The sequence below is a fragment of the Opisthocomus hoazin genome, chromosome 7 (genome assembly GCF_030867145.1).
Source record: "Opisthocomus hoazin isolate bOpiHoa1 chromosome 7, bOpiHoa1.hap1, whole genome shotgun sequence".
Taxonomy (NCBI): domain Eukaryota; kingdom Metazoa; phylum Chordata; class Aves; order Opisthocomiformes; family Opisthocomidae; genus Opisthocomus; species Opisthocomus hoazin.
The window spans coordinates 23,100,626-23,172,714 of record NC_134420.1 but is presented as its reverse complement, the minus strand read 5'-3'; positions in this window follow the sequence as shown (position 1 = coordinate 23,172,714).

The following is a 72,089-nucleotide window of genomic DNA, read 5'->3' as shown; positions in this document are numbered from 1 at the left end:
AGACAAAATGGGTATCTCTTCCTATTCAGCTGGTCCCAATATTTGTAATGACTGGGCCCGAATGAGAAGTTGTCCTCTAATTTGTGTGACTTTAACCAGAACAATGTGCCAGGAATTTTTCTTTTTTTTGAAAGACACACCAATAAAACGTCTCACAGGCAGTTTTCTCTGTGGTGATTTTCCTGTTTTGCTGTGACATTTTTGACTTGAATTTAGTGTTTTTAAAAGGTGCCATTTGACAGCATTGTGTAACTGAAAACCTCTTTTTATTGACAGATCATGCACACTCAAGGCTGGGGAAATTTCTCTATGTCGGCCTGGTGAGAGACACCCCTGCAGCCTGAAGGGACCAGCTTCCAGGAGGAGCAATGGTAAGTCCATGTCAGTCAGTCCAATCTTATGTTAAAGGTGGCTGCATGATTATTTTTAAAAAGCTCGCATCAAAAGGATTTGGAAAGAGGCATGAAAAGTTACTCATCTGGCAGGCCTGCATGGGTTGTTTTTTCTGTTCCCCAGCAGTGGCTGCAGCTTTCCGCAGTGTTAATGCTTTGTCCACTAGTGGCTGGAGTGAGACCTGACAGATTACCAGCTCCCCTTTGGTGTAGCTGGTCCTGTAAGATGCAGGTACCCTTCGCTGTGGTACTTGGAGGGTCTGTTGTTTGCTCAATGCCCATCCCCGGCGCCAGTCTTTAGGCCTCAATGTTAATCATTTCATGAAGCTCACGTAGATTCAGACTTTTACCTTTGCCAGCTTATTATAGTCTAGGAAGATGAGATGTGACTATGCTGAGATACAACCCCCAGTGATGGCACTTTATAATACTGTATAACTGGAGGATTGCTATTGTAGGCAGAGAAAAAGGCAATAAAGCAGCATTGATATCCTGCCTGCCCTCTTATAGGAGTTATTGAATCAAACCTACCAGAACTGCCAGACAAACAATTTGCAGCTGCAGTCTGAAGCCTGACAATGACACAGAATCAAAAAGAAATAGTTGGAGTGCATGGGCTTGTGAACTCCTCTGCGACCCACCACAGCAGGCTCCCTAGGATTGTTCTCCTCTTTCTGCTCCTTCCCCTGTAAAATTCCTTCTCTTTACCACCCTTTTCCTCTCTCTCCCATTTTCTCTACTATGTCTTGCCATTTTCAGCCCCTCAAACCTTCCCCCCTCCTTTTTCTTTCTCTCTCTCGTTGCCTCACAATTTCCTTATGTTGCCTCCAATATATCTCTTGCCTGTTTTCCCTTTGTGAGCTTGTGGCCTCCTCTGTTTCTAATTGTTTCTGTTTCCTTAATTATTTTCCTTACTTTTGATTAATTTAATTTCCCCCACTCTTTCTCGCCTATTCTCCCTTCCCTGCTGTACCTTTTTTCTTTTTTCTTTCCCTCTCCATTTTATTGCTTACTTTCTCCTTTTTCTGCCAGTTCTTCTACCTTCATTTTTCCTGAGTCATTTGTAGTCAGTAGCTGAGCTCTGTGTTGCTCTTACTCCTCAAATGTGAGGATTTAAACCTTTCATGTGCACTAGGATTTCCAAAGTGCCAATCCAGCTCAACTGAGGGGAACTGATGTGGTTTGGCTCTAATGTCTATGAAGAGAGATACTGCAAAAGCCAGCGTAACAGTAGCACTCGCAAATACTCTGTGGCTCATGAGCCAGGTCTACACTCATAGTTGGATTCATAGCTTATCAAATTAATGGGATCTGGATCAGACCTGCAAGTGCCATCTTCCACCCACTCAGGTCTTATCAGACTTCTGTCCTGTATTTCAATAGAAGTCTCAGTGCTCTAAGTTTCTTACAGTACATATTTTTGCTTTGGCTCAGAGCATTCTGGGTTTCTTTAATAATTATTACTCTAAAGAACATACAATGTATGTAAGGTTCAATGGAAAGTGGCCATTCTGTGAATTATGTTCAGGCTCATATATAGAAAAAAAGCTTCCTAATTCATAACAATTATCTACTACTCTGGGGAAGATTTTTCCATTCCCTTTCTTCTCTTGTAACTAGTGTCTAACCATTACCTTCTAAACTTTAGATGTGCAGTCTTCTAAATGGCTGGCAGAAAGGTAGATAGTATAAATTCTCTTTTTTCTTTTTTTTTTTTTTCCACTTGTCATAAGTGGCAGGCTCAGGTTTTGTTCCAGGATTGTTTTTTTTCAGTTTCTTTGTTTTTTTAAGTTCCTTGGTTTACTTATTTTCTCTGTTCCCTTTTCCCATCCACTTCCACATAGGAGCATTTTGATTTGTTGTTTTTCATAACAATATTTCCCCACTTCCTTCTAAAAAGTGGTTGCTATTACTTGGCAGTCATGTTCTGTGAGAGCCCCACCACACGGTGACCTCTCATGAGGAGGCTCCCATTGCTGTCCTCCAGGCACACCAGGGCAATCCAGTCCCTGGAGGGCTCTGGAGCTGTGGAAGCTGCCTGAGAAAGGGAGAAGAGTGCTCACTGTACTGTAGCTGACCACTAGCAGGCCCAGGAACCAAGTCAAGCCCAGATCTTGTTGACAAGATGCCACCTGTCCTCATGTGAAATTATGTATAATATAAGCATAAAGGAAACTCTTCCTTCCTCTCCCAATTTGTCTGCTTCCTTCTGTGTCTCCAGTTACTGCTCCTGCAGAGGTCAGTGCTGGTGAAGATGGAAAGAAAATCAGCTCTTCTTTCAGCCAAGTCTTTCTGCTCTGATTGGATTTTTCTCCTTTGGTCTGCTTCTTTATTTGATTTAAAACCTTAAACCCCTTGAAGGTTTTCCATCAATTAAGATGTTGAGCACAATTTGGAATGTGGGAACAGTCAAAGCATTACCTAAAAAGTCCTAGTTTATTTTTAGCTAATGGAAGAGGAGGGCTGATTAGATTAGCCAAGCAATGTGAGTACCTGATGCAGACTGCTATCAACACATCAACAGAGGAAAGGTTAAGTACAGTTTCTTTCACTTTCTCTTGCTTACCCCTTTTACCCTCTCCTGCTTTGCCTTTCTTCACCCAGTAACAGACACTTGCAACAGCAGTGCAAATTCCTGGGCATGTTCTAGTACTGGTCAATACAGAAGTAAATCTCACAGTCCCTCCTGCTGTTTCACATTTGCCACCTGACAGCAGTGGATGCTCAAGAAGACCGAGGGGTAACGTTTTGAAGCTTTAGACCAGGCTTTAGCCGTGTGACATCTATTAAAGCAATTGGGAGCCAGGTGGCTAAAACACAGTGCAATTCTTCGTAATGGTACCCCTGAGAGCACCCATCTCCTTTTAACTCTACTATTGATTACGCAGTTCTTGACTTTGAGGAAGAAAATTGGTGTGTGCATCAAGCTTCTTTTCCTCAATTTGGCCTGGTTTGAAATTAATCGTTCACCCTGAGCCATTTTCTTAAGCAGCTTTAAGCTTCGACAAATTTCAGCATGATTTGATTTTTCTATAACCTTTCTCTATGGAGGCTTGTTGTTTACTAGTCTTCTCTAGGACATCTCCAGAGCTGTTTGGTCTTTATCCTCATGTCCCGCATTGATCCTGGTACCGTTGTCCAGGGTGATTGTCCAAGCTTAGTAAAATGCTGAGGGCTTTATTTAATGTCTGCCCACAGTACATGGCTGGCAGTATTGAGGCCAATGGGTACCCGGTTTTGAGTAGGAGCAACGCATTTAATGAGGTAGACCATGTTACGTCTTATAATATTGTCCAGACCTTGCCTCTGTCTTGACTGAAATTATGTGGTGTTTTTAGAAGGAAGAACATGAACCATGAGCAAGTTCCTCCTAATTTCAGAAACTCTTCATGAGTATTTGATATTTACTAAAGATTGAAATTGCCACACAAATGTACATGAATGTATACTTACGTTTGTGAGAAGGTGAAAATAAATATGAAAAAATAAGGAAGACAGTTCTCCAACCCTTTGCATTTCCCTTCCAAAGTATTCCCTGTTCCTCTTTAAAGTGTAGGAAGATTCTTCAGCATGTCATGTCATCCATTGTGGAGAGGCAAGACAAACTCTGCATGAGGATGTGCCCTTTGCTTTGGGAATTTAGTGCATTACAGTTATTTATATGGGTTTTCCATCTTTTTCTTGTGGACATTCTAGAGTACTCTTGTGAGCTGTTAGGTAAGGCCGAATACTGCCAACCACAAGTGACTGGCATTGAATAGCTTTTTCCTGCAATAAAACTCAGAATGAAAGCTGGGCTGGACCTGTGTGGAAAAAGCTATCACGCCAATCCAGTACTTCAGCAGCTAGGTGAATCTGTGTGAAGACTCTAAAGTCTGCTACTACATCACTTCTCTCAGCACTGCTCCTCACGTCCTTGTAGCCCTCTTGCTCCTCTGAGTAACCAGGACAAAGAAGGTGGTATTTAACAGTTCTATGTTGCTGGAAGACCTATGGTGGGATGTTTGGGTGTGGAATGAGATGCAAACAAGAGAATTGGAGGTGGAAAGGAAATTCAGAAACATTGGCTTCAGAAAAATGAGTGTTTCTTATTCCCGTTCCCATTTAAAAGGGGTAAAGCAGCTCCTGAGATGTCACAGGCAACCTGGGAAGTCCATCACCTCCTTACCCAAGAGTGTTGATTTAGGAGTTGCACAAGCAATTTTATGTCACCCTTGTCAGTGTCAAGCTGGGAGGTTGTCAAAGACCAAAACATTCTTGTCGAACAAACTGATGTATTCTAGTGATAAGTTGTTTCATCTGAAAGTTCAGTCAGTTCTACTGAAAATTCAGCTCATCGTGAGCAGAGTGTGAAATGTGATGCCAAGATTACAAGGACAGCATTACTGTAGGACTCTGATGGAGATCCAAGAGAAAGAAAAGTATGCACCACCTCTCCCATTCCAGTCAAGTCCAACAGAAGCTGTTCTGGAACAATATTTTTAGAATTCTCAGCAGAATGACAATTTTCAAGCTCAGTTAATTTTTTGGGTTTTTTGTTGGTTTTTTTTGTGAAATGACGCGGAGCACAATTAGTGCAGAAACATGAATAGTGAAAAAGCTGAGCTGGATTGCCCAAGCCTGTGTAAAAATACATGCAACTTTGGTGTTGAAGGCCTTGACAAACTAATTAGTGATGCACATGCAAACATTCTACTTTGCAAACATACTTTGTATTTCATTAGATCCTCAGAAATCAATATGGGGGATCTGATAGGAAAAAGTGTTTGATCTTTAAATTGTTGCTGTTGCAACAAATCATATCTATGTGTTGTTTTACATTCACAGCTGATGTCATGTCACAAAATCTGAGATGTACAAAGAGCTTTATATTAAAACCTCCTCTGTTTTAATGGAGATTTGTCAATCACACATCTGAACCTGATGTTTTTCCACAAATATTTTAAGCAAAAATAGCTTCTGTGCATAGAACTAAAATGGATATTCCCCATGTAGGTAGCACTTGGCATATGGGAGGTACTGCAGATATAAAAATGCTGAAGGCCAGAAGAGGAGCTCCTTCTTCCAGAGTTCACTGAGTGGGCTAACGATCGGTGACTCTCACTCTCTTCTGCAATGTTATTTCGATTTTACAGACTGAAACAGAGGGCCAAAGAGGTTGGGAGAACAGAGCTGCGCTTTGATGTTGAGAAAGGAGAATATACGTGTAGCTCTATTCAACTGGCTTTCGATTCTTTTGTGTTATGCTCTCCTTTTAAGCCAAATTGCCAGTGGGTTTTCCAGACTGGGGGAGAGCAGCAGAGATCAATAGTAAAAGGATGAATTAATATCAGATTTTGTTCTACCATTAGTGCAATCCTGTTTATTTGCAAAGAAGGTACAAGGTACCATTACCTTTCATGAGTGTAGGAAGGATTCTGCAATGGTTGAGGAATTTGCTATCAGGTCCAAAGCATTCCTGGGCCATTCTTGTCTGCTCCTGTCTGTTATTTTTGGTTTCCTTTTTCCCCCTCTGCTCATGCTTAAGTGTGTCTGAAATCCTTTGTCCTGCCTATTTCAGCATTGCAGTACCAGTTATGAAGGTAACCATTTGGTTCAACTGCTGCTTAAAACACCTTGCTATCTCTCTGTTTTGAATAATGGCTCCTGTTGCTTCATGGAGCTGATTTCTTAAAGGACTTTCTTTCTCCCTATATCCTAAACAAAGTGCTGTAAATGTGTCCACAGATCTAAGCATGGCTTCATTAACTCCTTCACTGGAAAATGTTCAAGTATGTTAAAGTATTCATTATAATATAAAAGTGAGAAACAGTTGTGTCCAGATATTCTTAGCTAAGATAAAACATTGCTGCTTCCCCTGACCTCAATGGAGCAGCACCATTTTATGTCAACAGAAGCTATTAGCAGTTTTACTCCAGTCAGTGATGTCGCCTCTCAACCATTGTTTTTCTTCCCCTTGTTCTTTGTTGAGGCGATTTTGATCCACACATTCAAACACAGGCTCAGAAGGATTTTTTTGTAATTCTCCATACGGAAAATTTAACAAGTGGACATCACCTGCTTAGAGAACTGAAGTAATTTTCTGTGACCAAAGGGCTGCTCTCCTCAGGGCTACAGTTCTTCATAAGTACCAAAGTTCATTTGTGATCTCTTCTACATTTCATAATACGAAAGAAACAAGCAGGTCACAACTGCTCTACTCAAATTTGTTTCCTATCCTCTAATCTGGGATTCATCTCCTGGTATAACATGTAGAGGGTGTTAGTTCTGTCAGCAGTTCTCCCCAGAAACCACAAAGGATAGATCCCAGATCAATCCATAAAACAGAGGAGTTTTCCCAGAAATGCTAGGGGCAAATACCTGGGACTTCTCTCCCACTTTTACCATGGGGATAAGGAGCAAATGTACCAAGCTACACTAAACACTCATGGCTTGTGTTTTCCAGGAGATAGTGCAGGTGGTTTTGTGGTTCCTTCTGGCACATCAGTGTCTCAAAACCTGGGAAGAGGAGTGACGAAGCAAGATGACAAGGCCGCTATACCACACTAGGCCTGAGGCATCCAAGTAAAGCAATGGCTGCCTGTGCTCAAGGAAGAATTCTGTTTAATAGAACTGTAGTATCTCATAGTCTTTGTGCCATGCTGTCTATACCTTTCCCCTCAGGGGCCCAGGAGCTTCAGCTTAGTGTAGCAGGATGGTCTGGGAGGCATCTGTGAACACGTCATCCCCGAGGCAGAGTGCCTTGCTGAGGGGTGTGTTTAAATGACACATTGCAATTCTCAGCGGGGAAGTTTTAGTTTGGTTTCCTGTGGAATAGAATAAGCAAGAACAGAATAAAATCAGCATTTGGAAATATTCTGTCCCTCTCTACACTGATTTTCCAAAGCTACTTTTCACTGCATGCCTAGAAGGTCCCATTCAATTAGGAAATGCAGACGTGCATGTACATGGTTTAAAGCAGTGCATGGGAGGCTGTTCTATTTTCCAGGCTCTTAAAGAATGTAAGCACAGAGGATATCAACGCAGATTTGTGGGATCAGCTTTGAAAAGGCTGAATATAAAGTTTTGTTTGCAAATACATATGCCACCAAAACTTGATTTACCAATGCTGTTTACCATTTGATCAAATAAAACAATATTAGCTCTTAACAATGAGACACAAACTGAATTCCCTTTTCAATGCAGCATATAATAATACTGTATTTCTCTGGGCTTGTATAGCTCCTTTTGTCATCCAGACAGACACAGGCGGAAGTAGCCTTTGAGCCCCTTCCCACTGTTTCATCACGACAGTTGTTTTAAACAGCAGAGATCCAGGTGTAAAGAGAGTTACAAAGCTTTGAGATGTCCTCTGGTGACTTTTGCTTCGGTGGTTTAAGCTCGCTTGCCCGCAGCTCTGCTTCCTGCTCCGCTGCTGGAATTAGCTGCCAGCAGCCATAGTGGCCTCGGATGCGGTGCCCTGACACGGGGCAGCAGAGGCACATGTTGCTCTGCGTGGGCTGGCAGTGAGTAGCTGGGGCAGAAGCGCCTGGGACCTCCACAGCAACATTTATACAGAGGCTTGGTCCAAATCAGAATAAATCCCACAGTTTTTATAGTGTAGCGTATTACAACGGAATAATGTCAAGCCTGATCCAAAGTTCACTCCACTCACGTTTTTCTTTTAGCTGCACAGGGCTCTGAAAGAAACCCAATAAATGGCCTATGAGCAAAATTGTATAGAATGATCAACATGCAACCATCATGCTGCATTTGTCTCATGTCGTTAGTCATTATGAAAGCCTGCATAATTCTGGAGCAGAACAACAATTTCCACACAGCAAATTGCAGATTGTGTTTGCTAACCCACAAAACATCACAATATTTATTTTGAAACTTTATAATGCTATCAAGGGCAAATTCACTTTACCAGTACAAATAGCCCCATTGAGACAACTTAGATTATGCATGCGAGCAAAAGTGGGCAGAACTTGGCTTAGGGCACAAGAAAAGTAAACCTGGCTTCCTCCCATGGCGGAAGTAAGGAACGTGTAGGCGCAGAGCTGTGGAGATACATTGCTGGCAAGCGTACCACCAGGGACCTGGGGAGAAACGTCCGGATATAATTGAGATAATGGTACTCTAACTCCCCACATTCATACCTTGGTCGCCTTCCTGCCTTGGTCATTTAGTGAGACTGCCTTTCCTTGGGTTGCATGCAAAGCACAGCATCCCCCAGTGTACCTCTGTACTTCTGCAGATCAAATTTATCCATGGTGTGAATATGCCTGCCACTGTCGGAAACGACAGCCCCATTTTTTGGAGTTAGACCCACTGAAAAACTAGTTTGTATGTCTGATTTTTTTTATTTGGGTCATCAAAGGATTTTTAAAGTTAATTTTATTATTTAACACTGCAGACATTACTGGGTTTACGCTCACTTTTAGGTGGAAATGTGTTTGATTTTTTTTTGCGTGCCGTCATCTATCTTGACAGATTCTGCGTGTGCCAGAGGCAGTCGTCTTAACCCTGGATCAAAACCTAATCTCTCTTGCTTTCATAAAACCTTTTCCTCTAATTCTCTCTCTAGTAAATTATATTCCATTCTTTGCCCTTGAATAATTTAAAAATGTATAGAATAAAGTGTGTGAAGGGGGGCGAGGGGGTTCTGTTCCACTGAGTGATACCTGGTAATCAAAATACTGCATTCCTATCTTGCTGCAATGATCTCATTTCTATTGGGACAGCACTCCTGTGAGCACAGGCCCGTGTTGTGTTCATCCTGTTACAACCAGATAAACTCATAATGTAGACAGATAAGAGCTATGCACATTAATCTATTAATTGCCTATTGTAAGTTGTCAATATGTTTCGCTTGATGGGAAGCCAGAAGATTAGTTTGTATTGTAACGATGTAGATTTTTGTTCTGTATTACTATTATTTGATTTTTGATGTGTGGAATACTACAAAATGACATTCAAGCTGGTAGTGTCTCACCCGAACAAAGTAGAGCTGGCTGGTTCTTAAGTTTCTGAAACCAGAAAAATGCTATGCCCCAAATGGCTGTAAAATAAAAAGCATATTTTCAATCAGAGGACCCCACAAGAGCAGTGACTGTGTTGAGTAACACGTTTTTTACGATGGGCATTCAGGACATCCTTAAAGTCAACACACAGCCCTAGATATCCTAATTTCCCAGGGAAGTTGAAACTCTGTGGGGACTTCATTGTTTGCTGGAAATTTGAGACTGATTTTGTCTGTGACTGGAGCTGCTGGAGCAAGATTTTATTATAATTGTGTGACCTTTAATGCACCATGAAGAGATTTCAAGTTCTCTATTTTTCTAGTGTATAACAAATCAAATGTTTGACTCTAATGTACAATCACCAAGTTTACACCTTAAGAAGGGTGATTTTCAAGGGCTTGTCTCTACAAAGAACAGTGGAGCAGAGACAGTTTCACAGAAAGAAAAAAAGAAGGGAGAGGAACATCATAGAAGCATTTTATAGACCTATTTGAATCACAGCTTTAAGTCATTTATATCACGGCCAAAAAGCCCACTCGTGTGTGCATTTCATAATGATGGCCAATTCTGAACGGAGACTGGAGATTTTCTTCTCCGTGGCAGGAAGCAAAAAAAACCCCTCACTGTTTCCGAGTTGGTAACTTGAGCTGTTTGAATTATTTTATTACTTGTGAGACTATCAGCCAGGTGGCCAGCATTTAAACTCTGAGGACAGATCTGGGAATTGATTTCTGTGGAACTACCGTAGTTAAGATCAGCTGATCATTCAGCAGCTCAGGCATTTTCTAGGCACACTGTCTGACAAATAGCAGCTCATGCGTAGGGCAGTGATCTTCATGCCATCTATGCACAGGTTTGAAGGGTACAGGTAGATCTTCCATAGTGTCCAGGACATGTAATGGTGCTACATGTCTGGGTGTAAGAACCTGCCTGCCTTAATTTCTGCCATGACAGAGGAAAGCAGTTTATTACCTCAAGGTAGAAAGATGTGTTCCCCCCTGGCTGTAGTGACCCCAATGATGGATACACGAGCCCATTTGCAAGATCAAGAAGCCTCGGTTATTATTATCAAGGATGGTCGCATAGAATGGACTTTAATCGGGTGCATTTTCTCATGATATGTGTGGGTGGGCAGGGTTTTATGTTAAATTTTCAAGGAAGAAAAAAAGTTACTGAAATGCGTGTGGGTCTTTCAATATCCAGAGAAATTCTGTTTTCTTTAGCTGTTTTACTCTTCTGGGCTTCTACCTTTCTGCAAAAAAGTTAAGGAGGGAAATATATTTAAATTAAATGAAATTACATGAAAGAAGAAAGGATGAAAAAAAATCTCCCTTTCCACTGAAAATATGCCAAACCCCTTTAAAGTGAGGAAATTACTTTTCTCAAATATCGTTAAAAATTTTTATCTTATTTTCCCCCCAGTTTTGGAAAGTCACAGGCTTTACGATTTCACTCTTTCTAATCTCCCCTGACCTCTCCAGAAAAAAAGGGGTTTTGGAACACGACACAAGAGCAAAAGGTAAAATAGGAAACACAGAAAAAGAAAGAAGGGAAAAAAATCTCTGGCTAGCACTCAGATATCTGCATGCACTGGACACAAGTTGGATATTTGTATTCAGTGCCTCAAAGGCAGAAAATGATGGAAAGGTGTGATTTGAAGTTTAATGCTTCGAAAACTTACTTAAGAATAAATGTGATCCATTTAAATGCCTGCAAAATAGAAAAATTCAAATTTTCGATTTTTTCACATTTGCTTGTTTCAACAAACTTTTTTTCTTTCATATAAGTGAAGTATGGCTGAGCTCAGGGGACCTCACACACAAAGTACATGTCGTATCCTCTCTCTGAGTATTTATTCACTGATGAGGACTGCATTGCAGAGAGATTAAATGCCTCACTTCTGGTCCCACAGGAAATACATGGCAGAATCTTGAAATGGACCCAGCTCTCCCAAGTCCCAGATGAATGCCTTAACCAAAATCTCACTCCTCCTTAACCTACTTTGTTTCTCTTTCTTTCCAATATCTTCTCTAAATATTTTTTTTGTTTGGTTCATTGAGGTCAGGGGTCTCAGTTTATTGCAAGTACCACAGAATTTCCCTCTTTATATTTTTTTTCCTTTATACATTACCAATATGTTGAGTTGCTAGCTTTGCATTTCTTCTTGCTCTTGAATCCCTCCCTACTGTGCAGAAGGTGACAGCTTCAGGAGCTCTATGTTTTGTCATTTTTGACCCGTGGGATAGCGCACACCTCTTTCTAGTCCATGTCCCATTGTACATCAGCCTCTTTTGATCCAGTCTTCATCCCCTTTTATTGACCAGCTCCCCTATTTCCACTAAATGTTTCAACCCTGCTGCCTGCTCCCCTTGTGCTTTCTTTAATTCTCAATATTTCTGCAGCAGGACTGAGTCTGCCATCAGTTTGTTTAGTGGAGCAGAAGACAAAGCCAGGCTGGTGCTGCTGCTCTTAAATAGGTCATTGGTGACAACAACCTGTGCGGCAGAAGTTAGCCCCCACTGACACTGTTTTCACTCCACTTGAATGGAAGCTCCTGGGAGTCTTTCTTTAAAGAGCCTAGGGGTGGGGAAGGCAGGAGAATGGAAAGAAAAGGAATAACGTAATTATAGCAATAACACTCCAGTTTTCTCAGTTGTGTGTGAACTTGGCTAATCAAAAAGAGAAGTACTTTGGGTACCTGTAGACGGGATAGGTTAAGAGGTTGTTCTTTTGTCCCACCATGGCCTCTGCAGTGGGGGGCAGTGACTTTTTGTACCTCTAAATTTTCTTTCTGTTTTTAGGTTAGAGGCTGTCATCTTTAGAAACAAGATCTTTTTCATAGGCACTTGCCCTTATTGAATGAGGTATAGCCACGACCAGGAAGTGAAATGATCCTTGTCTGGACCACCAAAGGAAGATCGCACCTGGTACTGCAACTCTGACCTGTCCTGACTGAGTTAAAACTGCACCTCCATGGTGACTAATCGCAGAGTTATGCCTAGCAGGACAAAAAGGAGAGGTGCTGGGCATGCGTATAACAAACCCATCTTCCAGTGCTTCTGGAATACACATCCCTCATCTTAAGAAATTTTTGAAATTATACTGCAAGAGACAACGATATATTCTACATTTTTATCTAAATGAAGTCCATTTTATTTAGAAACAAGAGGAAACAGCAGCTGTCTTTGTTGGAGGATGCTGAGGCTAAAACTGCATTAGTCCCATAGGGCAAAACCATTTGAAATGTGGGTGTAGGAAATGACATGCATAAGTAAGGAAAACATTGGTTGTAATGGACAAGACTAGGGAATCAGCTCTTTCTTTATTCATCAGAAAGCCAGTTTCTTAAAAGGTAGTAGGCAAGTAGTTTTAACAGGTTCACAACGGATATCCGTTGGGGACGGGATGCCATCCAGAGGGACCTGGACAAGCTGGAGAGGTGGGCCTGTATGAACCTCATGAGGTTCACCAAGGCCAAGTGCAAGGTCCTACACCTGGGTCAGGGTAATCCCCAGTATCAATACAGGCTGGGGGATGAAAGGATCGAGAGCAGCCCTGCTGAGAGAGACTTGGGGGTACTGATAGATGAAAGGCTGGACATGAGCCGGCAATGTGCACTGGCAGCCCAGAGGGCCAACCGTGTCCTGGGCTGCATCAAGAGAAGCGTGGCCAGCAGGTCGAGAGAGGTGATTCTGCCCCTCTACTCTGCTCTGGTGAGACCTCACCTGGAGTCCTGTATTCAGCTCTGGAGCCCTCAGCACAAGAAGGACATGGAACTGTTGGAGCGGGTCCAAAGGGGGGCTACAAAAATGATCCGAGGGCTGGAGCACCTCTCCTATGAGGACAGGCTGAGAGAGTTGGGCTTGTTCAGCCTGGAGAAGAGAAGGCTGCGGGGAGACCTGATTGCAGCATTTCAGTACTTAAAGGGAGCCTATAGGAAAGATGGGGACAATCTTTTTAGTAGAGACAGCAGTGAGAGGACGAGGGGTAATGGTTTTAAACTAAAACAGGGTAGGTTTAGGCTGGATGTAAGGAAGAAATTCTTTAGAATGAGGGTGGTGAAACACTGGAACGGGTTGCCCAGAGAGGTAGTGGAGGCCCCATCCCTGGAAATATTCAAGACCAGGTTGGACAGGACTCTGAGCCAGCTGATCTAGTTAGCGGTGTCCCTGCTCGCTGCGGGGGGGTTGGACTAGATGACCTCTAGGGGTCCCTTCCGACCCAAAACTTTCTATGATTCTATGATTCTATGATCCATCCAGAAATTAAAACAGAAATGTGAAAGAAGAGGTAGATGCTGAAAAATTTCAAATCTAATTTTTTAATGTACTTTTTGAGTCATGGAATGGATTTTCTTGAAAACCTCCAGATAATTAAATCTTTGTTCACAGATTACATAACATAAACAATTGGGGGAGATGGACTTTCTCCACTCAGATAGGAAATGCACTTTATAAGAAAAACTAGATGTACTTATAATATGGAAGGAAAGGGGAGAAATACCAATGTAAGAGTTCACGGACCAACACAAATTTATTTCTCTTTCTGAATTACGATAATGAACGTGCAACTAAAACTGGTCAAAAGTCATAGAAAATAGTACTGAATATCTTTTTTTTTTCCCTGGATGTTTCCCATTGAGAGTAAGAATAAAACTTAATGACACAGTACATGCAAGTGTATGTGTACATTTATCGTACAGGCTTAGGAAGTTAGTTCTCATATAACTTTTTTCTGGTTTACAAAAACATTGAGATCTCATAATAAATCTAATGTAGCTGACTTGTACGGCAAGAGGCTCATTACTTAGTCTTGGAGTTTGTATTTATGCAGAATAGTGTCTGGTTTATTCAGTAGAAAGCCATTTGTGTTAGCAAATCACTTAAAGATTGTGATGATGAGGATGCCAATAAGAAGAAGAGGGAAAGCGCTAAGTATTGGAATATAGCATAGCTTCCAAATTCTCTAGTTTTCAGAAATTCTTAATGTTTTGATGCTATGTCTTAGCTGCAAACAGAGTTTAAACACGATCATCATCACGATGGATTGATTTTTCTTTGGGGAAAGATGAAGCTAGGTCATATTGCATTGTTTTATTTGTGGTTATTACAAGACTGTCTACCAGCTGATTGTGGTGTTGCTGTAGCATGGCTTCCTTGCCTCCCTACATGGATTTACATAGTGTGCTTGTATAACTGGAGAATTATTGAAAACATGTATTTACTTCTTGGTCCTTTCTCCCCAGTATAGGGACTTACCAGTGGTGACAAGCACCTGGAGTGTCTATCTGTCGCCCAGCACCGGTGCGCCAAGCCTCAGGGGTCTCAGCTTTGCTGGGACAAACACACGAAAAGAGGGCAGAGAGCTCCCAGTCCCCTGGCAGAGGTGCCCAGGGAGGGCCAGGCTGGCACAGCTAGAGCTAAAGAGCAGCAGGCAATGGCAAGAGCATACAAAGCCAGAAGTCTGCATGCCATTTGACAAAGCAGCATGGGCAGCAGCCTTGCTTAAGATGTAGCCCTAGCAGTTTTTCCCACAGTTCATCAAATGGATAGAATCATAGAATCATTTAGATTGGAAAAGACCTTTAAGATCAAGTCCAACCATAAACCTAACACTACCAAGTCCACCACTAAACATGTCCTAAGCACCATGTCAACTCATCTTTTAAAAACCTCCAGGGGTGGTGGCTCAACCACTTCCCTGGGCAGCCTGTTCCAATGCTTGACCACCCTTTCAGTGAGAAATTTTTCCTGATATCCTATCTAAATCTCCCTTGATGCAACTTGAGGTCATTTCCTCTTGTCTTATCACTTGTTCCTTGGGACAAGAGCCCGACACCCATGTGGCTACAACCTCCTTTCAGGTGGCTGTGCAGAGGGATAAGGTCTCAGCCACCATTTTCTCCAGACTAAACAGTCCCAGTCCCCTCAGCCGCTCTTCACAGGACGTGTGCTCTAGACCCTTCATCCTTTGTTGCTTTTTGGACACGCCCCAGCACCTCAATGTCTTCCTTCTACTGAGGCGTCCAAAGCTGAAAACATGGATGTTTATTTCCAAATTGCTTCGCGGAATCTAACCTGAGTCTTAGTTGCCCTTCATGATCTCCTGTTGTTATAGGTGACCTGGCATGCTTTCCCAGCTCTTGTGGTTTGTCCAAGCAGATTTTTTTGTGGGGTAGAATAATTTTTTGACAAATGGTTAAATGACTTAAATTGCTTAAATGGTTTTAAGTTCTTGAAAATGTCAGGCATATGTTTACATATTTTGACAGAAATTCTTCTGATTTTAGGTTCAGAAACAAATTAGAAAACATTGAAAATTAAATGGGTGTAATTGAAATGTCCCAAGGTCATTGAAACAATATATTTGATCAAAATGATCAAACCAAGTAGTCTTCTAATTTTTAGTTACAAACACTTTCAATATCTTGAAAATGATTTTATCCAAATTTGGGGCTGGAAAATTATAGAACCTCAAGAAATTTCTGAAGGAGAGAAAAACTCTTTCTGTTTGAGTTCTTATTATTTATAACACTACAAAGTGTTTATAAAATATTACTCTTCTAATTTGTAGCATTTTACACCTACTTTGCATAGCATTAAGGCAAACACAGCCTTATAAATAAAGATAAGAATGTAGAACCTGTTTTGTTGAATTGAGACTCAAATGATGAGGGAATAAGGAAAAAGGAAATTAATGGTTTATGCATTTTTCAATATTTACTAGTCTTCTTTTTTTATCGGACTGAGTAGGAGTCATGTGATCACCTAGTTTCACATAAGAAATACATTTCCTTATGTCTGAATCCTTAAAATTCTTGTTTAGAAACAAGGAGTAGTTCTGGATTTCTTTCAAGAACTGGCAACTAACCCAGAATTTTCATGACAGATAACACTATTGAACATTTTAAAGAAAAAAATGTTTATTTACATGTGAAATATGGAGGCACATTGAAAGTCTGCCTTGAAGGAGCCCTTTTTGCTCGTGGTGTATCACTTAGGTGCTGAAAACTACTGTTCTGCTATCGGCAGGGATTAACATTCACTCCTTCCACTTTGAAACATACTGTTTGAAGTATCTTAACAAATGCTGATATCTTAAAAGAAAACTTGGAAAAACATTCTATTGCAGATGGTGATTTTGAATTCTAGGTGCTTTATCTGAAAATTCTTCATTTTGATTTCACAGTGTAAAGATTATGATCTTTTTCACCAACCCTGCAGTATCTTGTTATGCTAGTAATCACATCACCACCAGTGTGAGTTTAGAGGAGTGTACATGTAGCAAAGTTTGTAGCTTCAGGACCATTGAGAGGCTCTGCTTTCCACAAATGTCACAAATGAATCATTGCCTAAAGGTTCTGGTATCTTGAGATGGTGCCCATTTGAAACATACTGCTTTCAAATAAGATAATTTCCTTACCTCACCAGAAAGAATTCCCGTAATGGTGGGTACTTCTTCCCTTCATGGGCATTCCTTTCTCTTTCAGATTCTGGTCAAGGGTGGTACGTAGCATTAATTTAGAGGCCTAAACTCAATTGGTTTGCCAACAGGTAAACACAGCACTAAGAGAGGACAGGCGCCAAACAGCTTTGTCCGCATATTGTTGATGTCCAGGGATGGTTTAACAGACAAGAGTGACAGGATCTTTACTTTGAAGGACAATATTACCCCATTCTTGCTTTCATGGAACTTGCCTATCCTGTCCTCTTAATTTATATTCATAGGAGCCCCGTTTTTTCATATTACTGTGGTGTAAGAAGTCTGACACAACAGTTACCTACCCAGTAAAACATCTAAAGCCGTTGCTTCTGTGTTTAGAAGTAACTTGTCAGCCAGAAATGAGGAGAAACCAGTATTCTGTTCCCTGCACCACTAGGCACAGACCTCCCTTAAATGTTCTGCAGATCATCAGGGGCTGGTTAAAAGCAAGAAAATCCCATAAGGAAGATATTAGTAGCATGATGGGCAAAGCAGTCTGCTCTTGTGGTACCTGCTGACCAAAAAGAGGATGGGTGAGGCTCTACTGAAATTTAAAATAATGAATTAAGGTGAGAATTCCTCTGCAAAACTGCATCTGCATTTAGCAGTGAGGGCATGCAGTTACACAGCTCTAGCATTGTAAAGTTACCCAGATACTAAGAGCATTCAGTAAACCTACTTTGCTACACCAAAGCTATATTTACAGGCATGCAGTAAAACCTAAGCCTTAAAAAAATCCTATCAAGTTGCTTCACAGAGCTCCAGAAATGAGAAAACCTTGCAGACTTCCTCCACCCATCTGCATGACAGTGAGCTTCTTCCACTGGAGCTAATTTATAAATGTTGGCAACCCTGGTTCTGTAGAAGCAGAGTTTCGTAGGCTTTCAAGTGACTGTAGCATTTTTGTGGTGGAATATAAAATTTGTAGGAGTTAATTTTCTTAAATGCATGCCCAATGTGAGTTCGTTTGTGTCTCATAGCAGAAAGGGATTCAAGTACAATGCAGTAAGAAAATTAATTACTTCTGTTACCCTCTTGATTTCTAAGTGAAGCACAACTGCGTGGCAGGTAGCATCTGATACCAGGAACTGGACAAGTAGGGAGCTGCCAGTTATGCACAATTTTTGCTGACATATAATAAATGTATGACAGCTTATGGTATGTATCACAGCACCAGCACTATTTTGTTAAAGACAAGAAGTTGTTGATTTCATTTATCACAGTAGTTCAAGTGTGTCTTGGTCTTCCTCTGTCCTTGTCATCTTCTCGATTTGCTGACTCCATTTACTTTCATCATAAAATTTGAAGAGACTTGTACTTTTGTGTCACTCTCGGGTACTTCTGAAGACTGTAGGAGTTTTCTTCCTGAATTTTCACTTCATTGAGCTCCAGATAGATGTTTTTTCTCATCTAAAACTCATCACTTCCTTACCATTGGAGAAAAAAAAACACATTTAGGAAATTAGTTTGTGGCTTTCTTCAATTTGTTCCACATACAACTGCTCATCAACAGTACCGCGGCAAGGAATTGGCACACAGCTAGAAGTGTGTGTTCAAATTAAAAGTGTATTCTGCGCTTTTATTCTTGTGTTGTGCAGCAATTAGGGAAGGAAAATATTTTTACCAAGCAACCAAAAGCATGCTAACACCAAGCAAAGCTGTTACCACCTCCTACCTTCTTTATAAGACAGTGAACAAGGAGAGAAGCCACCCCCAGGGTCACTGGGGAATACGAGCCATGCTTGTGTGACTCCCTCCTCTTTAACAGCCAGTCCTGAATCCTTGGCTGACATAAATGGCCACAGCTCTGGTGTCTCCACTCACCTTCCTTTCTTTCATAAGAGCAGTGCAGTGTATGCAGTAGCCTCACAAAACACGTATCGGATAGTGTTTAAAGAAAAACTCCCTGATTATTAATTATTGCGATGTTGAGGCGCAGGAAATGGAAGAATGAAAATGCAAAGTAAAGGCCTGAAATTTCCCTCCCAGACCCTGGATTGATGATGGCTGTCTGTGGATCAGGCCTTAGTTCTGGGGCAGAGAGGATTAATGACAGCTAGAAATTAAGGGTGATCTCTGTACTTTTGTAAACAGGTTGCAAATTTGAATGCTTTAAATTTTTAAAATTTTTTTGGGGGAGAGAAGGGTACTTTCTCATTAAATTTGTGCCGTGGGAAAGAGAAAGAGAGAAAAAAAATTGAACCTGGGGAAATTATTTTACTTCATTTATATCTAGGATAATTTTTCCATTCTGACTCTGTGTTTCACTTTGCTCTCTGAATTTCAAAAGGCAATTTTCACTTTTTTCTCTTTTAAAAATATGATGTGCTATGCTTTCAAAAATGACTGTGCTTGGCTCTTGTGCCACAGAGTCCTAGAGACTCTCAGAAAAGTGTGGATTTGTTGAATAAGCAAAGAGTATTTTTAATTTTTTTTACAAATACAATATAAACTATGAAGTGAATCTCCTCCTTACTTTCTTCCATCCCCAAAAGTGGGGAGCTGGGAGTTACAGTATGGAGCAGGCTATTGTGGCTCTGTCACTTATGCAAAGAGGTCATGGATGATGGAGTCTGGAATACAAAAGGTGTAGGGCACTCTGCATCTGCAAGGAGGGGATCAAAACAAATCTCCTTTATCTAACGCAGAACCTATTACTGAATCAAACGCACAGACCTGAAGGGTCCAAGTGTGCTTTTAATAATCTGTGTTACAACAGACCGTAATCTGCACAATTAAGCTTCTTGGAGTTGGCAGGATTTTGTGCAGTTGGCAGTTTTCCCCTTGAATAAAGGTCAAAAAGAAGGGAGTGAATTAACTGATGAATACCTTTTTAAAGGTATCCTGTAATTCCATCGAACATTAGAAATATTTTCTTCATCATGCTAGTGGCTCTAGGGAAGAGTGAGTTCTGTGTCCTAATTTAAAAGCCCACCTATTTCAAGAGTGGAGACATACTATAAAGAAAGGAGTAAAGGGGAATAGGAAACCTGCCTCTATCAATGCGTAGGTGGGAGCTGGGTTGTCAGTGTAGTTCTGACTATAGTACACTGTGGATCAGGCCCTGGGGAGCTCTGCTCATGTGAGTGTTGCCTGAGAGTTGCCCTTAATAGCTACCCCCGACTGTTTTCTAGGTTACCATGAGTGCTTCTGGACCTCTGGGAGAAATGATGGGGACCTTGCGTACCCCTTCCTGGGTGGACGTCTTGCTATCCAGAGTATAGTTTCTCCAATATGAATGTGAGTTCTCTTTCTTGCAGGCAGATAGAGCACATGCAGTTCTACCCAAAAGGGTGGTGTAGGGTTGGTCTCCCAGTAGGATAGACTCTTCACCTGATTATGATGATGAGAAAGTGTTTTCATTTAGAGAGGAAAATGCTTGAATGATTTTCTCATCCCTCGCCCCTCCTCTTGGCAAACAAACGCTCTGTTGAGGCACTGGGTTTATCACAGGCCAAAGGGGGAATTCTCTTAGGAGCCTCTTGTTGAAATGTTGGCAACACATCACTGAGCAGTTCTAAAGACCTCAGGAAGCCCCAAATTTCTCTGAATTTTCCCACCACCAGCCTGATTGTAGTTGCTTCTTTGGCCTTGCAAACTTTGCAAGAACATCAAGGAATGTGCTTGCAGCCGCCATAGTGTGCTCATCAGCACAGGGGCAGCCCCTTGGGATGGAAAGGAAAGTTGATTGGAGAAAGAAACCACCCACATACTAATCTTTTTGTTTCCCTTAGTTATTTTTTTCTTTACTTTTTCTCCTTCACAAAATACACTTAAGTGAAAGGCATTATTTGCCAGAATCTTTTCTGGGAGAGTGAGCTGGAGAAGCTGTGCTGCCTTTGCTGTACACAGATTCTCAGATCCTTCAAAAGCCTCTGTCCAGCTGTCTCGCTCTCGCTGCCGCTGTGTGGTGCGGTCTGACTTCCTTCATCTTTTGTGTGTTGCCGCTACAGTGCAAAATCAGGGGGAAATAATTTTCCTGTATTTCCACTTGACCATTTTGGGGCAAATTAATTCTACTGCCACTTACTTGAAGAGAGGCTTGTACAATCATGGAGGGAGGCAAGGGAGGAAAGGTGGATTTTTTGTGTGTCTGGAAATCAAACATGGTCTGATCGAAGTCCTCTTTTCTCCCCCCCCCCCAGCCTTTTTTTATATTTTCTGTTTTTACTGAGGTGCTAAAGTTAAGTGGTTACTGAATATAATTTCAAATGACAGTTTAACTTACTATTTTAACCAAAACTGTAATAGAAAAATATTTTCCCTGCGTTGTTAAAATGCAACTTGATTCCTGCTCAGCTACCCACACTCTGTAAACAAGAATGCGTATTTGCTGTTGATGTGTGGAATGTATTTTTTTTTAAATCACAGAATGTATTAAGAATTAAACTAGAAACAAGATGAGGAAAAAACCCTCAGAGCTGTAATCAAACATCCATTCCAACAGCTGAAACATATTATTACATCTTTCAGCTGATTTATGGTACCCAAAGAGATTTTATAATCATTCTCAGTATTAAAACAAGGGGAATAGAGGCACATTTCAATAACAATGATTGTTGTTTGGAGAACGCCAATCATGTCTAGGAGTGTTATTTACATCAGATAATATGTAGATATTGTGCCTCCAAGCCTGTTCCTGTTCAGTTTTGTTCTTTGACTTGCAGGAATGAATGTTAAGAAATGTAGACAACGAGGTTCAATAGCTAAATACAATAACTAGGGTCCTGCTGACTTCGTTTTGGGAGGAGAGAAATCTTTACCACATAAGTAATGCAATCTGATGTGGAGATAAATGCGGCTATAAATGTCTGAGCCATTTTTGGTGTGAAAGGTGGGGAGAAATTGAATCCGTGTATTAATTTTAATTTGCATTCACACATTAGCTATACCTAATTTGAAAACAGTTAAAAGACAGGAATGAGAAAACCTTATGTGGAGCACTGGAATGTATTACAGAGAAGCAGGCTTCACTTTGTGTTATTTTCTAACACACAGTTTTATTTTTGCTGGTGTCTGTCACAAATCCTAAAATACCATTACAGAGTTAGCAGATGGTTCCCAAGTATTCATAACTGATAAAGCCTCCTGGGTGATCAAGCACTGAAAAATCAATATATTTTTCAACTTTCAATGGCTAGCTATTCAGTTTCATTACATCTCGCTATTCCTCCATGGCTACTGTGATATGGACACTTACTTCACCATTGCATTAAGCTCTAATCTCCGGGCTGGCTGATACAGGCAGTTAATGAATAGCTAGAGTACCACCTCAGTATGCTTCACAATTCTTCTGATCTCAGTAGGATGTTTCGAGTACTGTGATCTTGTGTTTAGTAACACCCCACTTCTTCCCCTTCTTTTTTTTTTCCACACATGCACAGACACCCCTCTCCAGCTGTCACCTTGCTGAGCTCTGAAAGGAAAATTCAGTGAATACACATTTTAGCAGAAATATTTTGCTGTGACATTTGACTCTTCTAAATAAATAATATCAGCAAGTCGCAGTAAGTCAGAGCCATGCCCCCTGGGTGACCATATGAATCACATTCTTAAATCTATCATTTTCAATAAAGCCACAACTAGAGATAGGTCTTTAAAATGTCCTGGTATTGTCTCCAGATTATCTACATCCCCCGCAAAATAGCTACGGTCTCTGACTGACTGTTAACGTTTTCTTTAAATCATGCTTCTTTCCCCTTCTCCTCACTTAAACTCACAATATAGGAAAGTTAACTTGCAGTAAATGATAAACCATGTGTCAGCTTTGTAATTGTTACAAGTACCTGATTATTAGTCTTTGCCGTGCATTTTGGCTGTGATCAGGGGCTAGATTTCTAACATGGGGAATCTCTTCATGCTCCAATTTGCATGAAAAAATGCTAGTGAATGCATAAAGTATGTGCATGCACATGGGTACCCTTAGAAACTGCAGTATCCTATATATTTTTATTTTCCATTAGTACTAAATATTTACTGAATTTAGCTATTACAGTTTATTTGAGGTTGTGGTGGGGGTCTGTTGTCATTGTTTTGACACATCAGGCAAAGTCCAGTGACACAGACTAGGCTTGTTTTACATACACCCAGGCACTATGACATCGGTAAGCCTGGGGCATCCAGAAAACCTACTGAGTCTGATTAAGGCATGTCTTAAATTTCAGACATAGGTCTTGATTCAGTCAAAAGCACAGCAGATGAGAACCTGTTTGTTGAAAATGGAAGCATACATATAAACCACGTGAATATTTCCTCTTTCTTAGCTGTATGACGAGAAAGAGCGTGTCTTTGCATGTGCCGTGGCTGTGTATGGAGAAGTTTGATACTAATTAAAAAGAACCCTTTCTATCATTAGTGGCAGCTCTCAGGTGGTCGGTACCATCGCTGCTGCCCTCCCAGAGACCCCTTCCTCCCAGAGCAGTTAACACAGCAGAAGGAGGAGGCCAGGGCTCCATGCTGTCAGTGATACCCACACATGAACAGCCAGCTGTGGCTCCACTCTGCCAACAGCCACGCTCTCCTTGGATGGTGTCCTCATGATGTCTTGAAATAGGTACTTGTTGCACTGCGTTTCATGCATTGGTTCCTGTCCAGGGAAATGTCGTGGGTCCAAACTCAGCAGGCTGTCCTCTGGCTTGATTCCTTGCTTTCGTTCTTGAAAAAGGGGCTTTAAGAATTGTTAGGTTGGTGGGAATGCGTCACTAAAGCAATTACAAATTTTTGTCCACTGGAGTCCTTCCTTGACTTGGGCTGCATGTATTCAGCCTGTGCTTCCTGACCACAGGAACCAAATAACTTTGGAGAAAAAGACCTGTGTCATGTGCGAGCGGTTTTATTAACATCTGAAGCACACAATTGTGCCATGTAGGACCCGAGTCCACGCTAGAGCCCTTTCATTACCCTGCTACACGGCTGGATTTATGCTGGTGGAAGTCCTAGCTAAAAAAGCTTTTGTACAATGATTAATTGACCTTAACAAGTTTAAGGATGCTTATTTGCACACAGTTATGAAGTGTTGCAATATGTCACAAATGAGAGCGGCTTCTATTATAAACATAATGGCATAAACAGTGAAAGCTGGTTATATTTCCTTAAAAGTTCATTGCAGGGAAATTGGGGAAGCTTGAGAAGCTAAACAAATCCAGGCAATAATGGAAATGTAGCATGAAATTACTTCTGTAAACAACAGCCATTCATTATTTGAACATTTTTCATAAGAGAGTAAGCAGACGAGTGTTGATGTTAAAGGGTGTGTGTGTAAGGGGAGGAGGAAGGGGGAGATTATGAATTTTGAAAGAAATCTTCCAGGTATATACAGACAGACATACATCTGTTTAAAACAAGAGGTATGTAAAGCACTGATTGATCACTGAATATTAACAATCGATGCCATTTTCTTCATTAACTTCTGAGTGGAACACAAAGAAAGGTATATTTGATTTAAGGGGAAGAGAAGGGAGCACTATTTAATGTTGATTTGGTGTAGTGAATAACCCCAGAGAGAAATGTAAATACCAGGCTGCAATAACATGACAGCACACTAATCATATTTACAAACGATATTAAATCTGTCCATTGTGCTTGCCTGGCTGCGGATTGGCCCGACTGTAATTGTCACTGTAACCAGCACTGGCTTGTGGGAGAATTTAACTGCAGTGATATAAGGTGAGTGCTAGGCTTATTATTACTTTATTATTACCCGGTTTATGTTTATTAAAACAATTTGTCATGCAGAACAGGAATGGGAGAATGGGAACATTAAATCGTGCTGTACTCAACCTGAAGAAATGAGTTACAATAAAATTAATGGCAGGCAGGCCACAGCTGACACTTGTAGCCGTGTGGAGCAGCTACACACTGGTTCGTTTCATTTGCTGATCATTTCTTGTTAGGGTCACGCCATTAAACTTACATATTGAGAACTACTGAAAATCTGAGGCAATGAAGGTAAAGTTTATGAAGCAAAAGTGGGGTTTTTTTCTGCTGCTAATGCATTCCTTTCAATTATTACAGAAATCAGGAATGCAGATTGAAAGTTTAAATCATACTGAGTTATTAAAGACGTGTGTTGGAGTGAATGTCCTTCAATTTTACAGAGGCTTAGAGAGTTGAGAAAGAGCTGAGTTTAGGCTAAAGTGAGACCATTCTCTAAAGGCTTTGAGCAAAGAGAACAGCGAGAATAGTGGTCATAAAGGTCTCATAACAAGTTTAATAAAAGCTGCTTTATTTTCTTTCCCTGGAACTCAAGGGGTCCTTATTTGATATCTTCAAATTTATTTCAGCCCAAATCTTCATTATTTTAAAGTAGAGGCAGGAGGCGATGACCATGGGAATAGCATTGAGCCTCTTGGAATTCAGCAAAGAGGCACAGTGACATAACCCCCTCTTGTGACACAATTACAGAAGAAATTAAAAGTGTCAGGCTCTATGTACTTTAGCTGCATAGAAGAAATCTGGCCTCCTGATGAAACATCTTTGTACATGAAAAAGTAATACCCTGGCCTTGTTTCCCATTATACAACAATGTTAAGGAGTCTTCTGGGGTGATTATTAGGGATTTGGTGAAGCACAATAAATGCTGAAGATTAAATCTGAGCACTAGCAATTAGTATTGGGGGAGCAAGAGTGCTTTTTTTTTTTCTTTTTAAAAAGTATTTATTAATGAAGCTATTTAAAGAAAAACGAGCCAATTGCTGAAGTTGGGAAATGTGAACCTTTCATTTCTAGCAGTTCTATACTTGTGTAAGTCCTATAAAGTCCACGGGGTTATTCTTGATTTATACCAGTGTGAGCAAGTAGAAGATCAGGCTGTCTCTGTGGGATTTTTTTTCTCCTCATTTTCCTTTTTTAAACTAAGATAGTTTTTTAAGTCTTGAAGAAAGCCTTCAAAGGGGGGTTTAGCCACATGTTCTTTACCTGTGGCCCCAGTCTCAAGGGCTGGACCAAGCATCCAAGAGCTCAGCATTCAACCACTGCAACAGAACACTGGAATGGGAACTCTGGAAAACCCAATTTTGTGAAGTGAGTGAAGATACTGAAAATATCTTCTTTTAGAAAAGTGTTTTTACCTTTTGGTTTTCCAGTAAGGGGAATGGCAGATGTTTCTCTGGGAGAAATAACTTCACATTCAGTCTCAGCGGTGAAGCCACTGCCGTTGCAAAGGCCACTCCAAACCTGAGAAAAACCTATGGGGAAAAAAAGTTCCCTGTCCTTACTTGGCACTTCCTCACAAGCTGATCACCCCCTTGAAATAACAGCTACTTCTCTGAGAGCACCAGAAGGTTTCTTCATGAATGTGAAATGAGAGGCCAAAGGTCTTGACTCACAGATTATTTTTCCTGGTGAGTTCTAATGCAACAGGTGTAATCCACTGTGATGGCAAGCACTCACAGTGGTCCTGTGTTCAGGAACCTCAGTGACTTGTGGGGTGGTTCTTATCCGCCTTTTTGATGCAGTGCTGTAGTTGCAAATAAAAGTGGTTTAGAGAAATAGGAAAATCACTGAGGGAATAATTCTTTCTGTGACGGTGGGCTCTGTGGGTAGTAGGCCTCTTCCGACTGATGACGTGAAGATGTAAGAAGGGACAGGTTTGGGGGCTTGGATGGTCTAAGTATGGACAGCCGGCTGCTGTAGTGGTGGGTGCAGTGGAAACATAGCAGACGACAGATACCATATATTGCTGGCTTCGAGTCCTTTTCTGTGCCCTTTTTTACATTCATTTAAAAGAAAACAGATTTTATTAATATATGTTGATCTGTGTGGCTTGCTAAATAGGCTTTTAAATGTTACAGCAGAGCTCTGACCCAGCATTTTTAAAAGCAGGATTTTAACGTAATCTTCCATCTTCATTTGTATTTTTGTAACACTCAGTAGACTTGGGGAGAAGCCAGTTAGTCCTTTATTCCCTTATGTGTAAAACTCATGAACTCTAAGTAACGCATACACTGTAAGTGTCTTGCTGAATTGCAGTCCTTATTATATGTGCAAACATCCCTTTGACATGAAGGACAAGGATAGAATATAGAATTTTGAGTCATATTTATCACTTGGATTATTAATAATAATAACATTTGGCATCTTTATAGCACTTTACATTTTCAAAATGCTGCATAAACATTAACTAAATGGTAGTTAAGTGTGCATAAATGATATTCAGAGCCATTACCCTCTACCATACTAATCCAGTCACTGTGGGTCTGCACTGAAATGTATGTACTGCTGCTTGTTGGAAAACCTTTACTGCTCATGTGAAGTATCAGCTTTCCTGGAAGAACTAGACTGACCATTTTTCATTTTGTTTCACATGCACCCGAAGGCTGTTGTCCATATTATGGATTAATGGTCTGCAAAATTTCAGTTTATTGGGGAAAAAGAAGTTGTTGATTTTACTTACAGGAGCATAAAAACAAATAAAAACAAAGTAGAGGGCTCAGAAACCAAAACGCTACTCTTTTTTTTAAATCTCATTCTAGTTTGATTCTTACCATGGCAGTGCATTTTGTGCTCTGTTTCCTGGCTGTGGGGCCTGCTTCTGCTGCACCACATGCATTTGGAGGCTGGATGCTCCCAGGACTGCATGCCCAGGGACCAGTCACATCCTGCAGAGCTACCTGGTGTGCTCACGTGTGCATCAGTATTGCCAAACACGGTGCTACTTTGTCCTTAAACTGGTCCATCGAATAGGGACTTTTTTTTTATGGCCCATTGTTTTCCAGTGACATGAGACTTCTCATGCATAGCTCTCAAAGAAAATATCTGTGCTTGCCGTATGTTTATCCCCCACCCTTAATTTGCAACATACTTTTCTGTAGCCACACTGGCTTCCATTGCAGTAATGCTGCTTCTTTCTTGCTTTAGTGCCTGTCTTCTGTTTCAGTAAAACAGGGAGTAGGGACGGTTTTAGAAGCATGTTGCATCCCCATCAGTAGCTATGGCAAGTTTGTACCTGAAAACTGTGTACCCCCACTAAAGAGCAGGAGAAATCAAGGGAAATGTCAGATAGCAGTTTTCATGTTGGATTGCATCAATGTAATCCAGGAGCAAGCAAATAATTCCACTGTAACTTAATTAAAAGTTTTAAGACCTTCTGTCTCTGACCTTGTTCTTTGGCTGAACACATAAAAGCAAAATGGCTTGATCCCATAATCTCACTTCGTGTCATTGCCCTCTGATGAGAGAATCCTCTTGATACCTCTGATGTGTCATTGAAGCGAAGGGAAGGGCTGCGCACGCTACTTGCTCCTATCTTCCACGGTGAGTCTACCTTGACAAAGTTTCTCTTGCTATCTTTAGTCTTCTCCCTGGAGCATCTAGCACATCAGGACAAGAGGGATCTCAGCCCCACAGCTTCATTTGCACCTGTTAACTGTAACTACTGATGTCGTTTACAAGGATAAACCCTTAAAGCCAGGCCAAGGTAGGCAAAGAAAGAACACTGCAGTAATTCCCTTTGGACAGCAGAGATTGGTGTTCAAGTTATTGAAAATCTGTGTAACTCATTTTCTCTTTTGTCATACTTAAAAAATCCATGAAGTTTGGCTGAGTGCAAACAATAAGCTTTTATTGTTGCTGCCCTTCTTCATAAATGTGTAATCTTCTGGGACCATCAGAAAAGCTTTGGTACAACAAATTAAAAGTCTCTAAACTTTCCTGTGTCTCCTTGGACACTTTGTAGACCTGCAAATATCAAGCAGTAATCAATATAATGCTGCTCTAATACTTTAAAGCAAACTGGCAGCTCCCGAGCCAGAGAGCACGGTGCAGCTCTCTCACAGCTAGACACGATTCCTGCTGGGGTCACAGAGGACTGGTGGCCCTCAGCTGGCACAGGGAAAACCGCGCACAGGAGAACCCGAATTGCAAACTGCTGGGCCGGCTGGATACAGCTACGTGCATTAGTTCTCAAGGCTCGCGAACACATTTTCTGTCCCATGATCAACTCCTGCGTTTAGGCAGCGGTGTCTGTAAGCTGTGCCTGAAGTCTGTGCTGTTCTGCAGGTCGCGGTGTTTTGTGATCTCCTGTTTCCTTCACACGTGTCCGCATGTGCACATTTCCCTAACAAGCTAATTAAATTGTAGCCAACAGGGTGACTTGAATATTCCCTCGCTCCTCATTGTTTTAGTGTAGTAAGCTAGTTTAACAGTACTCTCTTAGTATATCCTGTATTTTGTCTCTGAGAGAATTGTGTTACTTTCCTTGGTGGTGATGAGGCACATGGTGTTCAATTACAGAACATTTGCTCTTTCATACCTTGTCAATGGAACAACCTTGTCAGCTTAACAGCTTCAGCGAGGAATATTCAGCATGGGCTAGGGAGGGTAAGAATTATGGCTGTATTTTTTTTGTCTCATCACTAAGGAGTAAACATTTGCATTCTCTCCCCAATGTGGCGACTGTTATACCCGAGTTAAAAAATGCCTTTGCACCCACTGGCAGACAGCAGCTCGGGTGAGGGTTTAGCATTCACTGCCACCACCCAGCTCCTCTCTCGTTATTCGAACCATTGCCACTCCGTGGTGAGCAGGGAATGGATTCCCACAGTTGCTCCTGCAACATGGATGTGTGCAGTAATTCAGGTGGGCAGTGCTGCTGACCAGGGATGCCCAGCTATGCTAGTGAAGCACCTTCAGGTGCAGCAAGGGCAGCTGGACCAGAGTCTGACCACGTTTTAGTGGCAGAAACAGCTTGTGCAAACTGTACCCATGTGCTACTGCAAACTCCAGGTCCTGGTGCAGCAACCGGAGTCTGCTGAACTTTGGGCGCTCACTCGGGATGAGGTGGCAACCTGGTGCCTGCTCGTTTATGGGGCCAAATGGCCCAGTCCTTTGCTGAGATATAGGAAAAAATAGAAGGAAGTTTTGCCTGCAAAAAATCTCCCTTAACTTCTAGTCCATTTCTAATGGCTGCAAATTTTTATAAGGAGTGCTCTTTTCTCTAGCATGGCCTGTTCCAAAGCCCATTTACATCAACATTAAAGCTTGCACTGACCTAATGGCCTATGGATCAGGCCCATAGTCTCCTTATCTTCTTCCATATTACTGGCACACCTTTACCTTAGGTCTTGATTTCTGTGGAGCTCTTTAGGTCAAGCTCTATCTCATTGATGTGCTTGGGTTTAAATAGATTCTGAGAGAAACTGACTGTTCTTCTAAAGAGATGGTCATTTTTCTTAAGCGGCTTCTATTTTTAGATAAAACTCCTTGAAGCAGCATGCAGCACTGGTGCCTGGCTGGCAGGAGTTGCAGTGTGCTTTGTGACAAACCGCTCAGGGGCACACCACACGGGCAGCTGGAACGGTACCTGAGGATACCCTACCACTTCCATCAGCAGGCTGGTGACAGGAAAAACTTAAGAATTTTTTGTTCCACTAATGAAGAAAGAAATAACAGGGTTCAAAACTGATTTAAGTTTTCAGCTGAGTAGGTGCTAAATAATGTTGCCTGTCTTCCTGAAAAGCTTTTAAGTGCAGATATTTTTTTTTCTAGTGGAGACATTGTTACTCGAATGACAAATTTAGGACAGTTGTCTTAAACACTCTGTGTGTTACAAGATTGGCTAATTGTTTGGGCAAACTTTTTTAGCATCTTTTGAGGAGCTGGCATGCCCAGTTTCTGGAATCCCAAGCAGGCCCTCTCCCAGGCGTGAGCTCAACAGCAAAGCCACCGCAATTCATTTCTTCCCTTCCACTCTTTTCTAGCTTGTCACTTTTTTCCTGTAAGCGTTGGTGGGTATGGAAGAACTGCATTGTATCCATCAGTTGAACCTAATACAGGTACACATGCTGGGAAAGAGAGTAATCTCAGTTACAAAAATATTTATAGTGCAAAACATAGACCTAATTGTCCTTGCAGAATCCCTGTGCTATGGAGCAGTTGTGGAGGCAGTGGCAGGCAGAGAGCCTCGGTGTACGCACGGTGCTGGGGTTACTGGCTGCACACAGGATTTGGGGAAGGACCAGCCTGTGAAGCGGCAGCTTTCAGGTGGCTTCTGGGAGGTGACTTGTGACCTGGGCATTCCTGTCAGCTGTCGTGGCCCCCGTGGTAGGAGACAAGAGTGACATTTGGTTCTCAAAGGCCAGTGCATTTCAAATTGAGAAACTCTGGAACTCATTGCTTATGGCAAAGTTATGATTTGCTTTGCTTTTCCTGAAAGCTAACAGTTTCTTTGAGGTCGGGGAGGATTAAACACCTGTATTCACAGTTATGTTTAAAAAATGCAATATCTTGTTCTTTGGCCAAAACCCAATGGATACTACTGTGGTCTGAGGAGTAATGTCCACTCCAAGCCAATTCTTCCATAACTGTCCACAGCAACATTTCATGTATGTTCCTCCAAAATATTTGCTACTGGCCATTGGCAGAGAAGACACCTACCTATACCCTGAGCAACAGCCCCTTTGTTTTTGAATTGCTTATTAAATTAGTCATTATAAAGAAGCCTGAAAGAAAATACAGTAGAGTGGATAGTAATACTGGTGACAGGTTTATATCAGTAGCTGACCTGCTTGTACGATGGAGTCATAGCCCAAAGCGCCTGTATGATGCCAATGCGATTAGGCTGTTTTGCTGGGCAGTGCCATCACTTGATTATTCTGTGAGAAATTTCAGAAATACAGTTGCTTTATGACCCCGACTTCCATGATGATAAATTTCCAAAAGCAAAAATGTGAATTTAAATTATTCGTATTCATGTGAGCATGGTAGAGATTTTTGGAATCGCTGCGGCAAGTTATGGATGATGCATGAAATGAAAAAATCCCTGCCCAGTGCACAAGGAATACAAAAAGGGTTATGCAGCCAGCACTGCACTGTACTGTGCTATGGGATGTGTGCTCCCTGGGGAGAGGTGTTTTTATTTTTGAAAAGCACCCAGCCATCAGCCTACCCACAAATGTAAACAAAAGATAGAATGAGAGAAAACAAGTAGAAATACCCCCTGCCACCCAGGAGCACCTACAGCGTAAGGCCAGGGCACTGTTTCCTGCACCTGGCCTTCCAGCACCCCAGACCTGCGTGAAGCCTCTACACACGGGGAAGATTCTCCTACTCTGTGGGGTACTCGGTGCGGATTTTCAGCTGATGTAAAGATCCGCTGGAGTGAGTTTCATCTGCTCATATCTTTGTGATGCAAAACTGAATGGGGCCAACCTCTGCTGCATCTGTCTTCTGGATCCTTCCCTGGCCTGAGAACGGCATGAGACAAATAGAAAAAAGTATATCTGGGGTAGCATGATCACATCCACAGTGTGTGATAGTGTCTCACTTGCTTCTAGTCTGAAGTTGACCATGTAAAATAGTGGGCATCCAGGAAAAAAACTGTCTGAAAAAATACCTGCAGATATTTTTTTTCTAAATGTCAGTATAGCGTTAGGATCTGCCCAGTCTTCTAGTCTGCAGGAAAACGGAGTGATTGCTTTTCTGGGACTGTACTCAGCATTACCATCTTCTAGATCTGAATCTTGTACTTCTTCAATCACTTATTGAAGGGATTGCACTCTTAGCTTAAATACATGATATCTGCAAACACTAAATATGATCTGACTTTATCTTCCAGGAAAGTTCAGATTTAATACCTTTTCTAACTGTCTAGTGAAATCTTTTGCATGTGCATGTATTTTTGTCTGAATGCTAGTACGTATGATATATCCTTAAATAATTCCAATCTGTTAAACATCCCTTGAAGTTCTTTAATATCTACTGCATTGTGTTCATTTGATAAATTTTACACCATTTTAAGATATCTGCATTTTTGGTTTCGGACAGATGCTACATGGGCCTTTCTGTCCCACAACTGCGTGTCTTACTGTGCTGTATAGGGACAGTTGGACTAGGCGATTGTTGTAGGTCCTTTCCAACTGGAACTGTTCTGTTCTACTCTGTGTTAGTGTGTGGTCACCATGACATCAAGTAACACTTAGGTTTTGCTTTTAGTGCTGGGTACTTGGTACAAATGATGTGTGTGTTTGACCTGTGTTCCTGGACTTCAATGTCTGTTTTCAGAACTTGCTAATTTGTTTCTAATCTTGCAATGCAATTTGTTGAAATCCTCCTGCTGTGTAAATAGATTAAGACATTTGACCAAAATCTGTTTTATCATAACCTTTGCCTTCACTAAACATTTGCTTTTCTGTATTCTGTTTATTAGGATACTTTTCGGGTTTTTTTTCTCCCCCTCATATATTGTGCCTAGGATGACTCATTTAGTAAAGGGTCACTGCCTTCTTATTGCTTGTACCCCTGTGCTGAACATTGGAGTGTGAGTGCTTCCACTCTTACTGCAAACAAACCTGATCATTTCTCACGGAAGCAAAGGTTAAACAGACCTCATTTGTGGTTTGGTGGGCAATAATGGAGATATTACCCTAGTCTTCCAAACCCAAAGTCCATGTTTCTCCATATCTTGAGCTAGAGGACTACCATTGAGATTTTAATGAATATTAAAAACACAGTAAGAGTTAGAAGCCTGAGAGCGTGGAGCTGAGCTGAAGCCTACGAGCAGTGAGCAGCAGCCAGCAGATACCCATGTATTATGTTTATAATTAGCTGTGCCTCATTCTCTTACTGCTTGCTGGTGTTTTCTTTTTGGAAAAACAGATTTTTATCCAGGCCCGTTCCCACAACTTTGCTTTGACCCATCCTGTATATCACACAGTGTTCTGTCTGACTTGGCCCATCTGCTCAAGCTGCCAGTCTCGGTGGATCAAGTGCATTTCTCAATAGTGTCACCTGGCAATTGGTTTTATAGCCTGTTCTGGCATAGCATGTAGCAGTGTGGTCATGTTAGCCCATATAAAAGGTTTCTGAGGCCACTGCAACAAGTAAGCCAGAGCTTTAGGTCAAAAGCAGCATCCCTGTTGCACAGGGATCTACCAAATCTGCCAGCTTTAGACTGCTTCTGTCTTTTAACTGAACAACCATAGCTTATGCTTTTTCTGTTGGCATTTCAGGACGATGTTTTCTAGCAGTGTCTGTTCCCACATGCTTTTCTTTGGGAGGCAGCCCTGCTGAGTATGGGTGTATCATGCACAGAGAGACCTGCTTGTGATCACTGGGGCTGGAAGTACTGGGGAAGGTGTTGCTCTCACCTGAGCTTGTCCTTGGTAGCTGGTGGCACTGAACACGGGTCTCTGGTGCCTGCAGAATGGGCTCATGCAGTGCTGTGCAACACCTGTGGACTGACCAGTTCAGCTTGGCTCCCGTGCAGAGATTTTTGCAGTTGCTGTGTGTGTGGAGAGGTGGTCACCAACTCTGATGACTCCCTCCACACTGCCCCTGTTGTGGCCAGGTCCTGCCAACTGTGTCCAGATGCGAAGTGTTCAACTGGGTTCATTTTCTTCATGTTTGCTGATGGTCTGACATGCTAGTACCGGTTGTGTGGTATCAGGCAGGGCTTTATTGTATGGCACAGCCGGTGTGTGTTGGCTCTGTGGCTGCTATAGCTTGTCACATGGGAGCCTTCCTTCACACAGGACCGTCCCTATAAAAGCTGCCTTTCCTCTCCTTAGCAACTTATGCAGTGTGGGCTCAGCACCAATGTCAGCAAAGCAGCTGCACCAGAGCAACATCAGGTACCTCCTGCCACAGCACACGTAAATAGGTGCTACAGTTACATTGGTCCCTCAATTACTGTGTCCCTATAATCATTAGCATCTGTGTCATGTAGCTGCTGCCTTAAAAAGGGGACAATTACCACCTGGATCTGTTTTTCACCCACTTTTTGCAGGAGTGAATTGCTTATACCTCTGCCCACCGCCTGTGTCTCAGCACAGTTTGCACTGGCTGCATTCTTAGAGCACTCAGAGCTCTTGAGGCTTAGCGAGGAGAGCAGCCGTCTCATAGCAATTCATTTTTATAGGCTTATGAAAACTCAATCCATGAAATAGTTAATTAGAAAGTCTTCAATTACCAACTGAATTTATTTTGCAAAAAGTTACATTTGTTCTTCTCAGCTAGAGGAAAAAAAATAAGCAATTCAAATCATTTTGAAGTTCCATTCCTTCATTCATTAGGAGACTTAGCTTGCAAAATCCTAATTAAAAAGAACATTTTCTGTTAATGAAAATGTTCTAATTTTTTACCTTATTAAGTTAGTTAAATCTTTTTCCAGAGCATTCAGCAAGAAGAAGTCTCCTCAATGGCTTTGTTCATGTTTATATTCTTTGATTGCAAAATTTGTGAGACAAGAGAGAGCTAAACTCATTCTGTGGTGCCCTCCAGTTAACTGTTCAGTTGAAAAATGACCTTCATAACTAAGTCCCTTGCCTTTTCATCGATATCAAGGAGTTACAACTCTAACCTACAGTTGAGGAGGTGGCTTCAGTCTGGTAAACCAACAGAAATTGCATGAGCACCCTGTGGAGTGTAGATATTTATAGATATCTAAGAGGAGTACAGATAACTGAATAATTTGAATCTGAATTCTGAAACAGCCTAGGGCTTTTCTGCTGGCTTTCAAGTCCAGCATCCTCTTGCATGACATTTAGTCATTAAAAGCTGAAGTTTATTTCAGTACCTAATAATTCAGTGGCAGACACAATAATATTGCAAGCCGAAGATCACAGGAGGTGCACATAGGTTCCTACTACGGTACAACACCAAGAAAGACAGCACTTTTTGGATGTCTTAAAAATAGCTGTAGGTTATGTTAACTGTGAAACACATTCATTTATGCAGTCTTAAGATTCAATGCAGAACTCTGCTGGTGTAAATCGGAGTGGCTGTGAGTCGGTCATGCTGAGCTGAGATACGCTCACAGAGAACACGACCCCTAAAGAATTTCGAATCTTTGGGTTTGTTGTCTTCTTTTTGTCACTAATCTAGCTCTGGTGGGGCAGATTTTAACATTTACAATCTCTCCATAGGCAGAAATTACTATAAAAATCTTTACATACTTACAGAAATACAGATCAGGGTATAAGAATATTTTGGACTTGCTCCAAGCACTGGAAAAATATTTATTAAATTATCAGGGAATAATAGAAATGCATAGGTTGGAAGGGACCTCCAAAGGTCATACAGCCCTACCTCCTGCTGTGAGGATGTCTCTGAATGAGCTCAGGGCTGTGTCCAGTTGGGTTTTTACTGACTCCGAGGCTGGACACCCCACAGCCTCTCTGTGCAACCTGCTCCTGTATTTTCCACCCTTACAGTGAAAAAGCTTTTCCTAATATCCGGTTGGATTTTCCCAAGTTGTAATTTGTGTCCATAGACTCTTGTCTCCTCACTGTGCACCTCCAAGAAGCCCGACTCCGTTTCTTTGTATCTTCTTATTAGGCTGCAGTGGACAGCAGTAACATCTCTCCTTCACCTTCTCTTGTTTGGACAGAACAAACCTGATTGCTTCAGCTGCTCCTCATGTTATGTTTTTCCAGCTCCCTGGTCAGATTAGTGACCTCCGCTTTACTTGCTCTGGTATTTCAGTGGCTTTCTTTTCTGTGCAGGGGAACCCAGAACAGGGCACCATGCTCCAGAAACAGCCTTACCAGTGCTGAAAGAAGGGGAGGCATCATCTCCCTTGTACTGCAGGCTATGCCCCTGCGGATGCAGCCCAGCGTGCGGCTGCCAGTGCAGCCCTGTATGCAGCTGGCTGCCTCAGCTGCAGGAGACACTGCTCACTCATGTTCAGCACGTTGTCCACCAGGCCCTCAGCTGCTTTTTCAGCAAAGCTGCCTTCTATCCTGTTGGCCCCCAGCCCGTACTGGTATGTGGGTTTACTGCGTCTCAGCTGCAGAATTACTTGGGGATTTGGTGTTGATTCCAGTAACACTGTATCCTCTACTTTGAACTAATTAAGAGCTATTGTTGGAGGTGCTTGTACTAAGAGGAGGTGAAAAGCCTTCTTCAGCCCTTTGTGTTATTGTTGAGGGTTTACTAATATTTTAAAGTGAGTATCTTTCTCCAGTACTTTCTGCTTATTATTTGCTTTTTCCTGATACTTTAGCAGTCAGCTTTCACCTGCATGTGTGCTTGTGAAAATGAAGTGCTGAGCTGGCACACTCAAATTTTCAAACAGGACATGCACATCACACTGCGGGTCAGAGCAATACTGTGTTACATGTACAGCTGCTCGCAGCTAACATTCGCAGATCAAACTTCACATACGAAGTGTCAGGAAAGCACTGGAGAATCCTCACCATCAACCTATACATGGAAAGAACTGCACTATAAAATTGAGACTCATTTAAAATAATGATCAGTTCTGAGGAAATGACAATCTGTATGAAGACACTCCACAAGCTGAAAAAGAAGCTAAATTCATCAGGTGAATTATTTGCTGCCAATTATTCTCTCAGCTCTAATATTCAGTTTTAAATATTTAGTTAGATTCGCTTTCAACCTAGAATTTCAGTTTTCATTCAACATCATGAGTGACTATATATATGTATTTATATACGACACACTTTATTTTCATTACATCTCCTTTGAATGCACTTGAATTGTAACGTGAATTCCTGGCCTCCATTTTGGTAGGTTTTTGGACAAGGCGTAAGCCTTTTCTCAGTGGGTTTTGGTCCGAGTACCTCTTTGATCTGAAAGTGACCCTGCCGTGTTGAAATGTGGACTTGGCTAACTTCATGGCAGGACTCTTGGAGAATTACAAGATGGCTGTAAAGATGCACTAACCCTTTTCAGGACCTAAATTAAGCTTTAAATCAAAGCTAACTAGAATGCCACCAAAGCTTTTCCATTAAGACTGGCTTACACACCCTTGCACTGTGATGCACAAAAAAAATCATAAATTTTGAACCTGGACTGAAACGCTGAAGCTCTGTCTTTACTTTCAAAGTTCATGAAATGCCTTTTCACTACCAGTGAGCAATCCAGTATTTGTGTGAATTGGTTTTTGAGTGTGAAGGCAGATGCTGACCCACAAGGCAGTTGGCACTAGACAATTATCACCAGAAACTGAATCTCAGCTCTAGTCCATTATTTTAGGTATCGGTGTGCAGGAAGTGCTGTGCCACCATTTTAAGGCAAAAAAGATACAAGCATTCAAGGGGTCACTTTCTGTTAGAATTAGTCCTTCTTTGTAATCGATGTACACAGAGTACTGCAGCTTGAGTACAGGCCATCACTGCCTGCTGCTTAAAAGCAAGGATTTTTGTGGTTTGTAAACCAAATGTGTCGAATAAATAGATTTTTTTTTTCTTCAGTCTGTTGTATTCCTCACTGAAGGTAGTGGTGGGGAACTACACAAGCAATGAAGTAAGACATATGTCTCTCCTGAACATAAGATTTGCTTAGTCTTAAGTGAGCACTTGAGAAGGGTGTGAGAGGAGAGGTACAGCTATTAGCAGCCTGGGGCAGTATCTACATGTGAACTTTGGCACCAGATCGCAGTGGCTGTTTGGAACAAAAATGGACAAGGAGCCAAGAAAAGAGTCTGAGCTGGTGTTTGCAGGGGAAGGAGGGTGACTCAGCCATGCCCTGTAGTGAGACATTGGTGGATAGGGCAGTTTACCTGAGCTCCCTGCTCTCAGGAGACAGGAGGGCCTGACTCATTCAATAACTTATCAATAACTGCTCGGGCTGAGCTTTGATGCAGAACCTCCTGGAGCTCTATGTGCTCCTGCTCAGCAAATGCGGGTGTTATAACATCATTGTGAAATACCATGATGAAACAGTCCATCATACTGCTGATGTTTGGCTTTAAAGCTAGGGCGGGAGAGGAAAGAAATGCTAACGCTCCAAGGAACAGCTTGTCAGCTCGAGGGCCTCGTGTGTGCCAGCTGGATTCAAGTTCAAGTCTGGATTTGATCCACTAATGAAACATCATCCTCCAAAAACTACTGGCTGAAGGTGGCAGACCTCTGGAGACCTAGACGGTTGATTGGAAAGTTGACTCTCTCTTAACCATATGCTTGTGTGTATGTCAGTTATGAAAATGAGTCAGATTTTCAAGTTTTCAATTAAAAAAGTCCTTAGGAAAAGTATTGGCAAAATAGCTGCAATTTCCCCTCCCCATTGCCATCCCCTTAGTGAAATGGAAACGGTTCTGTTGATTTGAATGGGCTCTAGGGTTTTAATCCTTTCTTGGCTTTGCTGAGGCCAACATTTTGCCCCCTGTGGCTCTTGCATTTAGTGAAATGTTTGAGAGTGGAAGAATGTGACATTTTAATATAAAAAGCTAACGGAATCTATGAATTTTCTTAAAAGTCTGGGGTTAGTTCGATGTGATGACAGTTCTGGGCTGAAGCAGACATAATACTTTTGCCTTCCAGCTGAGGGGAAAGAAGGATTTCCATTGAAGAGACATAGTTCAAAATCCATTACTCTATCCCTAACGTAATACAGAAATGTGTCTCAGCAGCAAGCTGGTTTCTGAGCTAGGGAATAGAGGAAGAGTTTTCCCCTGGAACCCACAAGGCAGTGAGACCATGCAAGGTAGCCTCCAGAAGACCCCTTAAACAGCAGACTTGCAAATGGATCCCCCTTTCCACCCCCAGTTCTCCACTCTCTGCTCATATAAATATTTAAATAATTATTTTTTAAAGCTCTGGGAAAGCTCTGTCTATGGCATCTATCAGAACCTCTTCTATTAGCTGAGCAACTTTCTGCCATTATAACAGCTTTTCACCACTTTCTATTTCATTAGCACTCATTTTGTTTAGACATATGACACACTACCCACTGGAAATATAGGCATCTGGGAACATGAAGCTAAAAGCTGAGGTTTGCTTCAGTGCTTGCCAGCCCTCAGAATTTTATTATCTAACTTATCTTTTCCTAAATCACAGAAAAATGACAAACCTTTTGATGCATGTAAAAAAAACCCTGAAACAGTTAAACTGCAAGCTTGACTGATGCAAACTGACATAAAGCATCACAATGGCACACATCAGAGACAGATGTTTTCTCCAACTACAGTTAGTTGCATTTTTGCAGAGTGCACAACTGATTCGTTAAACATGCTGCTTGTAAAAAGATTTGGGTCTGGAGTTCAAACTCAAATCTCCATGAGTAATTGGCGAGCTGATGGTATAATTCTCACAGGTGGAAATGGGTAATGCAAATTTTAGAAGCAGCGCATCTGTTCTTTCAGCTAATCGGATATGAGTTCTACAGGAATGACCACATTAGCAACCTCAGTGTCATAACTGGAGGGACACAAATCAACAGCACTGTGGATGCTAATGTCGAGGAATTCGAAAATCTGAGCCGCACATTCACGCATACCTGGCTGATGCTGGCTGCTGCTCACAGAAAGTCTGTTGCATGATCCCGGTGCCAAAAAGGTGACCAGCTGAAGGACTATGGGGGAAGGCAGCCCTGGTCTCACTTCCATAGAACTACAAAAAAGAAAAGAGCTTGGAGTGGTTTTGGTAGAAAGTGGTCCTAGTGGGAGTGAGATACATTCATATACCTAAGTATCTCAAGTAGCTGTTGCTTCCCATCCAAGAAGTCCCGAAAAGGAAGTAATCTCACTGACCAAGTCGTTAGTTGATTCTGAGGGATGAATCACATGGATTACTTTTGTGCATCCTGTTTTCCAAAAAAATCAGCAGTTTGAGATCTCATTGTGCTAATGCTTCTTGCTGCTTAAGTAGACAAGGGACAAGAAGAAACACAGCATAGTGGTTGACCCCACTGGTAGCAAGGTCGAGATCCCAAGTCTGCTGGCTAGACAGGTGACATGGCCTGTCGCTGAAACCATGCTGCTCCCTTAGTAGAGAGGTGTGGATGTCCCTTGTGGTCAGTTGTCAGGTCCTTTGTTTTTCCTTCTCTTGCAAAAAGCCAGATGGAAAACAAAAGTAGAAGCTGAACAGTTTCATGTTCACCTTGAACCTTCTGTTTTGTGACATGTTGCAGGCTGTCAAGAGGGTTAGGTTTGTTGACTGTGTGGACATTCCCTCTCATACATGGCTGGAAACTGTGTAGCCTGAACAGAAGACACTTCAGAAATGCTCTGAGATGTCAGTCTTAGGATGTGCTTTATTTTTCACATCTTCATAGAATCATAGAATAGTCTGGGTTGGAACGGACCTTCTAGCCCAATCCCCCTGCAGTGAGCAGGGACATCTTCAACCTGATCAGGTTGTTCAGAGCCCCGTCCAACCTGGCCTTGAATGTTTCCAGGGATGGGGCATCTACCACCTCTCTGGGCAACCTCTTTTAGTGTTTCAGCACCCTCATTGTAAAAAAATTCTTCTTTATATGCAATCTAAATCTACCCTCTTTCAGTTTAAAACCATTGCCCCTTGTCCTATCACAACAGACCCTGGTAAAAGACTTTCCTCATCTTTCTTATAAGCCCCTTTTAGGTACTGAAAGGCTGCAATAAGGTCTCCCTGGAGCCTTCTCTTTTCCAGGCTGAACAGCCCCAACTCTCTCAACCTTTCCTCATAGCAGAAGTGTTCCAGCCCTCGGATCATTTTTGTGGCCTTCCTCTGGACCTGCTCCAACAGCTCCATGTCTTCCCTGTGCTGAGGGCTCCAGAGCTGGACACAGGACTCCAGGTGGGGTGTCACCAGAGTGAAGCGTAAGGGCAGAATCCCCTCCCTCAACCTTCTGGCCATGCTGCTTTTGATGGAGCCCAGGATACGGTTGGCTTTCTTGGCTGCAAGCACACATTGTCAGCTCATGTCCAGCTTTTCATCCACCTGTACCCCCTAGTCTTTCTCGGCAGGGCTGCTCTCAATCCTTTCATCCCCCAACCTATACTGGTACAAGGGGTTGCCCCTACGCAGGTGCAGGACTCTGCTCTTGCCCTGATGAAGTACAGGGAAATTCAAAATATATTGCCTAATATCAGCTCCTTAAGACAACAACCCAACCACCACACCTTGTATCTAAAACAAGCCTATGCAAAGTTATTAACCCAAAAGCTGACACTTTGGGCAGTTTGTCAATAGTTTAATACACTTGGAGTGATCTCCCAGGCATTTTTGTAGCACATGGTATTGTTGATAGTACAAAGTTCTTTTCATTATAACCTGGTTTTATTTATCTAACAAATTTTATATGTGTTCCTCAGAACTTCATACATAACATATTCACAAACACACACAGAGAACTCTATGGTGGTACATAGATTAGAATGTTTTAATTTTCCTTTTGTTTGTATGTTCTTTTGTTCTTAATTCCTTATATATATTTATCTCAAAGTATATCTATACATAAATGTTGTGAAGTTAGTTCTTCTTGAGTAGTTTATATGCTTCATCATCTGGAAAATAGTCTTTTTCTCCCTAAATGAAGGGTGTGATGATACGAATTTTAGGAAGAGTTCCTCCAAACTAATGATAAAAGCTTCACATGCATATTTAGAAATCTATCCCATATCAGTTCTAGAAAAGCTGACCTAATAACTGGGTGTGGTACTTCTAGTAGGACCTAAGTGATTTTCATTGTAATAAAGCTCCATAGGAGGACAATAACCCTTTTATCTAGCTCCACTCATGGCTCCCCAGAACCTCAAAGAGAGAGCTCTAAGCTTGCTAAAAACCTGTAAATACTAATAGATGTATTAGCTGGTGCTATACTCAGATTTCTGGTGGAAATCTGAGCCCATTTCCTGTTTAGTTTTTCATGGTCTGCTAAAAGAAAAACTATCCCCGAGTTCTATTTGTCTTAATTGCATACTATCAGCAGGCCAGCATTTTACTCTACAGATGCTCAAGCTGTCATTCCTTGTATGCAAATATATTGGTATCTTGTTTCAGGTAAGTAGCCTTAGACCCAATGAATTGTACTTAATTTGCATTAGAACTTCTCATTCAGGAGACTACATCAGACACTTAAATATATTGCTATTCAGAAAAGAAGAGATTCTGTAGCAAGTGATAAAATGAAACATGTACTCTTATAACAAGAAACTTTCCTGAACTGGACCTGACAAATAATCTTTTCATGTGTTGTTGTACCCTTGTGTCAGACCTTGAATTTTGCATGCAGTGTTACATCATTTTCAGGATAAGAAGATGACTCCTTTTAATTATCTGTCTGGAAAATGGCTTTATTAACCTCCAGTTACTAAGCAATAATATATCTGATGTGCTCTGTGGTCCTGCTTACTCTTGGTTGCTCTCCTGCAAAAGTGTGATAACCTCTGAAGAGACTCCATGTGCTAGACAGACAGATAGAAGACTGGCTTTAACTATTAATCTAATAGTTTTCAGACACCTGTATTTAAATCAGTTTATGCTGCATTCCTCATAAGGTAGTTCAGACATGACATGCGATATTAAAAAATTGTGGACGCCTTTATAAAAATTTCTGTCTACGAAGAATATTCCCCCATCCAGAGAGCTATCTTTCTCGCAAGTCCTAAGCAATGCAGTGAAATCTGAACACCATGGCCACTCAAATCTATAGAACATTGTCATATAGCATAGTTGGTAACTATTGTTCAAGAAAGGCAAATATGAATTAGCCTGCAAGAAGCTGTGGAAGGATTTCCATTACCTAGTGACTGTGGCATTCCCATGACTGAATAACTAAAATGGCAGAGAAGTTCAAAGCCAATGTGCCCAAAGTTACGCCTACTGTGAAATAATAAGTTTCTACAACTCAGTAGGAATATTGTGGAGTCACAGTGGTTAGCTCTCTGAATATAGCTACTTATTTCTCAGCAGCAGCTGGGAAAGCAAGGAGAATTTTACCAGTTATTAAGCAAAGAGTAGAAAACAGGAGAGAAAACATTTATTGCACTGTGCAAATTGGTGGCATGCCCATGTTTCAGGAGCTCTCTGTAGCTCTCGTCACCTCTCTCAAAGGGATGCAAGCAGAGCACGCCCATGTTTCAGGAGTTCTATGTAGTTCTCATGGCCTGTCTCAAAGGGATGCAAGCAGAAGTCAGTGGAGCACATGCTGTCTCTTCCTTATTTCAGACAGGCCTGTATGGACACATTACTGGCAAATGGCTGTCCAACAGTGTCTGGAGACACCAGTGAGCTTGCTGCTTTGAAGTCACATGAGATACCTCCAATCAGCAGCTCAGCTGCAATCTACTTCAGCCTGTGGGTCCTCGCTTTTGTGCAAGGACAACCTTCCAGCTCCCACAAGCTTCCTCAGGGTCTCTCTCTGTGCTGGACTTCTGACATCGAGCAGGGCAGCATCTCCCCGCCTGCAAGAATGCAGTGGGAAATAGAGAGGCACAGCCTCACATGGAAGCACAATACCTTCCACCAGTTGCTCCTGGAGAGACAGTGTCAGTCTCTATGGATGCTATAGAGCCAGCAGATGACCTCCAGTCAGATGACAGACAGTACTCACTTCAGTGTAGGGCCAAGGCTTCATCTCACTCAGGGAGCTGTACCCTCATTTCGTTTCCTAACCCTCCATTTTGAGCCATAATAGAGATAGACCAAAAAAGGCTGCAGGGTTGTTTAAAGGTACTTGGTCTAGATACAAGGTCTGGCTCAGAAAGGTGTTTAAATTTTTGGTTTTGAGAAGCTGAGATGGTGTAACATAATTCTTTTATTCATTCCTAAGAGCTGGCCACTATGAGAGAGGAGATACTGTGTTAATTGGATTTGCTGTTTGATCTAGCATAGCAGTTCTTCTGCCTTTAGCAACAAAGAAGGAATCAGCTTCTTAGATTTCCAGTGTGTGTTTACACAGCCCGTTGACATTTTCTTCATCGTCTGCTGTCTCATGGTTTTGTTTCAAAAGAGGGGTAGGGCTGTGGTTACAGATACTCAGGAATTTGCACATCTGGGATCTCTCAGAAGGTTTACAATGCTGTGTGGTGGGGTGTGTGGCTTTGGTTCAGTCACCTCTGTCTCGACCCAGTTCACTTGTAAATTGATGGGAGTCTTTTCCGTGATATGAAAAAGCCAGTTCTTTGGCCTGCTTCAAAACAGCCGGAGTTATTCCATCCATCTCAAACAGATTAGGCCTGCAACCCCAAACTGGGGAATGGTAGCTCTTAAACTCTGTGGTGATGTTGTGAGTCTTAATTAATTGAAAGGGATTAATGGAAAGGAATTTAAATGGAAGAGGAGATGTAAGTGAATATTATGATTGTGTGGTAGAATCTTTTAGTTCAATGTTGAACTAAAAGGTCTGAAATGTATTCAAGCTCCTGAAAAAAGCTGAAGGGTTAAAATGACCTAATTTGACATCAACTAATACACTCCAATATGCATTAAAGCAGGTAGATTTTTTTTTAAACAGTACTATCCTGCTAAGTGATGCACTTGTGCTCTATGATAGACTGGTTAAAGCTGTAAATGTCATTGTTAAAATCAGTGTCTTTAACAGCTAATATCTATTAAAATGAAGCACTTAGGCACCAGAAAAGACAGTTTTAAACTGTTAGGTTCCTAAATTATTTTTGTACAATCAAAATGAGACTCTTAGGATTAGGTGGCACAGTGGGTTAACACATTACTCTTCTGGATGGAAGATTTACCATTGTACCTTGCTTAAAAATACAAGTGAGCTGAGACTACTGTTCTTCAAGCAATGCAGCATATGTGTTTCTAAAATATATTTTAATACAATTGACTGTGATTTTCAAGATACTTAGATAAGGACATTGCCTGATGCTACCATGCTTTGAGTAAAGGTAGGTTAGGACTTGGGTTCACAATTTGGATTGTTCTCTTGGTGAGCTGACAAATGGGTGAACCATCCCTCTTTATAGTTCCATATTCTTCCAACATCTTGTGACACAGATACAGCAGGAGTTGTAAAGGGTTAAGCTCAACAAATGAGAATAAAGCTTTTCAAGGCAAGCATGATCATGTAGTCAAAAATGAATAATAGGCAGGTGCCTACCTGCACAGGTAGGTGCAAAGGGACGGTGAGCTATAAAGAATCCTGTTACAGTGTATTTGAATTGAAACTATCCAGCTGGCTTTTTCAGGATGTGTTTGTTATAACTCACCTGAAATTGTTGGTCTATCTGCATGCAGTGGAATATTTCTTTTGTTTGGTGAAGACCCAAAATCTCTTGGTGCCCAAAATACAGCATTCTGAGTCAGCTGTACTCCTCAGTTCTGCTGGAGCTGCTGAAGATGACAGTCCTTTTCTCAGGGCATTCTTATCCCTAATTCCTCTTTTCGTGCCCCTGCTTGGATGCAACATGTCACCAATGAGTGCATACCAGCTGCTTGCTCCTGCTTGTTGTGTTTTGTCTGGCATCTGAGAAGTTGCACTCCCAGGCAAGAGCCCTGCCTTGGCCTGAGCTTCTAAGCTGACTGTGGATGGAGGACAGAGCATAACAAACGGTGAAGGAATGTGTGTGTTGATGTCTTCCTGAAAGGGTTTGAAGAATAATCCACCTTTTGAAGCTCAGTCTGTTCCCAAGGTCTCCTTGGGACAAGATGTCATCATACAGTTAGTAGATTGGACCACAAGGCTACGTGTTGTCTTCTTGCTCTTGAAAAACTATACATTTATCTTAAGAGGCAAAGTTGATACTTATTCTTTTTCCTTGCTTCTATAGTATTAAACATCCATAGGTGAGGTACGCAGTCCCCAAAGTTTGTTCTCCCATATCAATATGAGGGAATACTTTGTATATATTTCCTCCCTGAGTAATTTCTGAATTCATGGGGCCCCAAAAATCTTACCCTGAGAAACATCAAGTGTTAGCAACTTTAGGGAAAGTTTCATTGTCCCTTTTATGTATGGGTTGATAATATATCCTTTGTGTTTGTGCGTGCACGTGCTAAAAGAGGTTATTCTCATTTTGGCATGAAGTGATCCAGAATGTTCTTTTGTGCATCCTCCTCCCCAGGATTGTGTGGCAGTGCCAGCAATGTGATAAGTAGATAACATCTTGACATGCAGCATCAGATTTTGGGGACTAATAGCAGCAACCTCCCAAGCAATAGCAAGGTTAGAGTGAAGTTTGTTCTAACTCTTGTTTTCCGTGAAAATCTCATTCATACACTTTTTGAGCAATTGCGTGTGAGATGGTGGGTAACTGCCTGCTTTGTTGCATTCTGTCAAATACCAGTAAGTGCCTCTGCTGTTCTTTGAATGGAATTCTGCAGAACAAAGGAGTCCAACCTTCTGCAATGACACTCCATAGGAAAAAGCTGCATAATCATGTGTGAAACAGGAAATTCCTGCCATAGAGCCATTAAATACATTCATAATTCTCACAGATTAACTTTAAGATGAAATATCAGTTAAATGGTTACTATTTTACAGTAAAAATGAATTATTTCAGGAAAAGGTGTCCAAGCATGGGGGCAACTGGTAGTGCTGTTACCCTTTTTCTGGCATGGGAAAGCTGGAGTGTAGAATATGTCAGGTTGTATCTTTTCCACACACATAAACAGACAAGTTTGTTTGCAGAATAAAGTTTTAACTGTCAGCATAGCAGTGGTACTTCTGGGTATCTTCATACAGATGAACATAGTGACAGTGTATTATGCTGATTTAAATTGTAAGAATAAATTATTTGCCTATAAATATTGCATCAAATGATACATTGAGACACCACTTGGCAGTATTTTAAAGCTCTGAATAAGTGGCAGCCCACATCACAGTTTCTTTTAAGCACCCATTTTAGTATGTCAGAGCAAGTTTTCTGGCTAATATAAAATTATTTGTATTTCACATTCTTAATTGATGCTTTTAATTACTCTTCATATACTTAGATAGTTTTCATATAGAAAACTGCTTTCTGTGCAGTAACACGAATCTCCAATCTGCAGCAAAACTTGCTTGAGTCAGGTTTTTGCCAGGCTCTGTCTACCAGACCCAAATACTAAATTATGTTGGCACTCTTACAGTAATCAAGGGAATAATTGTGAAGGCAAGGTTTGTTGTAAGGAAACCAAATTAGGAAGGGAAAACAAGATCACTTAAGAGAAATATTTAGTATGAACTAATCGTTTTGGTCTTTGTCCTCCTACAGAAATGACTGTTTAACAATGTAGTATAATTGTTTAGAAAGTGCTCTGGTTTATCCTGTGTAGATTAGACTTCTGCTTTATTAGAACGCTAAAAGACTGGCCTTCAAAGAATAAGCAAATTAAAGCTCAGTCTTACTGCTTACAATGCTGGGGTCAGATCACTGATATCCACCAGCTTTAATGCGAAGCAGCCATAAACCCCATTTAGTCAGTTAAACAGTTAATGGCTATTTAAATCGACAGGCGTCTTTTCACTGCCTCTTGTAGTGCCTCATCAGGCTATTGCAGAGTCAGGTATCTCCCCTGTTCCAGCTCTTGTTAGTCACTGACAAACCACCTTTGGTCTTCAGCAGGAACAGGGCTGGTCCTCCTGAAACATCACAGTACTGGCTGGGTGTCCCATCATTTTTTCCTGTAATTGCACTTCCAGTGGGCGTTCAGGTGGCTTTGTGCCTTCTGCATGGAGCTGAGGCTAAAACTACTCTCCAGAAACAGTGAAATAGAGGGCTGATACCATATGAGTCCTGTAGAGGGGCTTTACCGGCTTGAACTTGTGGGTATTTGTATGAGTGACTTACCTTTGGTTTCTGCTTTCTCCACAAAGGTTCCCCATACCTCCTTTTCTCTGGCATATCATAGGTCTTCCTCCCTCTCCCTCCTATCATCTGTCTGCTCCATGACAAACAGATTCAACACACCTATTTAAGGGAGAACAAGGTTTCTTAAAGTGCGTTCTTCCAATGCAGCTAGGACTAACCTTAGCTCCTGCTGGTATCAGTAAGCGCAAAAATCCCGCCCCAGTTTGCTAAGACATCTGAGGCCCTTTGGGCTGCTTCACATGGCATTTCTGCAACCCGCAGGAGTCAATCTGAACTGGAGGCATCAGTGCATTTTGCAGTAGTCAACCTTTTGTGATGGATGTTGGAGAAGGGTCCTACAACTCCAGGTCTTCGAAACAAGAGATTTCATGAAAGCCTTTACTTGAACATGTAAATAAACAAAAGTGCCCAAGGAGCTCAGAAGATAGAAAATAAAGGAATAAAACTGTTGTGTTATGGTTATTTTTAAATTTAATAATTTTAAATGAAATTTCATGGTTTTTGTGGAATCTTGAGTGGCTATTTTGGACCATGTGTGGTTGGTAATGCTCCATTTTGGAAAAATCCACAAGTATTCAGATGTTTGTATGGATTCATTTTAGCTATTTGTGGAAAAAAAACCCTGCCTGCTCAGACTTTTTCACAATATTGGTATTACCTCTTAGTCTTGGCCAGGCCAAATACACAATGAAAATGGCCTTTGTTTCTGTATTGCAATGCTTAAGCTTCCTGTCCAATCCAAAGAACAGCAAAATCAACAAACAAAAAAGGGATCAAATTTAAATGCACAGCGTGCTTGCAGCTTTGGGTCTGTTTTCTCTGTGTTTCACTTTTAAATGTAAAGAGCATGCTTCCCACCCAGATGTGGGGTATAGCCAAGAGGGGAACCAAAATGGGGATACTCTGCTTTCTGTCTCTTGCACAGATTTTATTGTGTGTTTGTTTTTCATTGTTGTTTTCTTTAGTCTAAAATAAAGATAAACTAGACAGAAAGCAAAGTGGCCAGGCGCCACTGCACAATTATAATCAATTCACTGTTAATGTTTCAGACCTTGTAACAGTGTACATTGGAATTGCTGGGGTGGGGTGAGATTAGATTGAGCTATTCATGTACATACTACAGGAGAGTCACATTAAATACCCACTCTAATTAACATTTTCAAAATTAGCACCAAAAGGAATAGTATGACTTACCACTTACAGAAAAGTTGGTTTGTACTTCTGCTTCCCAAGTTCATGTTGTGTTTGCGCCTTGAAAGGTGGGGATTTGAGCACATAACATGCCATGACCTCAGAGTACAAATGTGCACAGACCCATTCCTAAACACTGCTTCACCAGATTATACCATCAGCTTGGAAAGAAGGATGCAACTAAGCTAGGACTCAAATTTGAATATCTGCAGACTTAAGAAGACTCTTTGTCCGATCTGGCCTACAGAAGTCGCAGATGTCAAAGGATTCATTTTGTCAAGAGTAAAAGGGTTCAAGAACCTAAATGACCAAGTTCTGCAGTGTTTTAAGAAAAACTGTAGAAAGGAAAGCTGGTCTCTGCCCAAAGCTTGGAAATAGCCAGGATATATTAAATCCAAGAGCACTTACTGTAAAGAAGAGGTCTCAGCCTATAGACTATTTTAGCCGCTAGAGGAATGGAGTAGGTTTTGTACCTCTAAAAATATCTCTATTCATAATTTTTCTGCTGCCATTATTTCCTACAGGAGAGTAAAGTCATGAAAATTGTGATCAGATATGTAATGATATGTGCTATTTATTACAAACCTCCTTAATTTTAACTAAGTCTTCCTGTGAGTATTGAGTCAGATTTTTCAGCCTGAGCCTTCAATACTATATATTTGGGCTGTGTGTCTCTCAAACACTATATATTTAAGCTGTGTGTCAGGTGTAAAATAGCCCTTTGTACGTTCGGTCTGAAGCCAGCTGAAAGCGTGCTTCTGCTGGCTAGGCTTTATCAGCCAGATACTGAGCTTCTTAGTGAGAAAGAAGTGGTCAATGTGTAATTGAAACTGCTTTAAGCTGAGTTTTTAGGAGAATTTATAGCCTGCAAAAATGTTCTCATTACAAATCCTTTTTTGTCTCTTCTTATAGTCGCCTTTAAGGAATGACCTGACCACCGTCAGTAAAAGGAAGAAGATTTGGGTTTTAAAGCCAAGCAGAGGTTCTTGCATTTTGGCAGTTTTGGGGGTGAGATGGAGGAGGATTGCCATTAAATATATTTTGCACTATATCATCGTTTATGTGAGGTGACAAAACCCACATTAAATTTCTGGTGAAACCTGGCCTGCTGTAGAACACTATTCGCGTACTTATTAGTACTACAGTTTTCATCATGGATGTAACCTGAATATACTAATTTATGACCATCTGGTCTCCAGACAACAACAGCCCATATGATCAAACTGCAGCTCCCCTAGATCAGCTAATACACCCATGCTGTGACTTAAAGAAGATAACACAGAAGTACTCTGTAAAAAGACTTGAACACCTCTAAGGGAACTTTCAGAAGAGGGGGGTACCCTTACACAGTTCCTTGCACAATGCACCCAGCAGAGCTAGTCATTGTATCTGTTTATTCAATGGTGTTTGTTAATGGTAACTTTCATTTCATTTAGGATTTGATTTGTTTACGAACTAATAAATATGATTTATAAAAAGTGCCTGTGGTTCACTAATTACTGCACATATGGCGTTTTCATTTTGTAAACTGGCATTTGCTTTCTATTATGATTATGTCTCCGTTCACCAGTGCTAATTAGTTTGATTAGACAGATAACTTTAACCATTATTAGGACTAGATTAGGGAACTTTGCATGCAGGGGAATGCAGGGAAGAAGGGTACATCACCAATGAAGATAGGTCAGCAGCACAGAGTTTGTTCCTCATTAAATATTTTGAAATTACTTTTTGTTTTCCATATAGAAGAACTGAGAAGCATTCACATTTAGCTACTTACAAAAATCCAATTAAACACAGTTGTTTAGCATGAATTTGTTAATCAGAGTTAATCTTTCCAATGAATGCATAATTTGGAATCTGTGTCGAAAATGTTCATTTAAGGATAAGCATATTGCAGACAAAATAAAAAATAAAATAAGATTCACTCCCTTGGAATTGACTGTCAATATGGAGAAATATTGACTGTTTTGTGTTGATTGTCCTGCATGCTGAGGGACAGAAGTGAAATTGGATAAAGACTAAGAAATGCCACATGAAAACCAATGCCACCTGGGGTGAGCTGCGTTTTTCCCAAGAGTCTCTGAAAATTGTTGAATAGTGTCATCTGAAACTTCAGAAAGAAAATAAAAAGAAACAAAAACTCCTATTTATTATCCATTTTAGGATAAAAATAGTTATCCAGGGCAGCAGAAGTTTGATATTATTTGATTTCTTCAAATGGATTCTCTATCCTAAAAAAAAGAGAGGTATATTTTGTTTACCAATAACTTAGATATTACCTTAGTGCACTAAGAAAGTAGGATGTGAAATACCTGGGTTTGAGCAGTAAGGCACACAATCTGTGCTCCTGTGGAAATAGTCATAGAGCAGTGTCAGACTTGATTTCATCCTTTGCCTCAGAAAGGAGACTAACTGATGCTCAAATTAAGTAGCTGTGGATACTTGTTTCATTAAGATGGTCACTCATTTAACTTTGGATGATCACCCTATATTCATCTAATTGCTATGTAGTTAATTGATTAGGTATGAGAGGCAAAATGGTGCCCTGCTACAGATGCATGGTCCTATTGCAGGCTACTGGGTCTCTCCTCGCTGTGTTAATGTGGCAATGCCATTTGTGAGTGGCCCTTTTATTTTGCATCTTTCTCCAATTTCAAAGCAATTTATAAGGGAACAGAGAAGTTCTTTCCCATCTAAAAAGAATTGTGGGAATATTGAAAAAGACATAAAACTGCTACTGAGGGGTGAACACGCAGAGAAGCAGTAAACTAGATTGTTGCAGTATTTACTCTCTCCTTGGCTCTTCTGGAGGATGCCTCCTGCCATGCCTTTCAAAATAAAACCCAGACAATTTAAATGTCAAAGTCTCAAATTTCAACATGCATCGTTATTGTTGGAAGCATTTGCTCCAGGAAAAGTTTCAAAATTGCCATTTCTGTGTCTTAGAAGAATGCGAACAGGACGGCCAGATTCTGAGATGGTATAAATTGGCAGAGGTTCCTTATTTCCGTGCAGTTACCCTGTTTTACACCAACTGAAAATCTGGCCCTGGAGAATGAATATTTATGCCATGCCAGAGAGGTTTGAAAACCCGTTATTTAAATGAGAATGAATAAAGAAAGGGCTGGGTTATGCTCTGTGCTGATGAACCCAAAGCCAAATATGACCTCCCCTTGACCTTTTACGCATTTAAGTTGAAAAAGGCCATTCTGATACATTCCACTGGAGCTTAAAATGCCTATATTTCAATTCCAAAGGTCAAGCTCTCTTCTCAGTATACTGTATGACCTAGCCTTTGTCTGTTGCCCATTGATGTTGCCTGACTATGCTTCTTATATCCCATTTACTATTTACTGTTTTTCTGGCTAATGTAAGTGTAAGAGATAATTGAAATTATTTTGAGCTATGTGTCAGTTCTGATTCTCATTATGTCTCCTGTGCTTAGTGCAGCTTTAGTGGCTCCAAACTCATTAAGTCTCCAGGAAATTTTACATTACTGTGTTAACTGTATCTTAATTAATGTATTTATCTTAAATTCTACTCAAGCCTTTTTGAAGTTTTCTTTTATCACTATGTCTATATCTAATATCACTGAATTAAGTCATTTTTCTTCAATCCATCGGTTTTCTTTCACCTTTTGAGGGCTTTGCATGCTTATTTTTTTTTTTTGAAAGCCCTGAGGTCAAAGGGAACTGTTTCCAGGAGATAATGCTTTGTGTATGTGTAAAAGCAAATCGCCACATCTTCAGTGGATGTAAATGCAGCCCCATTGGAATGAAGGGACAGGAACTGGCACTTTTAAAATCCGCCTGTAACTTTGCATCAGTGGAGCTATGTCAGTTTACACCATTGACAGTCTGGTCCAAAATAAAAAAGTGGTCAGACTGTTTTTGTGGTTAGTGGGGCACATGTCTGCCTGCCTTCCCCTGGACTTGAAACAGCCACTATCCTAAGTGGTTCTCAAAAAAGGGAATAAATGCAGTCCTGTCAAACAGGCTGAAAAGCCTGGAGTTTAACTTCTCTAGATAGAATAACAAAGTAATCATGATCTCTAATAATCTCTCCAATTACTCTATAGAATAATAATTTATAATAAAATCTGTTTTAGCAGACTGTCTATTTTTACCCTCTCCTCTTGAAGAGAAAGTCAAACATGTAGGAACTGTAGAACATTTTTGCAAATCTGGAGGAATGCTCCCACATAATAACATAACCAAGAACAAGTCATGTAAGGATCTTTTTACAGATATATTGTCATTTCTGTTGATTAACACAGCTCAGGGAATCATTGTAATGCATAACTTACTAAAGGCTGTAACCTGGCACCCTGTTCCTCTTGAGATGTGCCTTACTGCACCATCCTCAACAAACCTGGACCAGGAGATGTTCTTGTCCCACCCCTCGGCCATGTTTAGGTTTCCCTCCAGTGATCAAATGAGAGGCAATCCAGCTCAACTGGAAAGATAAGACACAGACTCCTTCCAGTGTGAGGAGAATTGATAAGGAGCAGATCGATACATGAACCTCTTCAGTGGGCAGCAAGGCCCGCAGTCTTAACACTGGGACATACCCTCCTTTTCTCCTTCTGCTAAATTGCAAAATTTCTGTAGTGGAAAGAGTATAAGGCTGCAATTAGGTGGCAGAAACCAAACAGAAACATATACTGAGGAAAAAAAGTATATATCTGTGTTGAACAAAGGCAAAGGAGTGTACTTTTCTCTAATTTCATCCTTGCAAGGGGCACCTGGTTTCAACAAAATGGTACATATCCAGAATACCAATTCCAGACTGAATTAGTAATATCTGGCAAAATTAAGAGCAACTGAAATCACTGGGAAGTGGCAGGCAGCATTAAGAGTTGGCCATGCTAGCAACTGCAATTATTATGAATGCCTAATAGGCTCCTGACCGTAGAAAATCACTTGGACAAGCACAGCTACACACAACAGTTCATGTAAATAGGTGGAATTCTGTTAGAACCAGTATAGCTGCCCTTACGTACACTGTGAGAGTGCTTGGACCTATGTCTTCAGTACTTTTCTCTATTTCAGCCGTGAGATAAAAACTGACTCACCTTACATTTGTACCTGCTGAGTAGGATTGAAAGGACTATTTATAATCACAATTCAACCTCAAAACTCAGAGAGTAAATATCACTGAATCAATTGGAAGTCCGTCTCTCGATGTCTCCATCACTATACTTTCTCTTGAAGGATGCACCTGTTGGTTACTCCCTCTCTGCTTAGCCTCTGGAGCTCCAGAGGTCCCTGATGGCAGCAAAGAGCCTGAACTGCCTTCCTGAGAACTTTTCATCTATTTCATTTCAGGTACTTCCCAGATACCTTGGACTCTTCTGCTAGGACTGTGACTCGACCTGCTTCACCTTTCCTGAAAGGGATAGAAGACAATGTAAGTGCTGGTTATCTTTTTTCTTTGTAACTATGAGATGAATTTTATTTGGTATTATGGTAGAAACATCAGCATATGCACCACTGAAAGCTTGGTGGGAAACACGTTAACCCCTTCTCTTATCGTTGTTGCTCCCTGTGCAGATATCTGGTATAGAAATTAGGTTAAACAATATAAATGTTTGTTTCCCACAACGGTTCCCAGACTCCTGTTCATTGTGAAAGAAAGAAGTTTGATGACTCGGTTGATGGCATGAGTCAGGGAAGGAATTAGTATTTCTCATCCCTTGGATGAAGCAAGCTACTTTTCTGAACTTTGCCTTGGGCTTGTCTGAAGGAAGCTACTATGTGTTTTAGTCATTGTTTAATTAAGGGGAGTTGTTTAACTTTTGTTATATTTTTCCCTTAAAAAGGCAAAAGACTCCTTTGGATTTACTTGTTATTACTTTATAGCAGCAGCCATAGTGTGTGAGACGTTTCTCAATCAGAAAGTAAATTTATGAAAGGGATTATGTGATGTTAAGCCTGCAATAGCCAGGCTGGACTCAGAGATCCAAGGCTGGTCTTGAACACCAAAGCCCAGCCCTCATTTCTACGGTTTTGAGAAAGAGGAGCTCATAAGGCCGTGGCAGGCAGGCAGTTGACTCTGATAATGCAAAAGGAGAAAAAATACTGCATGAATACAAGTAATTTCTCTGTAGGCAGCATGGCAAAAATGGGGCAGACTTGCATAAAAAGGTAAAAACACAGATAGGTGTGTAGTTAAATCTGAAGGTGAGGATGCAGCATCCTTCTTTTCTTTGAATGACCTGTAACAGAAAAGTAGGTATTTCGGGGTCTGGCAATTTTTTTGCCTGTTATACTCTTATCCTGCTTATTATTTTTCCTCTTCTACCTTGAAGCTATTTTCCAGGCAGTTTTCATTTTGCCCATCACAAATTGTGTTGTGTGAACTGAGTCATGGGCTTGTATTTTCAGAAAGGTTGTCACTCACAGCTATTCTCATGCAGCAATGATATGATTAGCTCTTTTTTTTACTGTGAAGTATTAATGTAACCAAAGTTTGAAAAAAGAAGCATCAGTGGATGAACATGCCAACTTGAAAGCGGAGATACTGTATTGTATGAATGGTTGCCTGCCTTTGGAATTGTGGGAAAGGATGGAAAAGAGAAGAAACCCCACACGCGAGAGATCCTCAGGCACCGAGAGAATGTGTTAACAGGCCTTAGTTTAACCAGCACTTGGGGAGGCCGTGAGCACAGGGCCCTCCGCAGCCCAGTCATCTCGGAAACCTGGTCCTGGGATTCCCAGCCACACATGATCTGCCTGGGGTCTCCTCTGCAGGCTTGTGCTTACATCTGGTTTGCGGGGTTCAGCAAGATGCCTGGTTTGTGGGTGTCCCCAGGGGCTTCTCCTACAAGCTACCACGCGCACATCTGCAGCGCTGAGGGCTGCCAAAAAACAGAGCAGAAGAGGTGGTGCTGCCTGGGTACCTAAGTGAGCCCTGATTGCCATATCGGTCTCTTGATGTGTCTCACTGCTGCCTTTTTCTTCCACTGTCTCTCCTGTACCTGAAATTTGACTGGTAATCAACCAATATGAGCTGAAAAAGTGGTGTCAGCCTGAGCTGTGAATTGACCTGCTTTTGTCAGTTTGTCACAGTTTTATTGCTGCTTTAGCACAATGCATGCAAGTTAAAGCCCAGCACTTCTGTCACCCAGAGAAACACCTGGCAGGCTGATGTCCTCAGGAACAGTTTCCAAATGTAGAGAAGCTAGGGCTTCCCTTTCTTCTCGCCAGTCTCGCTAGTCCGTACTGCACATTTTCTTTCTAACCAAAGAATAACTTAAAGCAAAAACAACCAGTGGGTGTATCGCCTCGGTGTTTCCCCACATCTCCAAACTCCAAAAAATTGCCTGGAATTCATTTGCAATTGTGCTCAGTAAGATTTCTTGAGAAAAAGATCAAAATTGTGTCCTTTTCTAAAGGTGACAATATTAGGCTCATATCTTCTTAAATGTTAAGTTTGTTACGGGAACAATAGACTGGATTCGATAGATCAAAACATTTCAAATGTAGGAGATGAGGAATAAGAAAGAATTCCAAGGTCTTTTATGAAAGACTCATCTTAAAAGCTAATTTAGCTTTCTGCACAGCAGCAAACGTATCAGACAGTTCACCCGATAGCTAGCTGAAAGAATGTGTGTTTATACCTCTTCTTTATACGGAGATTTCAAAATAAGCTTTTTGAACAAGCGGTGATGTTTTATTTGGTTTCCTTAAGCTAAGAGTATTGCAATGTCAGACTCTGTTTTCTTAATTGATTATAACTTTGCCATCCTCATATTGCAAACCTTATGATGAATGAATAATATGTTGCCCAGCGCCTCTGCAGCTTGGCCCAAAATTTGGCTTAGAGTACCTTTTTCATATCTTTGTTTCTCACACAAATATCTTTGCTGTTGCTTCTGATAAATGAATAATTTCCAGCAGCTCAGGATGCTTGAAAATAGTTATGATCCAGCCAGTGTGTCTGAGTGACCCTACAAGCAGCAACCATGGGAATGCAGCTCAGCATGCATAAGCAACCCTACGACAATAGTGTGTGCAGTCCAGCAGGTGGGAACGATCCTAGAACTAGATTGCTAAAGAAGCCTTTGAGGGTGTGATGGAAAGAACAGACCTGAGCGACTTCAGAGTTTTCTTAGTTTTACATGTGCAAATTTTATTTTTTTTTTTTTATTGAGTGGATGCCGTTCCTTAGATTTGCAGACCTGTGTTATTTTTCATCAGTAGCATCCAATCTGTTGCTAAACTTGTTTTTCTGGAAGCTGTCCCTTTCTCTCCAGCTCTGCTCCTAACTCTTACCCATGCCTAAGTCATCTTGCACCTCACTGCTTCTCCAGCTGCTCGGCTCAAATCATAAAATCTGTTTGCAAGCAATAGCCTCAATGCCTGAGTATCCCGAACAAGCCCTAGACATTATCAGCTTTGCTCTTGGAAAGGGGTAAAGTAAAGCTCAGAATGTGAGAGACTCTAAAAATGATGAAAATGTTGTTGTTATTTCAGAATGTTATTCCCATATGTTCAGGAAACAGAAAGATGATCAGGTTATGTAATTGACTTTGCAAAAACACCTGCTTGAGTAAGTAGTGAGGGGGGGGAAAGGGAAAAAAAGCATTTAGGTTCAAAAAATAATGCGATGTTAGTTTGATGGAAGGAGCAACAAACGAAATGCTAGCTTCTGCAGGGAGCTGTTTTGGTGGGGCGGTGCAGTGCCGTGGGACGTCGGGGCTAGGGGTAGGCATCTCGTGGTGGGCAGTGCTGGCTAGAGGGTTTGAGGACTACCTGGGGAAGCTCTTCCTTCCAGGCAAAGGCCAGATCCTCAGCCAAGGTAAACGTGCACAGCCTCATCCACATCCTGACCTACAGCCCTGGGACCCGGCTGCAGGACCACCTCCCTACCACCCCATCTTGTGCGGCCTTCCTTCAGGAAGGAGGGCAGAGGCTCCTTCCAAGCAAGCTCAGGAAAGCAGCAAGGAAATATTCCATTTTAAACTGTTTATATACCTCTAACCTGGCCTTCAATTATTCCCCGTCATTATTTCCTTCACGTTCACTGCAATGTCATCTGTCCGGTAGTGTTTGAAGTTTTCTTAACAATCTTAAGCAGAGATTTAATTGTGCAACAGCTCATTTCCCAAAGTATTACATTTGGCCAGAGGGCTTCTGTCACCGGGGGTGTCACCTTCCTGAGATATCATGCCTCTAACCACGCTCCCTGGAGGACTGCTCCAGCCTCCTTGATGAGCCACAGTCTGTTCAGCATGTGTGTAAAAAGGTTGCCAAGAACCAGAAGAAAATACTTAGTAATATGAAACACTTAGTATCCCCGTAAACTTCGACTGAATGAATGCACTAGTCCAGACCAGAAAGGAGACCGAGCAATAATTGCATGCAGTGTGGCAATTGTGTTTTAGATTGTCCCCTGCTCATATCAAATCTTTAATTTTAGTTGCAGGGAAAATACTCCATAGATCTCTAGATTCTCCTCCCTCTACCCCTACTTGCACCAAATTGAGTATTTAAGGTACCCTTCCTTGCATTTCTTTTTGTCTGTCTGTCCCTCTCTCTCAAAATGAAAAGCAGGACCCATCCAGTCAAATGCAGTGAAACAAGAAAATGCTCAGATATTTTTATACCCTGGAGCTACCCCTTGGCAGATAAAATGACTAAAATGAAATTTAAAGCACATCTGATTTACCTGTTGTTTGTGTGACTCAAATATCTATGTTTAATTTTGTCTATGGATTGGAAAAAGTTAATTTCAAGCCTTGTTTCTCTTGCTAGCAGCAACAACCTTTTAAACTGAGTATTACTGGTGAACCATATACAGCTGGTTAAAAAAAATGCTTTTCAGTTCCACCATGCAGTTGTTCGGACGACAATTATGGCAGCTGAAGTTTAATCATAGTGTTTGATAGCTCATTTTCTCAATGTCAACATGAGGCACTGTTAAAAAAAATGAATTCTTTCATTTGATAAGCTGGCTCCAGAGCACGGGACTCATTCAATAGGAAAATTCTTTTGCAGCGCTGCAGCATGCATGGTTTTTCTCTTTCCTTTTTTTTTCCCTTTCGTTTTTTTTTCCTCTCTTTTTTTTTCTTTTTTTTTTTTTTTTTGTCTGAAAGCCACCCAAGAAGAGATTAATCACAAGGGGGAAACTCAGCTTCACCCTCTAGCTGCAGGTCGCAATTTTTATTTGTATGGAATTGGCTTTTGGAAAGCTGAAGGCTGCCTGAGGGCAGGGACCTGATATAAGAAGAACCCGAGAATGAAGCAGCAGGGATTGATTAGCCTACTTCATATCCCACACTCCATAAGCACACTCCAACCGCAATCTAACACACCGCTGAGCTGAATAGACAAGAGAAATTGGATTCCTTCCTAATATTTAACCTTCAAGTCAGCTCTAACAGTTGTTGATATGTTGTTCTACCAGCAAGTAACAGCAGCTTTTTTATTCCAGCACCCACCCACACACATATATATACAATTTTATAAGTTATATGGTATATATTTACATATTTTCCATTTTCAATCTGTTTCAGAGCATGGTTTACCTAATCCATTTCAGTAAAAGTTTCAGGGAAGAACAAACTGACCAAACAATTATGCATAAAATTGTAGTGAGGGAAGGGAGGGAAAGAGAAATAAAAAGTAGAAAAAACTCATTGTCTGTTTCATGCCTTTCAAGGTCTTTTTCACACAGTCATTTTTCTTTTACCTGTAATTTTCCCAGTTCATTAATTGTAGGAATTGTCTGGATCGTATCTAGTGATATGGATGCTGCTGGCACTGACGTCATAGAGGTTTCATTTTAGATTTTTATATGTAAATCAGAGGTGCATTTTGGGAATTGTGCTCTTTTACTGGAGTTCGCTAAGCCGACAGAAAGGACTGCTGCGTGATGAGGGCTGGCCTGGGGAGCCTGGAGCGTTCAGTGAGGTACAGGAGACCCCCGTCACGGCTGCCCTGGCCGAGCAGCGGCCAGAGACGCTGCCCCTGCGCCGTGGGCAGCGCGGCACAGCCTGGTGCCCTCATCAAGCCCCTCTGAAAAGCTCTCCTTTCAAGCACGAGAGAAAGGTCAGAAGAGGATGCAGGATGGTCAGAAAACGATGATTACAGCAGGGCGTTTGTGGGCCTGGGGTCTTGGGGAAGGGCTTTGACCTTACATTTTGACGACGGAGAGGGGTTTTGTTTAGGAAAGGCTGGTTCTGGGGAACAAAAGCCCTGGTTCAGAAACATGCCGGCCCTGCTTCGGCCAGGCCTGACCTTGTGGGTAGCCACTGGCAAGCTCCCGGGATCACCGACCAGGCTGCCTGGAGGCTTGCCGAGCTCCCCAGGCTACCGGAGCAAGATGGCACTTTGCCTTCCCAGCATCGGCCTTGTGGAGCTGCATGTACCTTCGGGCTCACCAAGCTCCCCATGACCTCAGACTGCCCCGCTGGTGGGCTACAGGCTGCCTTGGCTTCCTAGCCCCCACAAGGGCTGGGCTCCCACCTGCTCTCTGCCACGGTCCCCAAGTGCTCACGTGTATGTGTCGATGTGTGTGACGCTACCCATGGGGTTGTCCAAAGGGCACTTTTCTAAAAATTCCTATCCTAGGGAAAATTCACATTTCTGACTCTTCATTCGTGTCTGGAATGAATAAAAAATGAGAATTTGAGATTTTTCTCAAAATGTTAGTCTTGATTCATACTTAGCTGCACAACTTTTGTCCTCTTTGAGAAACTGAAGTACCTTTACAGCGACTCCTGAGGTTGCCACTGGCTCTGTTTGAACTGGGGGGCCCCCTTTTCTTCTGTCTGCCACCCCAAAGCCAGGCTGTACGCCTCACCAGCACACCGGGCCTCCCTCTTGCTATGATTTCTTCATGTGGATCCAAAGCCTTGTCCTGATGCAAAGCAATGCGGTGCAGAACTTACACCTGTCACAAAGGTGCAGTGGCCGAGCAGCACCCACGTGGCACCACCTCCCACTGCATCAGTCAGTTGTGGACATCCCTGTGCATGCTTCAGGAGTGCTGGTGCCTCTTGTCCGTAAGTGCCACGGTGTCTGTCTTCACAGCACGGCGCAGGGCCGTGCAGGGGTGCCCAGTGTCCTGACCATACCCTGTCACCGCTGCAGGGTGGTCCTTGGAGGCTAGCTCAAGCATTTCTGCAGGACAGAGAGTGGCGCCTTGTCAGGTCTGGCCAAAGAGGCTGGCCATGGTGTGGCTGCCTTCTAATACTGACTGTTTTAGATGAAGTAGAGGGTAGCTGTGTTGAGTACCACTGGTTTCCATTAAGATGGGAATCAGGAGGAAAGCAGAGCTGTGGCAGTAGCAAGGACTCTTCGTCTTCTGCTTGGTTTTCACAGGGGCGTAGACATGTAGGTGGAAAGCTGTGGCTCCACCGTCCTATTTACTTCCATGGCATGAGAGTGTACCAAGTCCGTCTTTACTCTTCACAGAAAGCACCAGTGAGAAATAATTGTGAAGCCTTCTCACACAACACAATGTATAACTGGCCTAGATCTTCTAGAATTGGGTAATGTCATTCTCAACTTGTAGTGAGAAGAGGTTGCCTTAATATATACAGTCTATTAGGAGAATATGTTGTTGAAGCAGCTACTGTTGGAAGCAAAGTGAAATTTTCATGTAAACATCTTCAAATATTTTTATGACCCATCAGCTTGAGTTTTATAAGTCAGTGTATGAGTGAATACACAAAGTTTTACTCTTTGTTTGCATATCTTTCCTCTACTGAGTTCTAAATGTTTGTGCTATGTGGACAAAATCCAACTCTGCATCTGTTTATGGCATATGTAGGCAGCATCATCTCCAAGATTTTTTTTCATGTCTAGCTGAGCTCAGTAGCTTTGCGAAAAGGAACTTGCAAGACCTGAGCTAGCTTCCCTGTATCCTAATTCTGACTATTTGTTTCCCACACAGTCTTGGAATCCTCTGGATTTCTTGCCATTTTGTGTTCAAATAGGACAGCAGAAAAACTAAACCTATACCCCCTTAAGCAGACACACAAGACACCTCTCCCACCAGTGATGGCCCAGATGATGATTATGCCCATGCTGCCCTGACCACAGTGATATGACTTTCCTACCTGTGGATTTGGAGACTTTAACTCACAGAATAAAGCCACATCCTGAAAAAATCTAATAGAGAAATGTGCCATTAAGGGCTGTTGAGTAACATAGGTTGGCATTAATGAGCCTGCTAGCTCTCCACCGGCTTCACTAGATTCTCAGGGGATGCTGGATAAATCCTACAAGCCTCTCATAGGACAGTATTTCCTTTCACGTGATTTCAGCATTTAGTCTACAAAATCTATGGATCTGTCTATCCCAAGTGCCTGTCCCAGGTCTTCTCTCTCTACAGTGTGAACTGATGCTTTAAGACAGAATTTTACCCTGGTTTCTTTTACCCCTGCTGTGGACATAATGGAGCTATTACACCAGTCCAGGCCTTGCTCACCAATTTGATTATTTCTGTTGCTGATTAGGGAAGAAAAGGAGTGCAGGAAAGAGAAAATGTTTTTTTGTTTTAAAATATTTGTGTGACAGCATTTGACAACTGACAGAGTACTACAGCCTTCATGATGGAAAACAGAGATTTAGCAGCCTCAAAAAAATTGTGGGAACAAGCTGATTTTGATCAAGATGTTTGAAAAATGATCATTATGTTTCACTTTGATAAGGTTGAAGTGCTTTCATGGGATATAAAGGGTGTGTTGAAAGGAAGCCCTGGGACTATATCCTAAAAAGTTACTTTGATATACTCAGATATTTTCATTTCTTGGAATTTTTGCTTCGCCTGAAATTTTAACTGTTTGTTCTGATGTGGGACTTTCCTGAGGAATTAAAGCTTTGGCCTTTGATCTGCTGCAGTGATATGGGTTGTGATTCACAGGGGCACCGATGGCAATAAACAAAGCAATTCCCTTTCTTGTGCATTGGAAGAAGTTTTACCATTGCATTGGCTTTTTAAATGCACTCATTCTGTGCGTGTGTGTGTGTTCATATGCATTTTATACATTACTGTGTCTCTGACTTGATTCTGCACATTCACAACAATCTCCTGCTACTAATGACTCCCTGTGCTGTGTTAGCGATACCCGCCAAGTAATTCAGGAATCTTCCCATGTGACCACACATACCTGATAGCAAGTACATAAGACTGCAGGTTATAAAAAAAAGCCATTTGATTAAGCTGAAATATAAATCTGTGTTTCTGTGGTGATCCAGCATATTCCAGTATGCTGGCAGTTAGGGTGAGGGAGAGTGCTGTATGGGGGCAGCAGAAACCGAGTTCTTCCTGAAGTGCTGGAGAGACAACATTTTAAACATCTCCCCCTCGTCATATATATTATTATTATTAAAGTACTGGTTGCAAATTTTGTAACTAGTAGTCTCACTTGATATTTCTAACAACTTCATGAATACTATGACAAATGTACACATCATTTCAGTAACACAAGTTTCAAGTTTGTGTTAAAAGGAAACAAGGCCCTTAGTAAGACATAGCTTCTGCTCGGCTGCGTGCTGTAAAACCTCATTTGAGACCATGCCTATTCCCCGGAGCTTAGAGTCCAGACAGATGAGAAGGATTTCTATCTTCATTTTTACAAATGAGAAACTGAGGCAAACGAGTCATGAAATGTCGTGTCCAGATTGCATGGAGACGGTGTAATAGAGCCAGAAAATGTATTGTGCTATCTTCCTGTCAAAGAGATGTGTTACTTCCCTGACCTTACTGTTATGGAAACCTTGCGTGAGGTGAGTAGCCTTTCAAGACCGGAATGCCAGACTGTATTTCTTTTTCCCAAAATAAATTTGTCCGTGCCACTAGAAGCTCACCAGTAATCAGGAAATATTGCTTTACAAAGAGACGAGATGCTTATCAGGTGGCAGCGCCGCACGTCTGTGTGGGGCGGCCGGTGCTGGGGCTGGAGTATGAGGGGAGAGAGTGGGCTGACAGCAGCTCCTGTCCTGCGCAAAGCCCCTTTTTTGGCACCGTGAATCCCCTGTGCCATCAGCCCTGAGCACCACTTAAAACCCACCCGCCTGCCTTCTCCAGCACTGCTAGCGCCTGTTTTAGGCCATGCTGCCACTGCTAGCAAACAGGCAAATGGCTGCATTCGTGGTATTGCTTGGATTAAGCACAGGTAATGATCTTTCTGAAAAGAATTATAAAAGCAGACCTAGGTTGAATTTATTGCAGATAGAAATAAAAAATAAATGTAAGTAGAGGGCAAATGAAAAATGCACAGGGAATAAAGTAATAGCAATTAGACGAAGTGACAAAAATGCCAGGTTAGCTGAAGGAAGCCCTATCTGAAGCAACATCCAAGTGTTGGCCCTAATCTCATCAACACCCAGACCCTAATGCTGGCACCATCTCCATAGTGTGGCTGGACCTTGTTGGACATAGGCTACAGCCTGGCCAGAACAGCTTCTCTTTGGTGGTAATCAAATGCTCTACAAGGTAACTCAGTCATTCTGAAAACCTTAATTTATGGCTTTGCAAAAATTGCCACTCTCTTCTGGGTGTGAAACTAACTTGAGAGGATTTAAGCTGAGTGTTAGTAAAGCCACTTCTGTGGCAAATCCATAACCATGAAGGAAAACAGAAATAGGAAATAATGAGGAAAATTCTGTGTAAAGCAGGAGAATTCTCCAGGTGCACTGGTAAGAGCATGTTTTATTAGACATGATTATTTTCTGTGCTGTTTATTCAATCACAGCATCATCTCCATCCTCCTTTTCCTCAGCTCCTCTGCAGTCACTGTTGCTTTAAATCATGCTCAACAGAACTAGATACATATTTATTCACCCCGACCCAAAAAGTAAGTTTTATACCATCTGTATCTATTTGTTGTTGTTCAATGTGTTATACCAAAATTCAGATTCAGGAGACAAGCAGTATACCACCTTCAGCAAACAGCGGTTTTGTTCAATCACAAATCTTCCATAAATGCTGACCCTGCCACATGCCCTACTGGCTGGCGCAGTGGCAAATACTGCCATTTTGCTTCAGACCTTACCAAAGAATATGACCTATTCAGTTAGTTTTTTTCCTGACATCCACTGCTTCCTTCTTCCTTTTGGGTTCTGTGCCTGGATTTCCACCTCTCAATGGAATTCTTTCTTCAGAGGTTCTGCTTCCTAATGGGACCTTATGGGTCTTCTCCATCTATATCCTCATCCACATAGGATTCCCACAGACGACTTACCCTTCATTTCCTGGTTTCTCTTATGTTTTTCCTATTCTTTTAGTACTTACCTATTCACACACGCTCCATCTCTTTTCCTTTCCATGCACAGTACTTGACCCACAGCATCTTTATTTAGTTTGAATTCAACCACAAAACATTTGCTGCTTTTTTCACACTGATTTTTTTTTTTTTATGTTCTCTTGCCAAGACACATCTTTTTGACGGGCCCTGTTTCTTTACATGGCTTTCCAATCAAATTAGTGCATTTTTTCCCCTTCAAATTACCAGTTTCTCTGTGCCCACTCATTCCACCTGAATTCTGGTTGCTGATGAAATCTGCAAGTAAACTCTGCTGGACTACAGGACATCTATTTTATAAGATGCACATATTGGATTGTGTTCCTTTGCATGTTACACTTGAAAATGTAACCCCATTCTACTTAGGAGGTCTTTAGACACTGTGCCAAATAATGACAGCACTACATTGCAATTACTTATCTGCACTTTGAAGAAAATGCTGCTTCTGTTGTGACACTGTTTTCATCCACTCTAGTGGTTTTTATTCCCTATGAAAGTAAAAGATCAGAATGCTTCTATTAACCTTGTTCTCCTAAATGTCTGAATATTTAAATTTTAGGTCATTATATATCACAAGGCAACAAGTAAATTCCTTGGTTAGTGAGTATCTGCCAGTTGACTAGGCTTTATCCAATTCCATCTCGTGCCTGCAGCAGCATAATATTTCCATTGCAGTCAGCTTATGGGTGCAAATGATCACATCTGCATCTTGATTTATTCCTTACTAGTTGGAAATATGCAGTGTCAAGTATTCAGTGAATTTTGCTAGGTCCTAATGAGGATTCAGTGTAACACGATTTTCTCCAGCTTCAGTCTTGTAGAAAAGTTTTTCTGCATATCTGTCTTTCCAACTAAAAAAAAAAATACAGTGTGCGGTAGATAGTGTATTTTATTTCCAATAAAGTTTTAGGCTATGCTAAAGAAAAAGAGGAGAACTGTGCACTTCAGTCCTACCACTTATACCACTGTGGTATTGGCGAGAAGTAGAAAAAGATGGTTGGGCAACTGAGGACTAACTCCTGGGTCTGGCTGAGAAGACAGGAGGAGGAGTTTTTAAAGCTCTTCAACCAGAAGATCAGTGAAAAAAAGGGTCAGTAGCAGAATTCAGGGCTCCAAAAGGCTTTCCTGAATTGCTCAACATATAACAACCCATATGTCTAAGTGGTTTGCTAGTCTAGTGTTACTAGAATGTATTGTTTTCTTTCCTAAATCTCTCATTTTCTGACTCATGCATTGGAGAGGCAGTGAACAGCATCCTTTTTTATGGTTCTGAAAGACTCTGTCTAGATTGATAGGAACCACAGCAACCTTCATGGATTACAGGGGTTGTTTGTGATGGCAGCATGTCTGTCCCTGACCACATTATTCACTCATCCAGGCGTTTGTCAGTCCAGGGGTTTCAGAACTGGTCCTGCTGCTTGTTTGAGAGTGAGGTGCCAAGAGGTGCAGTTGCTGGTATGAAAAGATATCCACTTGGTTGCTGAGTTAAAATCAGATTGTCACTGATTTAAAATTCTGATATTGCTGTCCATCATACTAAAACATGATAATAGTTCCTGTAAAGTTAGTAATCCTCATGCTTATGCAATGTTATGTGGTAATGCTCCTGACCAGTGTAAGCACGGAGATTTGGTTATTATGTAGAAGAGTTATAATAAGAAATATGACTGCAAAAGCAAAGCAGTCAGTTGAAATTGGTCTATAATTAAATGCTTAGAAAATTCTGTGCTTAGCTCATTTTAAAATCAAGTGCTTCTTTGTAGCAATTTCCTTTCTTTAATTACAATTTCCTGTCTAGTTTGACATTTACAATGCAATCTTGGGGGACATGTTTGTGATTTATTATTCTTGCTCCTATCAGGATATCACTCGGCAGAAATGAGTTTATAAAATAAGAGCTCAAATTATTATGGCCTTTGACCAATAAAGCTGGCTCATAATTTCAGGCCTGAGAAAAGATTAACATTTTTGACAATCAAATGCAGAATTACCAGTGGGGGACAATTTTGAAAACTATTTCAATTTTCTGAAACATTGTACATTTTTAATAAGGAATATATAACTGGTTATATATTGGAGCACAGACTTAAGAGTAGAAAGAGCAATAGTGAATTGTAAAGCAAACCTGAAAGGAAGACTTTAACATCTAACATTGTTTAGCCTTCTGTGAGTGAAATTGAAACTGCTAAATCAACATTACTTGAAAATTACCTAATGGAAGAGATATAAAAGCTCAGATAAGCTCACAGCAAGGCACTCTCCCTTTTCTTCAGCATTCCTGACTCCATAGGCTAACTCGTCCAGGGGAAATTTTTCTATTTTTTTTCAAATCTAGTGGAACAAATTTTCTTCTTGGTTATTATTTTTCTGTTGGGGTCTCTCGTTTAGCAAAACAGATGCCCCTCCTAAACCATATACTACATGGTCTATTCTGCTGCCACTGCTATTCCAATGACTTTGTCCCCGATTCAGGAAAATGTCGTTGTTCAGGAAAACACAGAAGTCAAAATGAATTCTCCATGACTTATGCACATGTTCAAAGTTAAATGTGAACTTGTCTGTAATACAAAATGGGCATCCTGCCTTGTGCTTTGTGAAAAGTGGGTTCTTTAAATCTCTATCCAAAGCGGTAGGTGTGTTTTTAGTGTTAATTTGAAGTAATGTCAAAATGGATGGCCTATAAAATTATATTGAAGGAGAGAGAAATGGTATTGGCAGGGAAGAAATTCTGTATCTTTGGAGATCTTTGAAACAGCTCGCGTACACATTGCTGGGAGGTGCAAATGCTTAGCACCTCTCAAAGTCAGGCTGCTTTTATTTAGATGCCAGCATATAGCGTTAAGAGCCTATTTTTAAGTACTATGAATTAAAATCATTATTTTAAAGAATCTGTCCTTCCTCATGCCCAAGGAGATGAGAAAACATGGTATTAGTTAACTCATTCTAGTAAGGCGAAAGTGAGAAAGTGGCATGGCTCTGACCCCAAGTATGTCCCAAGTTAATGACAGGGCAAGGAGTCCTGCGCAGTGTTTCAGAGCTCCAGGTCCGCAGCTCAGCTGCCTGCACTGTACTTCTTGGTTAAAAGCACACAACATTTCTGTCCTTCCAAAGCACTCTCAGAGCCAATAGCATTCAAGAGGATGTATTTTACTTCAGTGGCAGGTTAAAGTAAGCACACAAACATCTCTCTCTAGGGCACCTGTCTCCAGTTTAATGTGATATTCAATGTGGGGAGGAAGTAATACGGAAATTGGATACACCCATGAAGAGATGGTAATGAGTGTCTGCACTGCTACCCTGAGCAGGGTCTATGTGAGGCCTTGCAGGAATGAGGGGCCGCTGTCTTCCCCGAGACAAGGCCCAAGGCGAGTCCATGGGCCAGTTAAAATACATAGCTCAGCGGCAGGAAAGAGAATGGACAAGTCTATGGAAGTGCACTTATGTGTTTAGAAAAGTATCTGAGTAGTTCTAAAAAGTAATATGGTGTCTGGAGTCAATAATTGCTAGAAAGAAGAGGAGGAGAGGAAAGTTGCATGAGTAATAAGGCCAACATATCTTCAGCATCCAAAGTCAAAACAGATTTGGGTTTCGATGGCTGGATATGTTTGACTTTGGACTGTAACCATTAATGGTTACTAGTGAGCCATTTTCTGCAACTTCTACCATTGCTTAATTATTTTTCTTACAGAGTTAACTTTGAGAAAGAAGTGTTTATTAACCTGTCATCTCTGTAGCTTGATCTTAAGACAGAAAATAATCAAGAATGCCATTATTATCTAGTCTGGAAAGGCACGTGTTATGAACTCAAATATCTTCTAGCCATGAAAAAGCTTTATGCAATCATAAAACTGCAGAGTTTACATAGGAGCTGCACATGGCAGTACACATCCACCAAAACTCTCCATTCAGTCAAAATCTGAGACATCATAGGTCATGCTCTGTCAGCTTTCATTATACACTGGCTAGGAAGCCGGTACTGGCAGTTCGGTCCAAAGGCTTTTAAGTTTCTCTGAACTTTCCTGAACTTCAAGAAAAATTTTCCCTGTCGAGTAGGGTCCAGTTCAGAAATCCCCAGTGTGTTCTAATTTGGTTTGAAATCGTAAATTGAAAGAATTAAATTACTTTCCAAAATCATCTCCCTTCTCTTTGAGGATTATGGCGTACTCTTTAATGCTGGGCTGAGGGAACTCCCATACAGAAAGAAAAACACACTTATGAGACAAGGCTCCTCAGCTGATGTGAATCAGCAGAGCTTCACCGGTGTCAGTGAAATTATGCTAGTTTATACATGCTGATTACTTGGCCCTTAACATAACAAGATTTTCCCAGAGCTGTGTGTTTTGACTCTTTCAATCCACATATGGATAATAGATATGTATTTTACTTATGCAGAGATGTTTTAGTCCCTGGATAGAAACAGTCCTTTGGGTGCTGGCAGAATTCTTCTATGCTAACGTTATTCTTTCAAAAGTCATACCAGTTACAATTTCAGGCACAGTGACAACTACAGCAGCACAACTTTGCTGAGGAACATGCCACAAATGGGGAGAAAGAGGAAAACGATTTTGTTGAACGATAATTTCCCCTTGACATCACCACTGTAATGAGCCTGCCATAGATAAATGTGTAATAATTCTGTTGTCCTGAGCCACAACTGGCAGTTCTGTGGTCATAGCAAACTCTTCTACTTGACTTCACTGCAGCTGTAGGTTTCCTGATAGAATGAATTAATAAATGTTTGTAGGCTTCTCTTCCATTCTTACCAACTACCTCTTATCTAGCATCTAGAGTTTCTGCTGCAGAAAAAGAAATGGTACAAACATCTCAAGGTATTAATTCCTTTTTGGTATCAATGTTCCCTTGTCTGTGGATAACAAATATAAAAACAGTCTGGTGGGAAAACAGGCATTCTGCTGTTGTTTTAACCTTAGCCTTGAATGCCTTCAGCAATCGTGATATACTAGGAGAACAAGATTTTCAACACAAGTTACTTTAAAAATCCTCTCCCAAGTTCTTTATTTAGGTACCTCTTTGTCAGTGGCCTCACTTCCCAGAATATGAAGCAACCAGCACTCCTCACTGTTTTCACGTGGACCTTTGTTCCTCTCCCAAGCATTGCTTTATAAACTCATCTGGAGGCACACTCAGTGACCTGAAGAACTTTGTGTTTGTTTGTGTTCTTAACAGTGGAACTAGTCACATTGTCTGGCCTGGAGAAAACATCGACTGATTTTAACACCTGAAGAGAATCAAAGCATTATCAACCGTTACTCTCTGACAGTGCCTTTTGGGTGTGAGCCCAGACACAGAGATGGTCTTTTTCTCCTGTAGATCACACGCGAAGTGTGTCTCATCTGACTCTCCTTGAAATCCATGGGGTTGTTGTCATTAAGTCAACAGTAAGCGCACAGTCTATTATTTGTAATGTATTTTCTATTTGCTCAACCCAAGCACTGCTTTTGCTGTTTTCTGGATAAGCAAAAAGTTCGAAAGGGAACCTGATTCCAGTCTCCAGCGTGTTTTACATGGATGTAATTCCAACAGTTTCTGATTGACACTAACTGGAGTTCAGAACTAGGCTCAGCATCCTAGTTCCTGTGTTTTGACTCTCTCAGCACTGAACAAATGCAGGAAAGAGACTGGTGTGCAGCAAACAGCAGCACAATTGGCCTGTGAATTTTTGCGCGTTTTGCTATTTCCTAGTGTTTATTTGGATTTCACAGACTGCCCAGGCAAAATTAATTGCCTGCACATTTCTGAAAATTTAGTCCAATGATCCCTTATTCTATTTCCTGGACTGTGTATGCTTTTGACTGCCAAAAATAACTCCAGGAGACACGTTACATGGAAGCTGGGATTATCCATGGAAAGTAATAGTAGTACTTTCATGCACGCAGAATGAGCAGGCTGCCGATTATAATATGTTTAAAGGGTCAACAGAAATCTATAAGTGGTCAAGAAACAAGACAAACATCAGCCACCAGTCTGATGGGAAAAGCAACATCCATTAAGTCCATTAAATTTAACATTGAAATCAATGTTTAAACCACAAGAAATAATTAGTGTAATTCATATTAGAGACCTTTGGATTTTTGAAACCAGGTTTAATTATATTGAAAAATGACAGCTTCATTTTCCCTCTATGCGTAGGTTACTACCATGTTCCCGATACTTTTATTAGGGCTGGGTGCCGATATCGGGTTTTTAATGACATTAAGCAAAGTAGTGTTTCAGCCATTTGAGGAACAATAAATCAGGTTACATTCTTTTTGAATGGAGACAACACAGATCAAGTGGCTTTTAAATAATTTTCCTTTATCACTGTGAAGTAGACCTGTTCACTTGAA